Below are 72,089 nucleotides of genomic sequence, written 5' to 3' on the forward strand. Positions count from 1 at the left end.
TTCAATACTTTATAAATGTAAATTGCATAACTTTCCTTCCTCTTGCGCTTCTTCTTCTTGTCATTTTTGGTAATATTCTTCTGGGCCTTACCAGCCTTCTTCGCTGCTTTTCCACTAGTTTTAGGAGGCATTTTTTTTTTCACTATTTATTTTCCTTCACTTTGCACACTTCACACTTCACACTTCACTTGATTATAATATAGTGTAAAAGTGACACGCTTAAGTACTATTTTGCTGGCAAAGAGTTCGTTTATTCGGTCAATTAGGCACGAAGCGCCATCGGCCCGAGTGTGCGCAGCTGTCTGTACAACAAAAAAGTATATATACAGCGACTGTGTTAGCATGAATGGCATATAGTGCTAGTGTGCAGTGCAGTTCATAGTGTAATATTCTTTGTGTGAAATAATAATTGTGCTAAATCAAAAATGTCCGGTCGCGGTAAAGGTGGTAAAGTGAAGGGAAAGGCAAAGTCGCGGTCAAACCGTGCTGGTCTTCAATTTCCCGTCGGTCGTATACACCGTTTGTTGCGCAAAGGCAATTATGCCGAACGTGTTGGTGCCGGTGCTCCAGTATATTTAGCTGCTGTTATGGAATATTTGGCAGCTGAAGTTTTGGAATTGGCCGGTAATGCTGCCCGCGATAACAAAAAAACAAGAATTATTCCTCGTCACTTACAATTGGCCATCCGAAATGACGAAGAATTAAATAAATTATTGTCGGGAGTGACCATTGCTCAAGGTGGTGTTTTGCCCAACATTCAAGCTGTACTTTTACCAAAGAAGACGGAGAAGAAAGCATAAATACATATACGTACACAGTATACATCGCTAAAGTAAAAAAGTGTAAATCGACAAAACCGTCCTTTTCAGGACGACAAAATTCCCATACAAAGAGGTTAATAATATTATTTTGTTAAAAATTTACAAAAATAAATATTTATTTGATGCATTATTAATACACAATATATATATGTATATATGTATATGTATGTGGGTTCCATACGTTTATATGTATGCAGATATGTATATATGTATAGAGGATACATATGAATGTACATGTATACTAGAAACAGTCGTCTACGTACAGTACAGTTTGTAGACGCTAAGTGTGTAGGGTAGATATGTACATATGTATATGTTGTGTGCATCTACATATGTACATTAAACACATATTAAAAATTATTTGATGTGAATTTTTGATCATATTGTTTTAGAAATTGTGGTCCTGAAAAGGACCGTTTTGGGTATTTATTTGATTTAATACAATTAAGCACGTTCTCCACGAATACGTCTGGCCAATTGGATATCTTTTGGCATAATTGTTACACGTTTTGCATGAATGGCACACAAATTGGTATCCTCAAACAGTCCAACCAAATATGCTTCACTAGCTTCTTGTAGAGCCATAACAGCTGAACTTTGGAAACGTAAATCAGTTTTGAAATCTTGAGCAATTTCTCGAACTAATCGTTGGAATGGCAATTTGCGGATTAATAATTCGGTACTTTTTTGATAACGACGAATTTCACGCAATGCCACTGTACCAGGACGATAACGATGAGGCTTCTTAACACCACCAGTTGCCGGAGCACTCTTACGTGCTGCTTTTGTTGCCAATTGTTTACGAGGTGCTTTACCACCGGTCGACTTACGGGCTGTTTGCTTTGTACGAGCCATTTTTCTCACTGCACTATATTTTACTATTTAACACTCACTGTACTACACTATTCACTGCACTTATATTTCCATGCAAAATAAACGCTTAAGTAAGAAAATGCCTAAAATTGTTCCATAAGTTCATAAAATCGGGGTGTGTGTTAGAAAGAGATAAAAATCATTGATTGCTGTAGATTTTTTGTATAAATACACGTGCGTTCGCTAGAGCACAACACAGTGAATAGTGAACAGTGAGTGAACATACTTGGTGCAAACAAAAAAATAAGTGAATAAAAATGACTGGTCGCGGCAAAGGTGGAAAAGGCTTGGGTAAAGGTGGTGCTAAGCGTCATCGTAAGGTTTTACGTGATAACATCCAGGGTATCACTAAACCAGCTATTCGGCGTTTGGCACGTCGTGGAGGTGTAAAACGTATATCTGGCTTGATATATGAAGAAACTCGTGGTGTTTTAAAAGTATTTTTGGAGAATGTTATTCGTGATGCAGTTACTTATACTGAACACGCCAAAAGGAAAACAGTTACAGCAATGGATGTTGTATATGCTTTGAAGAGACAGGGACGTACCTTGTATGGATTCGGCGGTTAAACAATTTTTACTAACATATGTATGTACGTGTACAGCATAAACAAAACGGTCCTTTTCAGGACCACGATATACATTCAACGAAGATTCAAAATAATTTTGATTTAACATATATGTATTATATATATATATATATAATTTAAAAATTTTTGCGTATACTTATGTAATATTATATCTTTAAAATTCTTAATTTGACAGTAATTGACATTCAATCAAATGATAAATATTAATTTTTAACGATATTCTATTTTAATATATATTTCTATTTTATTATACTTTAATAATTTAAAATAATGAATGACGGAAAAAAACCAAAACCACTATATTAAGTACGTATATGCACATATAAGATGGGGTTAAATTTTTTCATGCGCCAGTAATTAGCATTATATCCAATTGAATATTAGTTATTAAATATGTAAATACTCGAATACGTTAATCATTTTCATAATTTTTCGTCGTTTATACCTAACCTAACCCTGATTATACGAAATTAGGTTTCAAATTAATGAAATATTAGTTGATATACAAATTTCATCATATATACACACATGCATATGTATGTATGTATGTATATATGTATTTAATAATTTACTATAAATATATTATTTTGGTATACATTTATGCAATAATATATATATAAATTGTATATTTAACTAGTAATCATTATAGTCTTATTATTATTTTCATTTTGTGTTGAAAATTTGAGTCTATCGCCTGTATACACTTCATAGTTAATGAATAACAGCAAAATGGCCCCAGTGATAACCACTAGAAATTTATTAAATTTTATTTTTATTTATTTCTTAAAAAAATCTTGTTGTAACTTGTTTAGATCATTAATTATATGAATTATTTATAATTTGTAAAATAATATTAGGAATTAATTTGAAAATTCTTGAGAAAATCGAAATTTAAGAGGAAATTTTTGACTTTTAGAGCACAAAGTTTGGACAAAATCTCATTTTACATGAAAAATATATATTGCAAAGAAAAATGTGTAATAGATTATCAAAGCAACACATTTAGGCTATAGAATTACATTTAAAACATTTTGATAAATTCAATATTCGATTTTTAGTCAATTAAATAAACTTCAAAGTTTGTCATATTGAGATGTTAATTTGCACTGGATCAGAAATTTTTGTCACACATCTTTTCTACTGGCGTCTCAAATTTTAAAGGGATAACAATTTTAAGATGTACATGGAAATTTTAGTGCTTAAAGTGTGTATATTATTATAACATCAATATCAATAAAGTGAAAATGTCTGATACAATTGCTGTTGCGAGTGTTGGTTCTCCGGTAGCGGGCTCCTCTGCTATTTCTGAGAAAAAAGTTCCTGCCAAAAAGGTAGTTAAGCCAAAAAAGCCTTCCGTTGCTCCTACTCATCCGCCGACACAACAAATGGTCGATGCATCAATTAAGAACTTAAAGGAACGTGGTGGCTCATCACTTTTGGCAATTAAGAAATACATCAGTGCTACATACAAATGCGATGCCCAAAAATTAGCACCATTCATCAAGCGGTATTTGAAGTCGGATGTTACTAGTGGTAAATTGATTCAAACTAAAGGAAAGGGCGCATCCGGTTCTTTCAAACTATCAGTGGCGGCTAGTAAATCCAGTAAATCTGGAGAAGGTAAATCAAAGGCACAACAGAAAGCAGTGAAATCCACCGAGAAGAAGCCCAAAAAGAAATTGGCGAAATCGGCAGATGGTGTGGTGTCAAAGAAGAAGGCAGCGGTTGGTGGTAAGAAAGTTAGTGGCGAGAAAAAAGTGAAGAAAGCTGTTGCCAGTAAGAAAACAGCGGAGAAGAAGAAAAGTGAAAAGGTTAAAGCGAAAGATGCGAAAAAGACTGGATCAGTTAAAGCCAAACCAGCTAAAGCTAAATCGACTCCAAGCAAATCAAAGGCATTAAAAGCGAAAACGCCTAGTGTGAAAACCAAGAAAGCCGCGGCCAATAAAAAACCAGTCGCCAAGAAAGCGCCAGCTAAAAAGTAAACTATACAAAACAAAACTAAAGTGGCGTATAAGAAGTAAATAAGCCCTTTTCAGGGCTACAAAAAACCTTAACATATCGATCAAAAAATTATATTTAACAAAATCATTCGAAAAATTATATATATTTTAGAAATCCAATTAATTCATAATGTTCAAATTGTATTTTGCGCTCTCCACATATCACATCACCTATATATATGTATATTATATGTTATTAAATTATATCGCTATACGTAACAGTCATTCCATTCATTCATAATATGTACATATATAGGTATTGTATAATAAATTAGCTATATCTCTTTGTTGATTTATATATTGTGGCCCTGAAAAGGGCCTTTTTGCCATTCGTTACAAAATCTTTTGGATAAATTATTTGGAACTTGTGTATTTAGTGACAGCTTTGGTGCCTTCGCTCACAGCATGCTTGGCCAATTCACCGGGCAAAAGTAGACGTACAGCTGTTTGGATTTCCCGACTAGTGATAGTTGAACGTTTGTTGTAGTGAGCTAAACGCGATGCTTCGGCAGCAATACGTTCAAAAATATCATTTACGAAACTGTTCATGATACTCATGGCTTTTGATGAAATACCAGTATCGGGATGTACTTGCTTCAATACTTTATAAATGTAAATTGCATAACTTTCCTTCCTCTTGCGCTTCTTCTTCTTGTCATTTTTGGTAATATTCTTCTGGGCCTTACCAGCCTTCTTCGCTGCTTTTCCACTAGTTTTAGGAGGCATTTTTTTTTTCACTATTTATTTTCCTTCACTTTGCACACTTCACACTTCACACTTCACTTGATTATAATATAGTGTAAAAGTGACACGCTTAAGTACTATTTTGCTGGCAAAGAGTTCGTTTATTCGGTCAATTAGGCACGAAGCGCCATCGGCCCGAGTGTGCGCAGCTGTCTGTACAACAAAAAAGTATATATACAGCGACTGTGTTAGCATGAATGGCATATAGTGCTAGTGTGCAGTGCAGTTCATAGTGTAATATTCTTTGTGTGAAATAATAATTGTGCTAAATCAAAAATGTCCGGTCGCGGTAAAGGTGGTAAAGTGAAGGGAAAGGCAAAGTCGCGGTCAAACCGTGCTGGTCTTCAATTTCCCGTCGGTCGTATACACCGTTTGTTGCGCAAAGGCAATTATGCCGAACGTGTTGGTGCCGGTGCTCCAGTATATTTAGCTGCTGTTATGGAATATTTGGCAGCTGAAGTTTTGGAATTGGCCGGTAATGCTGCCCGCGATAACAAAAAAACAAGAATTATTCCTCGTCACTTACAATTGGCCATCCGAAATGACGAAGAATTAAATAAATTATTGTCGGGAGTGACCATTGCTCAAGGTGGTGTTTTGCCCAACATTCAAGCTGTACTTTTACCAAAGAAGACGGAGAAGAAAGCATAAATACATATACGTACACAGTATACATCGCTAAAGTAAAAAAGTGTAAATCGACAAAACCGTCCTTTTCAGGACGACAAAATTCCCATACAAAGAGGTTAATAATATTATTTTGTTAAAAATTTACAAAAATAAATATTTATTTGATGCATTATTAATACACAATATATATATGTATATATGTATATGTATGTGGGTTCCATACGTTTATATGTATGCAGATATGTATATATGTATAGAGGATACATATGAATGTACATGTATACTAGAAACAGTCGTCTACGTACAGTACAGTTTGTAGACGCTAAGTGTGTAGGGTAGATATGTACATATGTATATGTTGTGTGCATCTACATATGTACATTAAACACATATTAAAAATTATTTGATGTGAATTTTTGATCATATTGTTTTAGAAATTGTGGTCCTGAAAAGGACCGTTTTGGGTATTTATTTGATTTAATACAATTAAGCACGTTCTCCACGAATACGTCTGGCCAATTGGATATCTTTTGGCATAATTGTTACACGTTTTGCATGAATGGCACACAAATTGGTATCCTCAAACAGTCCAACCAAATATGCTTCACTAGCTTCTTGTAGAGCCATAACAGCTGAACTTTGGAAACGTAAATCAGTTTTGAAATCTTGAGCAATTTCTCGAACTAATCGTTGGAATGGCAATTTGCGGATTAATAATTCGGTACTTTTTTGATAACGACGAATTTCACGCAATGCCACTGTACCAGGACGATAACGATGAGGCTTCTTAACACCACCAGTTGCCGGAGCACTCTTACGTGCTGCTTTTGTTGCCAATTGTTTACGAGGTGCTTTACCACCGGTCGACTTACGGGCTGTTTGCTTTGTACGAGCCATTTTTCTCACTGCACTATATTTTACTATTTAACACTCACTGTACTACACTATTCACTGCACTTATATTTCCATGCAAAATAAACGCTTAAGTAAGAAAATGCCTAAAATTGTTCCATAAGTTCATAAAATCGGGGTGTGTGTTAGAAAGAGATAAAAATCATTGATTGCTGTAGATTTTTTGTATAAATACACGTGCGTTCGCTAGAGCACAACACAGTGAATAGTGAACAGTGAGTGAACATACTTGGTGCAAACAAAAAAATAAGTGAATAAAAATGACTGGTCGCGGCAAAGGTGGAAAAGGCTTGGGTAAAGGTGGTGCTAAGCGTCATCGTAAGGTTTTACGTGATAACATCCAGGGTATCACTAAACCAGCTATTCGGCGTTTGGCACGTCGTGGAGGTGTAAAACGTATATCTGGCTTGATATATGAAGAAACTCGTGGTGTTTTAAAAGTATTTTTGGAGAATGTTATTCGTGATGCAGTTACTTATACTGAACACGCCAAAAGGAAAACAGTTACAGCAATGGATGTTGTATATGCTTTGAAGAGACAGGGACGTACCTTGTATGGATTCGGCGGTTAAACAATTTTTACTAACATATGTATGTACGTGTACAGCATAAACAAAACGGTCCTTTTCAGGACCACGATATACATTCAACGAAGATTCAAAATAATTTTGATTTAACATATATGTATTATATATATATATATATAATTTAAAAATTTTTGCGTATACTTATGTAATATTATATCTTTAAAATTCTTAATTTGACAGTAATTGACATTCAATCAAATGATAAATATTAATTTTTAACGATATTCTATTTTAATATATATTTCTATTTTATTATACTTTAATAATTTAAAATAATGAATGACGGAAAAAAACCAAAACCACTATATTAAGTACGTATATGCACATATAAGATGGGGTTAAATTTTTTCATGCGCCAGTAATTAGCATTATATCCAATTGAATATTAGTTATTAAATATGTAAATACTCGAATACGTTAATCATTTTCATAATTTTTCGTCGTTTATACCTAACCTAACCCTGATTATACGAAATTAGGTTTCAAATTAATGAAATATTAGTTGATATACAAATTTCATCATATATACACACATGCATATGTATGTATGTATGTATATATGTATTTAATAATTTACTATAAATATATTATTTTGGTATACATTTATGCAATAATATATATATAAATTGTATATTTAACTAGTAATCATTATAGTCTTATTATTATTTTCATTTTGTGTTGAAAATTTGAGTCTATCGCCTGTATACACTTCATAGTTAATGAATAACAGCAAAATGGCCCCAGTGATAACCACTAGAAATTTATTAAATTTTATTTTTATTTATTTCTTAAAAAAATCTTGTTGTAACTTGTTTAGATCATTAATTATATGAATTATTTATAATTTGTAAAATAATATTAGGAATTAATTTGAAAATTCTTGAGAAAATCGAAATTTAAGAGGAAATTTTTGACTTTTAGAGCACAAAGTTTGGACAAAATCTCATTTTACATGAAAAATATATATTGCAAAGAAAAATGTGTAATAGATTATCAAAGCAACACATTTAGGCTATATAATTACATTTAAAACATTTTGATAAATTCAATATTCGATTTTTAGTCAATTAAATAAACTTCAAAGTTTGTCATATTGAGATGTTAATTTGCACTGGATCAGAAATTTTTGTCACACATCTTTTCTACTGGCGTCTCAAATTTTAAAGGGATAACAATTTTAAGATGTACATGGAAATTTTAGTGCTTAAAGTGTGTATATTATTATAACATCAATATCAATAAAGTGAAAATGTCTGATACAATTGCTGTTGCGAGTGTTGGTTCTCCGGTAGCGGGCTCCTCTGCTATTTCTGAGAAAAAAGTTCCTGCCAAAAAGGTAGTTAAGCCAAAAAAGCCTTCCGTTGCTCCTACTCATCCGCCAACACAACAAATGGTCGATGCATCAATTAAGAACTTAAAGGAACGTGGTGGCTCATCACTTTTGGCAATTAAGAAATACATCAGTGCTACATACAAATGCGATGCCCAAAAATTAGCACCATTCATCAAGCGGTATTTGAAGTCGGCTGTTACTAGTGGTAAATTGATTCAAACTAAAGGAAAGGGCGCATCCGGTTCTTTCAAACTATCAGTGGCGGCTAGTAAATCCAGTAAATCTGGAGAAGGTAAATCAAAGGCACAACAGAAAGCAGTGAAATCCACCGAGAAGAAGCCCAAAAAGAAATTGGCGAAATCGGCAGATGGTGTGGTGTCAAAGAAGAAGGCAGCGGTTGGTGGTAAGAAAGTTAGTGGCGAGAAAAAAGTGAAGAAAGCTGTTGCCAGTAAGAAAACAGCGGAGAAGAAGAAAAGTGAAAAGGTTAAAGCGAAAGATGCGAAAAAGACTGGATCAGTTAAAGCCAAACCAGCTAAAGCTAAATCGACTCCAAGCAAATCAAAGGCATTAAAAGCGAAAACGCCTAGTGTGAAAACCAAGAAAGCCGCGGCCAATAAAAAACCAGTCGCCAAGAAAGCGCCAGCTAAAAAGTAAACTATACAAAACAAAACTAAAGTGGCGTATAAGAAGTAAATAAGCCCTTTTCAGGGCTACAAAAAACCTTAACATATCGATCAAAAAATTATATTTAACAAAATCATTCGAAAAATTATATATATTTTAGAAATCCAATTAATTCATAATGTTCAAATTGTATTTTGCGCTCTCCACATATCACATCACCTATATATATGTATATTATATGTTATTAAATTATATCGCTATACGTAACAGTCATTCCATTCATTCATAATATGTACATATATAGGTATTGTATAATAAATTAGCTATATCTCTTTGTTGATTTATATATTGTGGCCCTGAAAAGGGCCTTTTTGCCATTCGTTACAAAATCTTTTGGATAAATTACTTGGAACTTGTGTATTTAGTGACAGCTTTGGTGCCTTCGCTCACAGCATGCTTGGCCAATTCACCGGGCAAAAGTAGACGTACAGCTGTTTGGATTTCCCGACTAGTGATAGTTGAACGTTTGTTGTAGTGAGCTAAACGCGATGCTTCGGCAGCAATACGTTCAAAAATATCATTTACGAAACTGTTCATGATACTCATGGCTTTTGATGAAATACCAGTATCGGGATGTACTTGCTTCAATACTTTATAAATGTAAATTGCATAACTTTCCTTCCTCTTGCGCTTCTTCTTCTTGTCATTTTTGGTAATATTCTTCTGGGCCTTACCAGCCTTCTTCGCTGCTTTTCCACTAGTTTTAGGAGGCATTTTTTTTTTCACTATTTATTTTCCTTCACTTTGCACACTTCACACTTCACACTTCACTTGATTATAATATAGTGTAAAAGTGACACGCTTAAGTACTATTTTGCTGGCAAAGAGTTCGTTTATTCGGTCAATTAGGCACGAAGCGCCATCGGCCCGAGTGTGCGCAGCTGTCTGTACAACAAAAAAGTATATATACAGCGACTGTGTTAGCATGAATGGCATATAGTGCTAGTGTGCAGTGCAGTTCATAGTGTAATATTCTTTGTGTGAAATAATAATTGTGCTAAATCAAAAATGTCCGGTCGCGGTAAAGGTGGTAAAGTGAAGGGAAAGGCAAAGTCGCGGTCAAACCGTGCTGGTCTTCAATTTCCCGTCGGTCGTATACACCGTTTGTTGCGCAAAGGCAATTATGCCGAACGTGTTGGTGCCGGTGCTCCAGTATATTTAGCTGCTGTTATGGAATATTTGGCAGCTGAAGTTTTGGAATTGGCCGGTAATGCTGCCCGCGATAACAAAAAAACAAGAATTATTCCTCGTCACTTACAATTGGCCATCCGAAATGACGAAGAATTAAATAAATTATTGTCGGGAGTGACCATTGCTCAAGGTGGTGTTTTGCCCAACATTCAAGCTGTACTTTTACCAAAGAAGACGGAGAAGAAAGCATAAATACATATACGTACACAGTATACATCGCTAAAGTAAAAAAGTGTAAATCGACAAAACCGTCCTTTTCAGGACGACAAAATTCCCATACAAAGAGGTTAATAATATTATTTTGTTAAAAATTTACAAAAATAAATATTTATTTGATGCATTATTAATACACAATATATATATGTATATATGTATATGTATGTGGGTTCCATACGTTTATATGTATGCAGATATGTATATATGTATAGAGGATACATATGAATGTACATGTATACTAGAAACAGTCGTCTACGTACAGTACAGTTTGTAGACGCTAAGTGTGTAGGGTAGATATGTACATATGTATATGTTGTGTGCATCTACATATGTACATTAAACACATATTAAAAATTATTTGATGTGAATTTTTGATCATATTGTTTTAGAAATTGTGGTCCTGAAAAGGACCGTTTTGGGTATTTATTTGATTTAATACAATTAAGCACGTTCTCCACGAATACGTCTGGCCAATTGGATATCTTTTGGCATAATTGTTACACGTTTTGCATGAATGGCACACAAATTGGTATCCTCAAACAGTCCAACCAAATATGCTTCACTAGCTTCTTGTAGAGCCATAACAGCTGAACTTTGGAAACGTAAATCAGTTTTGAAATCTTGAGCAATTTCTCGAACTAATCGTTGGAATGGCAATTTGCGGATTAATAATTCGGTACTTTTTTGATAACGACGAATTTCACGCAATGCCACTGTACCAGGACGATAACGATGAGGCTTCTTAACACCACCAGTTGCCGGAGCACTCTTACGTGCTGCTTTTGTTGCCAATTGTTTACGAGGTGCTTTACCACCGGTCGACTTACGGGCTGTTTGCTTTGTACGAGCCATTTTTCTCACTGCACTATATTTTACTATTTAACACTCACTGTACTACACTATTCACTGCACTAATATTTCCATGCAAAATAAACGCTTAAGTAAGAAAATGCCTAAAATTGTTCCATAAGTTCATAAAATCGGGGTGTGTGTTAGAAAGAGATAAAAATCATTGATTGCTGTAGATTTTTTGTATAAATACACGTGCGTTCGCTAGAGCACAACACAGTGAATAGTGAACAGTGAGTGAGTGAACATACTTGGTGCAAACAAAAAAATAAGTGAATAAAAATGACTGGTCGCGGCAAAGGTGGAAAAGGCTTGGGTAAAGGTGGTGCTAAGCGTCATCGTAAGGTTTTACGTGATAACATCCAGGGTATCACTAAACCAGCTATTCGGCGTTTGGCACGTCGTGGAGGTGTAAAACGTATATCTGGCTTGATATATGAAGAAACTCGTGGTGTTTTAAAAGTATTTTTGGAGAATGTTATTCGTGATGCAGTTACTTATACTGAACACGCCAAAAGGAAAACAGTTACAGCAATGGATGTTGTATATGCTTTGAAGAGACAGGGACGTACCTTGTATGGATTCGGCGGTTAAACAATTTTTACTAACATATGTATGTACGTGTACAGCATAAACAAAACGGTCCTTTTCAGGACCACGATATACATTCAACGAAGATTCAAAATAATTTTGATTTAACATATATGTATTATATATATATATATATAATTTAAAAATTTTTGCGTATACTTATGTAATATTATATCTTTAAAATTCTTAATTTGACAGTAATTGACATTCAATCAAATGATAAATATTAATTTTTAACGATATTCTATTTTAATATATATTTCTATTTTATTATACTTTAATAATTTAAAATAATGAATGACGGAAAAAAACCAAAACCACTATATTAAGTACGTATATGCACATATAAGATGGGGTTAAATTTTTTCATGCGCCAGTAATTAGCATTATATCCAATTGAATATTAGTTATTAAATATGTAAATACTCGAATACGTTAATCATTTTCATAATTTTTCGTCGTTTATACCTAACCTAACCCTGATTATACGAAATTAGGTTTCAAATTAATGAAATATTAGTTGATATACAAATTTCATCATATATACACACATGCATATGTATGTATGTATGTATATATGTATTTAATAATTTACTATAAATATATTATTTTGGTATACATTTATGCAATAATATATATATAAATTGTATATTTAACTAGTAATCATTATAGTCTTATTATTATTTTCATTTTGTGTTGAAAATTTGAGTCTATCGCCTGTATACACTTCATAGTTAATGAATAACAGCAAAATGGCCCCAGTGATAACCACTAGAAATTTATTAAATTTTATTTTTATTTATTTCTTAAAAAAATCTTGTTGTAACTTGTTTAGATCATTAATTATATGAATTATTTATAATTTGTAAAATAATATTAGGAATTAATTTGAAAATTCTTGAGAAAATCGAAATTTAAGAGGAAATTTTTGACTTTTAGAGCACAAAGTTTGGACAAAATCTCATTTTACATGAAAAATATATATTGCAAAGAAAAATGTGTAATAGATTATCAAAGCAACACATTTAGGCTATATAATTACATTTAAAACATTTTGATAAATTCAATATTCGATTTTTAGTCAATTAAATAAACTTCAAAGTTTGTCATATTGAGATGTTAATTTGCACTGGATCAGAAATTTTTGTCACACATCTTTTCTACTGGCGTCTCAAATTTTAAAGGGATAACAATTTTAAGATGTACATGGAAATTTTAGTGCTTAAAGTGTGTATATTATTATAACATCAATATCAATAAAGTGAAAATGTCTGATACAATTGCTGTTGCGAGTGTTGGTTCTCCGGTAGCGGGCTCCTCTGCTATTTCTGAGAAAAAAGTTCCTGCCAAAAAGGTAGTTAAGCCAAAAAAGCCTTCCGTTGCTCCTACTCATCCGCCGACACAACAAATGGTCGATGCATCAATTAAGAACTTAAAGGAACGTGGTGGCTCATCACTTTTGGCAATTAAGAAATACATCAGTGCTACATACAAATGCGATGCCCAAAAATTAGCACCATTCATCAAGCGGTATTTGAAGTCGGCTGTTACTAGTGGTAAATTGATTCAAACTAAAGGAAAGGGCGCATCCGGTTCTTTCAAACTATCAGTGGCGGCTAGTAAATCCAGTAAATCTGGAGAAGGTAAATCAAAGGCACAACAGAAAGCAGTGAAATCCACCGAGAAGAAGCCCAAAAAGAAATTGGCGAAATCGGCAGATGGTGTGGTGTCAAAGAAGAAGGCAGCGGTTGGTGGTAAGAAAGTTAGTGGCGAGAAAAAAGTGAAGAAAGCTGTTGCCAGTAAGAAAACAGCGGAGAAGAAGAAAAGTGAAAAGGTTAAAGCGAAAGATGCGAAAAAGACTGGATCAGTTAAAGCCAAACCAGCTAAAGCTAAATCGACTCCAAGCAAATCAAAGGCATTAAAAGCGAAAACGCCTAGTGTGAAAACCAAGAAAGCCGCGGCCAATAAAAAACCAGTCGCCAAGAAAGCGCCAGCTAAAAAGTAAACTATACAAAACAAAACTAAAGTGGCGTATAAGAAGTAAATAAGCCCTTTTCAGGGCTACAAAAAACCTTAACATATCGATCAAAAAATTATATTTAACAAAATCATTCGAAAAATTATATATATTTTAGAAATCCAATTAATTCATAATGTTCAAATTGTATTTTGCGCTCTCCACATATCACATCACCTATATATATGTATATTATATGTTATTAAATTATATCGCTATACGTAACAGTCATTCCATTCATTCATAATATGTACATATATAGGTATTGTATAATAAATTAGCTATATCTCTTTGTTGATTTATATATTGTGGCCCTGAAAAGGGCCTTTTTGCCATTCGTTACAAAATCTTTTGGATAAATTATTTGGAACTTGTGTATTTAGTGACAGCTTTGGTGCCTTCGCTCACAGCATGCTTGGCCAATTCACCGGGCAAAAGTAGACGTACAGCTGTTTGGATTTCCCGACTAGTGATAGTTGAACGTTTGTTGTAGTGAGCTAAACGCGATGCTTCGGCAGCAATACGTTCAAAAATATCATTTACGAAACTGTTCATGATACTCATGGCTTTTGATGAAATACCAGTATCGGGATGTACTTGCTTCAATACTTTATAAATGTAAATTGCATAACTTTCCTTCCTCTTGCGCTTCTTCTTCTTGTCATTTTTGGTAATATTCTTCTGGGCCTTACCAGCCTTCTTCGCTGCTTTTCCACTAGTTTTAGGAGGCATTTTTTTTTCACTATTTATTTTCCTTCACTTTGCACACTTCACACTTCACTTGATTATAATATAGTGTAAAAGTGACACGCTTAAGTACTATTTTGCTGGCAAAGAGTTCGTTTATTCGGTCAATTAGGCACGAAGCGCCATCGGCCCGAGTGTGCGCAGCTGTCTGTACAACAAAAAAGTATATGTACAGCGACTGTGTTAGCATGAATGGCATATAGTGCTAGTGTGCAGTGCAGTTCATAGTGTAATATTCTTTGTGTGAAATAATAATTGTGCTAAATCAAAAATGTCCGGTCGCGGTAAAGGTGGTAAAGTGAAGGGAAAGGCAAAGTCGCGGTCAAACCGTGCTGGTCTTCAATTTCCCGTCGGTCGTATACACCGTTTGTTGCGCAAAGGCAATTATGCCGAACGTGTTGGTGCCGGTGCTCCAGTATATTTAGCTGCTGTTATGGAATATTTGGCAGCTGAAGTTTTGGAATTGGCCGGTAATGCTGCCCGCGATAACAAAAAAACAAGAATTATTCCTCGTCACTTACAATTGGCCATCCGAAATGACGAAGAATTAAATAAATTATTGTCGGGAGTGACCATTGCTCAAGGTGGTGTTTTGCCCAACATTCAAGCTGTACTTTTACCAAAGAAGACGGAGAAGAAAGCATAAATACATATACATACACAGTATACATCGCTAAAGTAAAAAAGTGTAAATCGACAAAACCGTCCTTTTCAGGACGACAAAATTCCCATACAAAGAGGTTAATAATATTATTTTGTTAAAAATTTACAAAAATAAATATTTATTTGATGCATTATTAATACACAATATATATATGTATATATGTATATGTATGTGGGTTCCATACGTTTATATGTATGCAGATATGTATATATGTATAGAGGATACATATGAATGTACATGTATACTAGAAACAGTCGTCTACGTACAGTACAGTTTGTAGACGCTAAGTGTGTAGGGTAGATATGTACATATGTATATGTTGTGTGCATCTACATATGTACATTAAACACATATTAAAAATTATTTGATGTGAATTTTTGATCATATTGTTTTAGAAATTGTGGTCCTGAAAAGGACCGTTTTGGGTATTTATTTGATTTAATACAATTAAGCACGTTCTCCACGAATACGTCTGGCCAATTGGATATCTTTTGGCATAATTGTTACACGTTTTGCATGAATGGCACACAAATTGGTATCCTCAAACAGTCCAACCAAATATGCTTCACTAGCTTCTTGTAGAGCCATAACAGCTGAACTTTGGAAACGTAAATCAGTTTTGAAATCTTGAGCAATTTCTCGAACTAATCGTTGGAATGGCAATTTGCGGATTAATAATTCGGTACTTTTTTGATAACGACGAATTTCACGCAATGCCACTGTACCAGGACGATAACGATGAGGCTTCTTAACACCACCAGTTGCCGGAGCACTCTTACGTGCTGCTTTTGTTGCCAATTGTTTACGAGGTGCTTTACCACCGGTCGACTTACGGGCTGTTTGCTTTGTACGAGCCATTTTTCTCACTGCACTATATTTTACTATTTAACACTCACTGTACTACACTATTCACTGCACTTATATTTCCATGCAAAATAAACGCTTAAGTAAGAAAATGCCTAAAATTGTTCCATAAGTTCATAAAATCGGGGTGTGTGTTAGAAAGAGATAAAAATCATTGATTGCTGTAGATTTTTTGTATAAATACACGTGCGTTCGCTAGAGCACAACACAGTGAATAGTGAACAGTGAGTGAACATACTTGGTGCAAACAAAAAAATAAGTGAATAAAAATGACTGGTCGCGGCAAAGGTGGAAAAGGCTTGGGTAAAGGTGGTGCTAAGCGTCATCGTAAGGTTTTACGTGATAACATCCAGGGTATCACTAAACCAGCTATTCGGCGTTTGGCACGTCGTGGAGGTGTAAAACGTATATCTGGCTTGATATATGAAGAAACTCGTGGTGTTTTAAAAGTATTTTTGGAGAATGTTATTCGTGATGCAGTTACTTATACTGAACACGCCAAAAGGAAAACAGTTACAGCAATGGATGTTGTATATGCTTTGAAGAGACAGGGACGTACCTTGTATGGATTCGGCGGTTAAACAATTTTTACTAACATATGTATGTACGTGTACAGCATAAACAAAACGGTCCTTTTCAGGACCACGATATACATTCAACGAAGATTCAAAATAATTTTGATTTAACATATATGTATTATATATATATATATATAATTTAAAAATTTTTGCGTATACTTATGTAATATTATATCTTTAAAATTCTTAATTTGACAGTAATTGACATTCAATCAAATGATAAATATTAATTTTTAACGATATTCTATTTTAATATATATTTCTATTTTATTATACTTTAATAATTTAAAATAATGAATGACGGAAAAAAACCAAAACCACTATATTAAGTACGTATATGCACATATAAGATGGGGTTAAATTTTTTCATGCGCCAGTAATTAGCATTATATCCAATTGAATATTAGTTATTAAATATGTAAATACTCGAATACGTTAATCATTTTCATAATTTTTCGTCGTTTATACCTAACCTAACCCTGATTATACGAAATTAGGTTTCAAATTAATGAAATATTAGTTGATATACAAATTTCATCATATATACACACATGCATATGTATGTATGTATGTATATATGTATTTAATAATTTACTATAAATATATTATTTTGGTATACATTTATGCAATAATATATATATAAATTGTATATTTAACTAGTAATCATTATAGTCTTATTATTATTTTCATTTTGTGTTGAAAATTTGAGTCTATCGCCTGTATACACTTCATAGTTAATGAATAACAGCAAAATGGCCCCAGTGATAACCACTAGAAATTTATTAAATTTTATTTTTATTTATTTCTTAAAAAAATCTTGTTGTAACTTGTTTAGATCATTAATTATATGAATTATTTATAATTTGTAAAATAATATTAGGAATTAATTTGAAAATTCTTGAGAAAATCGAAATTTAAGAGGAAATTTTTGACTTTTAGAGCACAAAGTTTGGACAAAATCTCATTTTACATGAAAAATATATATTGCAAAGAAAAATGTGTAATAGATTATCAAAGCAACACATTTAGGCTATATAATTACATTTAAAACATTTTGATAAATTCAATATTCGATTTTTAGTCAATTAAATAAACTTCAAAGTTTGTCATATTGAGATGTTAATTTGCACTGGATCAGAAATTTTTGTCACACATCTTTTCTACTGGCGTCTCAAATTTTAAAGGGATAACAATTTTAAGATGTACATGGAAATTTTAGTGCTTAAAGTGTGTATATTATTATAACATCAATATCAATAAAGTGAAAATGTCTGATACAATTGCTGTTGCGAGTGTTGGTTCTCCGGTAGCGGGCTCCTCTGCTATTTCTGAGAAAAAAGTTCCTGCCAAAAAGGTAGTTAAGCCAAAAAAGCCTTCCGTTGCTCCTACTCATCCGCCAACACAACAAATGGTCGATGCATCAATTAAGAACTTAAAGGAACGTGGTGGCTCATCACTTTTGGCAATTAAGAAATACATCAGTGCTACATACAAATGCGATGCCCAAAAATTAGCACCATTCATCAAGCGGTATTTGAAGTCGGCTGTTACTAGTGGTAAATTGATTCAAACTAAAGGAAAGGGCGCATCCGGTTCTTTCAAACTATCAGTGGCGGCTAGTAAATCCAGTAAATCTGGAGAAGGTAAATCAAAGGCACAACAGAAAGCAGTGAAATCCACCGAGAAGAAGCCCAAAAAGAAATTGGCGAAATCGGCAGATGGTGTGGTGTCAAAGAAGAAGGCAGCGGTTGGTGGTAAGAAAGTTAGTGGCGAGAAAAAAGTGAAGAAAGCTGTTGCCAGTAAGAAAACAGCGGAGAAGAAGAAAAGTGAAAAGGTTAAAGCGAAAGATGCGAAAAAGACTGGATCAGTTAAAGCCAAACCAGCTAAAGCTAAATCGACTCCAAGCAAATCAAAGGCATTAAAAGCGAAAACGCCTAGTGTGAAAACCAAGAAAGCCGCGGCCAATAAAAAACCAGTCGCCAAGAAAGCGCCAGCTAAAAAGTAAACTATACAAAACAAAACTAAAGTGGCGTATAAGAAGTAAATAAGCCCTTTTCAGGGCTACAAAAAACCTTAACATATCGATCAAAAAATTATATTTAACAAAATCATTCGAAAAATTATATATATTTTAGAAATCCAATTAATTCATAATGTTCAAATTGTATTTTGCGCTCTCCACATATCACATCACCTATATATATGTATATTATATGTTATTAAATTATATCGCTATACGTAACAGTCATTCCATTCATTCATAATATGTACATATATAGGTATTGTATAATAAATTAGCTATATCTCTTTGTTGATTTATATATTGTGGCCCTGAAAAGGGCCTTTTTGCCATTCGTTACAAAATCTTTTGGATAAATTACTTGGAACTTGTGTATTTAGTGACAGCTTTGGTGCCTTCGCTCACAGCATGCTTGGCCAATTCACCGGGCAAAAGTAGACGTACAGCTGTTTGGATTTCCCGACTAGTGATAGTTGAACGTTTGTTGTAGTGAGCTAAACGCGATGCTTCGGCAGCAATACGTTCAAAAATATCATTTACGAAACTGTTCATGATACTCATGGCTTTTGATGAAATACCAGTATCGGGATGTACTTGCTTCAATACTTTATAAATGTAAATTGCATAACTTTCCTTCCTCTTGCGCTTCTTCTTCTTGTCATTTTTGGTAATATTCTTCTGGGCCTTACCAGCCTTCTTCGCTGCTTTTCCACTAGTTTTAGGAGGCATTTTTTTTTCACTATTTATTTTCCTTCACTTTGCACACTTCACACTTCACACTTCACTTGATTATAATATAGTGTAAAAGTGACACGCTTAAGTACTATTTTGCTGGCAAAGAGTTCGTTTATTCGGTCAATTAGGCACGAAGCGCCATCGGCCCGAGTGTGCGCAGCTGTCTGTACAACAAAAAAGTATATATACAGCGACTGTGTTAGCATGAATGGCATATAGTGCTAGTGTGCAGTGCAGTTCATAGTGTAATATTCTTTGTGTGAAATAATAATTGTGCTAAATCAAAAATGTCCGGTCGCGGTAAAGGTGGTAAAGTGAAGGGAAAGGCAAAGTCGCGGTCAAACCGTGCTGGTCTTCAATTTCCCGTCGGTCGTATACACCGTTTGTTGCGCAAAGGCAATTATGCCGAACGTGTTGGTGCCGGTGCTCCAGTATATTTAGCTGCTGTTATGGAATATTTGGCAGCTGAAGTTTTGGAATTGGCCGGTAATGCTGCCCGCGATAACAAAAAAACAAGAATTATTCCTCGTCACTTACAATTGGCCATCCGAAATGACGAAGAATTAAATAAATTATTGTCGGGAGTGACCATTGCTCAAGGTGGTGTTTTGCCCAACATTCAAGCTGTACTTTTACCAAAGAAGACGGAGAAGAAAGCATAAATACATATACGTACACAGTATACATCGCTAAAGTAAAAAAGTGTAAATCGACAAAACCGTCCTTTTCAGGACGACAAAATTCCCATACAAAGAGGTTAATAATATTATTTTGTTAAAAATTTACAAAAATAAATATTTATTTGATGCATTATTAATACACAATATATATATGTATATATGTATATGTATGTGGGTTCCATACGTTTATATGTATGCAGATATGTATATATGTATAGAGGATACATATGAATGTACATGTATACTAGAAACAGTCGTCTACGTACAGTACAGTTTGTAGACGCTAAGTGTGTAGGGTAGATATGTACATATGTATATGTTGTGTGCATCTACATATGTACATTAAACACATATTAAAAATTATTTGATGTGAATTTTTGATCATATTGTTTTAGAAATTGTGGTCCTGAAAAGGACCGTTTTGGGTATTTATTTGATTTAATACAATTAAGCACGTTCTCCACGAATACGTCTGGCCAATTGGATATCTTTTGGCATAATTGTTACACGTTTTGCATGAATGGCACACAAATTGGTATCCTCAAACAGTCCAACCAAATATGCTTCACTAGCTTCTTGTAGAGCCATAACAGCTGAACTTTGGAAACGTAAATCAGTTTTGAAATCTTGAGCAATTTCTCGAACTAATCGTTGGAATGGCAATTTGCGGATTAATAATTCGGTACTTTTTTGATAACGACGAATTTCACGCAATGCCACTGTACCAGGACGATAACGATGAGGCTTCTTAACACCACCAGTTGCCGGAGCACTCTTACGTGCTGCTTTTGTTGCCAATTGTTTACGAGGTGCTTTACCACCGGTCGACTTACGGGCTGTTTGCTTTGTACGAGCCATTTTTCTCACTGCACTATATTTTACTATTTAACACTCACTGTACTACACTATTCACTGCACTTATATTTCCATGCAAAATAAACGCTTAAGTAAGAAAATGCCTAAAATTGTTCCATAAGTTCATAAAATCGGGGTGTGTGTTAGAAAGAGATAAAAATCATTGATTGCTGTAGATTTTTTGTATAAATACACGTGCGTTCGCTAGAGCACAACACAGTGAATAGTGAACAGTGAGTGAACATACTTGGTGCAAACAAAAAAATAAGTGAATAAAAATGACTGGTCGCGGCAAAGGTGGAAAAGGCTTGGGTAAAGGTGGTGCTAAGCGTCATCGTAAGGTTTTACGTGATAACATCCAGGGTATCACTAAACCAGCTATTCGGCGTTTGGCACGTCGTGGAGGTGTAAAACGTATATCTGGCTTGATATATGAAGAAACTCGTGGTGTTTTAAAAGTATTTTTGGAGAATGTTATTCGTGATGCAGTTACTTATACTGAACACGCCAAAAGGAAAACAGTTACAGCAATGGATGTTGTATATGCTTTGAAGAGACAGGGACGTACCTTGTATGGATTCGGCGGTTAAACAATTTTTACTAACATATGTATGTACGTGTACAGCATAAACAAAACGGTCCTTTTCAGGACCACGATATACATTCAACGAAGATTCAAAATAATTTTGATTTAACATATATGTATTATATATATATATATATAATTTAAAAATTTTTGCGTATACTTATGTAATATTATATCTTTAAAATTCTTAATTTGACAGTAATTGACATTCAATCAAATGATAAATATTAATTTTTAACGATATTCTATTTTAATATATATTTCTATTTTATTATACTTTAATAATTTAAAATAATGAATGACGGAAAAAAACCAAAACCACTATATTAAGTACGTATATGCACATATAAGATGGGGTTAAATTTTTTCATGCGCCAGTAATTAGCATTATATCCAATTGAATATTAGTTATTAAATATGTAAATACTCGAATACGTTAATCATTTTCATAATTTTTCGTCGTTTATACCTAACCTAACCCTGATTATACGAAATTAGGTTTCAAATTAATGAAATATTAGTTGATATACAAATTTCATCATATATACACACATGCATATGTATGTATGTATGTATATATGTATTTAATAATTTACTATAAATATATTATTTTGGTATACATTTATGCAATAATATATATATAAATTGTATATTTAACTAGTAATCATTATAGTCTTATTATTATTTTCATTTTGTGTTGAAAATTTGAGTCTATCGCCTGTATACACTTCATAGTTAATGAATAACAGCAAAATGGCCCCAGTGATAACCACTAGAAATTTATTAAATTTTATTTTTATTTATTTCTTAAAAAAATCTTGTTGTAACTTGTTTAGATCATTAATTATATGAATTATTTATAATTTGTAAAATAATATTAGGAATTAATTTGAAAATTCTTGAGAAAATCGAAATTTAAGAGGAAATTTTTGACTTTTAGAGCACAAAGTTTGGACAAAATCTCATTTTACATGAAAAATATATATTGCAAAGAAAAATGTGTAATAGATTATCAAAGCAACACATTTAGGCTATATAATTACATTTAAAACATTTTGATAAATTCAATATTCGATTTTTAGTCAATTAAATAAACTTCAAAATTTGTCATATTGAGATGTTAATTTGCACTGGATCAGAAATTTTTGTCACACATCTTTTCTACTGGCGTCTCAAATTTTAAAGGGATAACAATTTTAAGATGTACATGGAAATTTTAGTGCTTAAAGTGTGTATATTATTATAACATCAATATCAATAAAGTGAAAATGTCTGATACAATTGCTGTTGCGAGTGTTGGTTCTCCGGTAGCGGGCTCCTCTGCTATTTCTGAGAAAAAAGTTCCTGCCAAAAAGGTAGTTAAGCCAAAAAAGCCTTCCGTTGCTCCTACTCATCCGCCAACACAACAAATGGTCGATGCATCAATTAAGAACTTAAAGGAACGTGGTGGCTCATCACTTTTGGCAATTAAGAAATACATCAGTGCTACATACAAATGCGATGCCCAAAAATTAGCACCATTCATCAAGCGGTATTTGAAGTCGGATGTTACTAGTGGTAAATTGATTCAAACTAAAGGAAAGGGCGCATCCGGTTCTTTCAAACTATCAGTGGCGGCTAGTAAATCCAGTAAATCTGGAGAAGGTAAATCAAAGGCACAACAGAAAGCAGTGAAATCCACCGAGAAGAAGCCCAAAAAGAAATTGGCGAAATCGGCAGATGGTGTGGTGTCAAAGAAGAAGGCAGCGGTTGGTGGTAAGAAAGTTAGTGGCGAGAAAAAAGTGAAGAAAGCTGTTGCCAGTAAGAAAACAGCGGAGAAGAAGAAAAGTGAAAAGGTTAAAGCGAAAGATGCGAAAAAGACTGGATCAGTTAAAGCCAAACCAGCTAAAGCTAAATCGACTCCAAGCAAATCAAAGGCATTAAAAGCGAAAACGCCTAGTGTGAAAACCAAGAAAGCCGCGGCCAATAAAAAACCAGTCGCCAAGAAAGCGCCAGCTAAAAAGTAAACTATACAAAACAAAACTAAAGTGGCGTATAAGAAGTAAATAAGCCCTTTTCAGGGCTACAAAAAACCTTAACATATCGATCAAAAAATTATATTTAACAAAATCATTCGAAAAATTATATATATTTTAGAAATCCAATTAATTCATAATGTTCAAATTGTATTTTGCGCTCTCCACATATCACATCACCTATATATATGTACATATATGTATATTATATGTTATTAAATTATATCGCTATACGTAACAGTCATTCCATTCATTCATAATATGTACATATATAGGTATTGTATAATAAATTAGCTATATCTCTTTGTTGATTTATATATTGTGGCCCTGAAAAGGGCCTTTTTGCCATTCGTTACAAAATCTTTTGGATAAATTATTTGGAACTTGTGTATTTAGTGACAGCTTTGGTGCCTTCGCTCACAGCATGCTTGGCCAATTCACCGGGCAAAAGTAGACGTACAGCTGTTTGGATTTCCCGACTAGTGATAGTTGAACGTTTGTTGTAGTGAGCTAAACGCGATGCTTCGGCAGCAATACGTTCAAAAATATCATTTACGAAACTGTTCATGATACTCATGGCTTTTGATGAAATACCAGTATCGGGATGTACTTGCTTCAATACTTTATAAATGTAAATTGCATAACTTTCCTTCCTCTTGCGCTTCTTCTTCTTGTCATTTTTGGTAATATTCTTCTGGGCCTTACCAGCCTTCTTCGCTGCTTTTCCACTAGTTTTAGGAGGCATTTTTTTTTTCACTATTTATTTTCCTTCACTTTGCACACTTCACACTTCACACTTCACTTGATTATAATATAGTGTAAAAGTGACACGCTTAAGTACTATTTTGCTGGCAAAGAGTTCGTTTATTCGGTCAATTAGGCACGAAGCGCCATCGGCCCGAGTGTGCGCAGCTGTCTGTACAACAAAAAAGTATATATACAGCGACTGTGTTAGCATGAATGGCATATAGTGCTAGTGTGCAGTGCAGTTCATAGTGTAATATTCTTTGTGTGAAATAATAATTGTGCTAAATCAAAAATGTCCGGTCGCGGTAAAGGTGGTAAAGTGAAGGGAAAGGCAAAGTCGCGGTCAAACCGTGCTGGTCTTCAATTTCCCGTCGGTCGTATACACCGTTTGTTGCGCAAAGGCAATTATGCCGAACGTGTTGGTGCCGGTGCTCCAGTATATTTAGCTGCTGTTATGGAATATTTGGCAGCTGAAGTTTTGGAATTGGCCGGTAATGCTGCCCGCGATAACAAAAAAACAAGAATTATTCCTCGTCACTTACAATTGGCCATCCGAAATGACGAAGAATTAAATAAATTATTGTCGGGAGTGACCATTGCTCAAGGTGGTGTTTTGCCCAACATTCAAGCTGTACTTTTACCAAAGAAGACGGAGAAGAAAGCATAAATACATATACGTACACAGTATACATCGCTAAAGTAAAAAAGTGTAAATCGACAAAACCGTCCTTTTCAGGACGACAAAATTCCCATACAAAGAGGTTAATAATATTATTTTGTTAAAAATTTACAAAAATAAATATTTATTTGATGCATTATTAATACACAATATATATATGTATATATGTATATGTATGTGGGTTCCATACGTTTATATGTATGCAGATATGTATATATGTATAGAGGATACATATGAATGTACATGTATACTAGAAACAGTCGTCTACGTACAGTACAGTTTGTAGACGCTAAGTGTGTAGGGTAGATATGTACATATGTATATGTTGTGTGCATCTACATATGTACATTAAACACATATTAAAAATTATTTGATGTGAATTTTTGATCATATTGTTTTAGAAATTGTGGTCCTGAAAAGGACCGTTTTGGGTATTTATTTGATTTAATACAATTAAGCACGTTCTCCACGAATACGTCTGGCCAATTGGATATCTTTTGGCATAATTGTTACACGTTTTGCATGAATGGCACACAAATTGGTATCCTCAAACAGTCCAACCAAATATGCTTCACTAGCTTCTTGTAGAGCCATAACAGCTGAACTTTGGAAACGTAAATCAGTTTTGAAATCTTGAGCAATTTCTCGAACTAATCGTTGGAATGGCAATTTGCGGATTAATAATTCGGTACTTTTTTGATAACGACGAATTTCACGCAATGCCACTGTACCAGGACGATAACGATGAGGCTTCTTAACACCACCAGTTGCCGGAGCACTCTTACGTGCTGCTTTTGTTGCCAATTGTTTACGAGGTGCTTTACCACCGGTCGACTTACGGGCTGTTTGCTTTGTACGAGCCATTTTTCTCACTGCACTATATTTTACTATTTAACACTCACTGTACTACACTATTCACTGCACTTATATTTCCATGCAAAATAAACGCTTAAGTAAGAAAATGCCTAAAATTGTTCCATAAGTTCATAAAATCGGGGTGTGTGTTAGAAAGAGATAAAAATCATTGATTGCTGTAGATTTTTTGTATAAATACACGTGCGTTCGCTAGAGCACAACACAGTGAATAGTGAACAGTGAGTGAACATACTTGGTGCAAACAAAAAAATAAGTGAATAAAAATGACTGGTCGCGGCAAAGGTGGAAAAGGCTTGGGTAAAGGTGGTGCTAAGCGTCATCGTAAGGTTTTACGTGATAACATCCAGGGTATCACTAAACCAGCTATTCGGCGTTTGGCACGTCGTGGAGGTGTAAAACGTATATCTGGCTTGATATATGAAGAAACTCGTGGTGTTTTAAAAGTATTTTTGGAGAATGTTATTCGTGATGCAGTTACTTATACTGAACACGCCAAAAGGAAAACAGTTACAGCAATGGATGTTGTATATGCTTTGAAGAGACAGGGACGTACCTTGTATGGATTCGGCGGTTAAACAATTTTTACTAACATATGTATGTACGTGTACAGCATAAACAAAACGGTCCTTTTCAGGACCACGATATACATTCAACGAAGATTCAAAATAATTTTGATTTAACATATATGTATTATATATATATATATATAATTTAAAAATTTTTGCGTATACTTATGTAATATTATATCTTTAAAATTCTTAATTTGACAGTAATTGACATTCAATCAAATGATAAATATTAATTTTTAACGATATTCTATTTTAATATATATTTCTATTTTATTATACTTTAATAATTTAAAATAATGAATGACGGAAAAAAACCAAAACCACTATATTAAGTACGTATATGCACATATAAGATGGGGTTAAATTTTTTCATGCGCCAGTAATTAGCATTATATCCAATTGAATATTAGTTATTAAATATGTAAATACTCGAATACGTTAATCATTTTCATAATTTTTCGTCGTTTATACCTAACCTAACCCTGATTATACGAAATTAGGTTTCAAATTAATGAAATATTAGTTGATATACAAATTTCATCATATATACACACATGCATATGTATGTATGTATGTATATATGTATTTAATAATTTACTATAAATATATTATTTTGGTATACATTTATGCAATAATATATATATAAATTGTATATTTAACTAGTAATCATTATAGTCTTATTATTATTTTCATTTTGTGTTGAAAATTTGAGTCTATCGCCTGTATACACTTCATAGTTAATGAATAACAGCAAAATGGCCCCAGTGATAACCACTAGAAATTTATTAAATTTTATTTTTATTTATTTCTTAAAAAAATCTTGTTGTAACTTGTTTAGATCATTAATTATATGAATTATTTATAATTTGTAAAATAATATTAGGAATTAATTTGAAAATTCTTGAGAAAATCGAAATTTAAGAGGAAATTTTTGACTTTTAGAGCACAAAGTTTGGACAAAATCTCATTTTACATGAAAAATATATATTGCAAAGAAAAATGTGTAATAGATTATCAAAGCAACACATTTAGGCTATATAATTACATTTAAAACATTTTGATAAATTCAATATTCGATTTTTAGTCAATTAAATAAACTTCAAAGTTTGTCATATTGAGATGTTAATTTGCACTGGATCAGAAATTTTTGTCACACATCTTTTCTACTGGCGTCTCAAATTTTAAAGGGATAACAATTTTAAGATGTACATGGAAATTTTAGTGCTTAAAGTGTGTATATTATTATAACATCAATATCAATAAAGTGAAAATGTCTGATACAATTGCTGTTGCGAGTGTTGGTTCTCCGGTAGCGGGCTCCTCTGCTATTTCTGAGAAAAAAGTTCCTGCCAAAAAGGTAGTTAAGCCAAAAAAGCCTTCCGTTGCTCCTACTCATCCGCCAACACAACAAATGGTCGATGCATCAATTAAGAACTTAAAGGAACGTGGTGGCTCATCACTTTTGGCAATTAAGAAATACATCAGTGCTACATACAAATGCGATGCCCAAAAATTAGCACCATTCATCAAGCGGTATTTGAAGTCGGCTGTTACTAGTGGTAAATTGATTCAAACTAAAGGAAAGGGCGCATCCGGTTCTTTCAAACTATCAGTGGCGGCTAGTAAATCCAGTAAATCTGGAGAAGGTAAATCAAAGGCACAACAGAAAGCAGTGAAATCCACCGAGAAGAAGCCCAAAAAGAAATTGGCGAAATCGGCAGATGGTGTGGTGTCAAAGAAGAAGGCAGCGGTTGGTGGTAAGAAAGTTAGTGGCGAGAAAAAAGTGAAGAAAGCTGTTGCCAGTAAGAAAACAGCGGAGAAGAAGAAAAGTGAAAAGGTTAAAGCGAAAGATGCGAAAAAGACTGGATCAGTTAAAGCCAAACCAGCTAAAGCTAAATCGACTCCAAGCAAATCAAAGGCATTAAAAGCGAAAACGCCTAGTGTGAAAACCAAGAAAGCCGCGGCCAATAAAAAACCAGTCGCCAAGAAAGCGCCAGCTAAAAAGTAAACTATACAAAACAAAACTAAAGTGGCGTATAAGAAGTAAATAAGCCCTTTTCAGGGCTACAAAAAACCTTAACATATCGATCAAAAAATTATATTTAACAAAATCATTCGAAAAATTATATATATTTTAGAAATCCAATTAATTCATAATGTTCAAATTGTATTTTGCGCTCTCCACATATCACATCACCTATATATATGTATATTATATGTTATTAAATTATATCGCTATACGTAACAGTCATTCCATTCATTCATAATATGTACATATATAGGTATTGTATAATAAATTAGCTATATCTCTTTGTTGATTTATATATTGTGGCCCTGAAAAGGGCCTTTTTGCCATTCGTTACAAAATCTTTTGGATAAATTACTTGGAACTTGTGTATTTAGTGACAGCTTTGGTGCCTTCGCTCACAGCATGCTTGGCCAATTCACCGGGCAAAAGTAGACGTACAGCTGTTTGGATTTCCCGACTAGTGATAGTTGAACGTTTGTTGTAGTGAGCTAAACGCGATGCTTCGGCAGCAATACGTTCAAAAATATCATTTACGAAACTGTTCATGATACTCATGGCTTTTGATGAAATACCAGTATCGGGATGTACTTGCTTCAATACTTTATAAATGTAAATTGCATAACTTTCCTTCCTCTTGCGCTTCTTCTTCTTGTCATTTTTGGTAATATTCTTCTGGGCCTTACCAGCCTTCTTCGCTGCTTTTCCACTAGTTTTAGGAGGCATTTTTTTTTTCACTATTTATTTTCCTTCACTTTGCACACTTCACACTTCACACTTCACTTGATTATAATATAGTGTAAAAGTGACACGCTTAAGTACTATTTTGCTGGCAAAGAGTTCGTTTATTCGGTCAATTAGGCACGAAGCGCCATCGGCCCGAGTGTGCGCAGCTGTCTGTACAACAAAAAAGTATATATACAGCGACTGTGTTAGCATGAATGGCATATAGTGCTAGTGTGCAGTGCAGTTCATAGTGTAATATTCTTTGTGTGAAATAATAATTGTGCTAAATCAAAAATGTCCGGTCGCGGTAAAGGTGGTAAAGTGAAGGGAAAGGCAAAGTCGCGGTCAAACCGTGCTGGTCTTCAATTTCCCGTCGGTCGTATACACCGTTTGTTGCGCAAAGGCAATTATGCCGAACGTGTTGGTGCCGGTGCTCCAGTATATTTAGCTGCTGTTATGGAATATTTGGCAGCTGAAGTTTTGGAATTGGCCGGTAATGCTGCCCGCGATAACAAAAAAACAAGAATTATTCCTCGTCACTTACAATTGGCCATCCGAAATGACGAAGAATTAAATAAATTATTGTCGGGAGTGACCATTGCTCAAGGTGGTGTTTTGCCCAACATTCAAGCTGTACTTTTACCAAAGAAGACGGAGAAGAAAGCATAAATACATATACGTACACAGTATACATCGCTAAAGTAAAAAAGTGTAAATCGACAAAACCGTCCTTTTCAGGACGACAAAATTCCCATACAAAGAGGTTAATAATATTATTTTGTTAAAAATTTACAAAAATAAATATTTATTTGATGCATTATTAATACACAATATATATATGTATATATGTATATGTATGTGGGTTCCATACGTTTATATGTATGCAGATATGTATATATGTATAGAGGATACATATGAATGTACATGTATACTAGAAACAGTCGTCTACGTACAGTACAGTTTGTAGACGCTAAGTGTGTAGGGTAGATATGTACATATGTATATGTTGTGTGCATCTACATATGTACATTAAACACATATTAAAAATTATTTGATGTGAATTTTTGATCATATTGTTTTAGAAATTGTGGTCCTGAAAAGGACCGTTTTGGGTATTTATTTGATTTAATACAATTAAGCACGTTCTCCACGAATACGTCTGGCCAATTGGATATCTTTTGGCATAATTGTTACACGTTTTGCATGAATGGCACACAAATTGGTATCCTCAAACAGTCCAACCAAATATGCTTCACTAGCTTCTTGTAGAGCCATAACAGCTGAACTTTGGAAACGTAAATCAGTTTTGAAATCTTGAGCAATTTCTCGAACTAATCGTTGGAATGGCAATTTGCGGATTAATAATTCGGTACTTTTTTGATAACGACGAATTTCACGCAATGCCACTGTACCAGGACGATAACGATGAGGCTTCTTAACACCACCAGTTGCCGGAGCACTCTTACGTGCTGCTTTTGTTGCCAATTGTTTACGAGGTGCTTTACCACCGGTCGACTTACGGGCTGTTTGCTTTGTACGAGCCATTTTTCTCACTGCACTATATTTTACTATTTAACACTCACTGTACTACACTATTCACTGCACTAATATTTCCATGCAAAATAAACGCTTAAGTAAGAAAATGCCTAAAATTGTTCCATAAGTTCATAAAATCGGGGTGTGTGTTAGAAAGAGATAAAAATCATTGATTGCTGTAGATTTTTTGTATAAATACACGTGCGTTCGCTAGAGCACAACACAGTGAATAGTGAACAGTGAGTGAGTGAACATACTTGGTGCAAACAAAAAAATAAGTGAATAAAAATGACTGGTCGCGGCAAAGGTGGAAAAGGCTTGGGTAAAGGTGGTGCTAAGCGTCATCGTAAGGTTTTACGTGATAACATCCAGGGTATCACTAAACCAGCTATTCGGCGTTTGGCACGTCGTGGAGGTGTAAAACGTATATCTGGCTTGATATATGAAGAAACTCGTGGTGTTTTAAAAGTATTTTTGGAGAATGTTATTCGTGATGCAGTTACTTATACTGAACACGCCAAAAGGAAAACAGTTACAGCAATGGATGTTGTATATGCTTTGAAGAGACAGGGACGTACCTTGTATGGATTCGGCGGTTAAACAATTTTTACTAACATATGTATGTACGTGTACAGCATAAACAAAACGGTCCTTTTCAGGACCACGATATACATTCAACGAAGATTCAAAATAATTTTGATTTAACATATATGTATTATATATATATATATATAATTTAAAAATTTTTGCGTATACTTATGTAATATTATATCTTTAAAATTCTTAATTTGACAGTAATTGACATTCAATCAAATGATAAATATTAATTTTTAACGATATTCTATTTTAATATATATTTCTATTTTATTATACTTTAATAATTTAAAATAATGAATGACGGAAAAAAACCAAAACCACTATATTAAGTACGTATATGCACATATAAGATGGGGTTAAATTTTTTCATGCGCCAGTAATTAGCATTATATCCAATTGAATATTAGTTATTAAATATGTAAATACTCGAATACGTTAATCATTTTCATAATTTTTCGTCGTTTATACCTAACCTAACCCTGATTATACGAAATTAGGTTTCAAATTAATGAAATATTAGTTGATATACAAATTTCATCATATATACACACATGCATATGTATGTATGTATGTATATATGTATTTAATAATTTACTATAAATATATTATTTTGGTATACATTTATGCAATAATATATATATAAATTGTATATTTAACTAGTAATCATTATAGTCTTATTATTATTTTCATTTTGTGTTGAAAATTTGAGTCTATCGCCTGTATACACTTCATAGTTAATGAATAACAGCAAAATGGCCCCAGTGATAACCACTAGAAATTTATTAAATTTTATTTTTATTTATTTCTTAAAAAAATCTTGTTGTAACTTGTTTAGATCATTAATTATATGAATTATTTATAATTTGTAAAATAATATTAGGAATTAATTTGAAAATTCTTGAGAAAATCGAAATTTAAGAGGAAATTTTTGACTTTTAGAGCACAAAGTTTGGACAAAATCTCATTTTACATGAAAAATATATATTGCAAAGAAAAATGTGTAATAGATTATCAAAGCAACACATTTAGGCTATATAATTACATTTAAAACATTTTGATAAATTCAATATTCGATTTTTAGTCAATTAAATAAACTTCAAAGTTTGTCATATTGAGATGTTAATTTGCACTGGATCAGAAATTTTTGTCACACATCTTTTCTACTGGCGTCTCAAATTTTAAAGGGATAACAATTTTAAGATGTACATGGAAATTTTAGTGCTTAAAGTGTGTATATTATTATAACATCAATATCAATAAAGTGAAAATGTCTGATACAATTGCTGTTGCGAGTGTTGGTTCTCCGGTAGCGGGCTCCTCTGCTATTTCTGAGAAAAAAGTTCCTGCCAAAAAGGTAGTTAAGCCAAAAAAGCCTTCCGTTGCTCCTACTCATCCGCCAACACAACAAATGGTCGATGCATCAATTAAGAACTTAAAGGAACGTGGTGGCTCATCACTTTTGGCAATTAAGAAATACATCAGTGCTACATACAAATGCGATGCCCAAAAATTAGCACCATTCATCAAGCGGTATTTGAAGTCGGCTGTTACTAGTGGTAAATTGATTCAAACTAAAGGAAAGGGCGCATCCGGTTCTTTCAAACTATCAGTGGCGGCTAGTAAATCCAGTAAATCTGGAGAAGGTAAATCAAAGGCACAACAGAAAGCAGTGAAATCCACCGAGAAGAAGCCCAAAAAGAAATTGGCGAAATCGGCAGATGGTGTGGTGTCAAAGAAGAAGGCAGCGGTTGGTGGTAAGAAAGTTAGTGGCGAGAAAAAAGTGAAGAAAGCTGTTGCCAGTAAGAAAACAGCGGAGAAGAAGAAAAGTGAAAAGGTTAAAGCGAAAGATGCGAAAAAGACTGGATCAGTTAAAGCCAAACCAGCTAAAGCTAAATCGACTCCAAGCAAATCAAAGGCATTAAAAGCGAAAACGCCTAGTGTGAAAACCAAGAAAGCCGCGGCCAATAAAAAACCAGTCGCCAAGAAAGCGCCAGCTAAAAAGTAAACTATACAAAACAAAACTAAAGTGGCGTATAAGAAGTAAATAAGCCCTTTTCAGGGCTACAAAAAACCTTAACATATCGATCAAAAAATTATATTTAACAAAATCATTCGAAAAATTATATATATTTTAGAAATCCAATTAATTCATAATGTTCAAATTGTATTTTGCGCTCTCCACATATCACATCACCTATATATATGTATATTATATGTTATTAAATTATATCGCTATACGTAACAGTCATTCCATTCATTCATAATATGTACATATATAGGTATTGTATAATAAATTAGCTATATCTCTTTGTTGATTTATATATTGTGGCCCTGAAAAGGGCCTTTTTGCCATTCGTTACAAAATCTTTTGGATAAATTATTTGGAACTTGTGTATTTAGTGACAGCTTTGGTGCCTTCGCTCACAGCATGCTTGGCCAATTCACCGGGCAAAAGTAGACGTACAGCTGTTTGGATTTCCCGACTAGTGATAGTTGAACGTTTGTTGTAGTGAGCTAAACGCGATGCTTCGGCAGCAATACGTTCAAAAATATCATTTACGAAACTGTTCATGATACTCATGGCTTTTGATGAAATACCAGTATCGGGATGTACTTGCTTCAATACTTTATAAATGTAAATTGCATAACTTTCCTTCCTCTTGCGCTTCTTCTTCTTGTCATTTTTGGTAATATTCTTCTGGGCCTTACCAGCCTTCTTCGCTGCTTTTCCACTAGTTTTAGGAGGCATTTTTTTTTTCACTATTTATTTTCCTTCACTTTGCACACTTCACACTTCACACTTCACTTGATTATAATATAGTGTAAAAGTGACACGCTTAAGTACTATTTTGCTGGCAAAGAGTTCGTTTATTCGGTCAATTAGGCACGAAGCGCCATCGGCCCGAGTGTGCGCAGCTGTCTGTACAACAAAAAAGTATATATACAGCGACTGTGTTAGCATGAATGGCATATAGTGCTAGTGTGCAGTGCAGTTCATAGTGTAATATTCTTTGTGTGAAATAATAATTGTGCTAAATCAAAAATGTCCGGTCGCGGTAAAGGTGGTAAAGTGAAGGGAAAGGCAAAGTCGCGGTCAAACCGTGCTGGTCTTCAATTTCCCGTCGGTCGTATACACCGTTTGTTGCGCAAAGGCAATTATGCCGAACGTGTTGGTGCCAGTGCTCCAGTATATTTAGCTGCTGTTATGGAATATTTGGCAGCTGAAGTTTTGGAATTGGCCGGTAATGCTGCCCGCGATAACAAAAAAACAAGAATTATTCCTCGTCACTTACAATTGGCCATCCGAAATGACGAAGAATTAAATAAATTATTGTCGGGAGTGACCATTGCTCAAGGTGGTGTTTTGCCCAACATTCAAGCTGTACTTTTACCAAAGAAGACGGAGAAGAAAGCATAAATACATATACGTACACAGTATACATCGCTAAAGTAAAAAAGTGTAAATCGACAAAACCGTCCTTTTCAGGACGACAAAATTCCCATACAAAGAGGTTAATAATATTATTTTGTTAAAAATTTACAAAAATAAATATTTATTTGATGCATTATTAATACACAATATATATATGTATATATGTATATGTATGTGGGTTCCATACGTTTATATGTATGCAGATATGTATATATGTATAGAGGATACATATGAATGTACATGTATACTAGAAACAGTCGTCTACGTACAGTACAGTTTGTAGACGCTAAGTGTGTAGGGTAGATATGTACATATGTATATGTTGTGTGCATCTACATATGTACATTAAACACATATTAAAAATTATTTGATGTGAATTTTTGATCATATTGTTTTAGAAATTGTGGTCCTGAAAAGGACCGTTTTGGGTATTTATTTGATTTAATACAATTAAGCACGTTCTCCACGAATACGTCTGGCCAATTGGATATCTTTTGGCATAATTGTTACACGTTTTGCATGAATGGCACACAAATTGGTATCCTCAAACAGTCCAACCAAATATGCTTCACTAGCTTCTTGTAGAGCCATAACAGCTGAACTTTGGAAACGTAAATCAGTTTTGAAATCTTGAGCAATTTCTCGAACTAATCGTTGGAATGGCAATTTGCGGATTAATAATTCGGTACTTTTTTGATAACGACGAATTTCACGCAATGCCACTGTACCAGGACGATAACGATGAGGCTTCTTAACACCACCAGTTGCCGGAGCACTCTTACGTGCTGCTTTTGTTGCCAATTGTTTACGAGGTGCTTTACCACCGGTCGACTTACGGGCTGTTTGCTTTGTACGAGCCATTTTTCTCACTGCACTATATTTTACTATTTAACACTCACTGTACTACACTATTCACTGCACTTATATTTCCATGCAAAATAAACGCTTAAGTAAGAAAATGCCTAAAATTGTTCCATAAGTTCATAAAATCGGGGTGTGTGTTAGAAAGAGATAAAAATCATTGATTGCTGTAGATTTTTTGTATAAATACACGTGCGTTCGCTAGAGCACAACACAGTGAATAGTGAACAGTGAGTGAACATACTTGGTGCAAACAAAAAAATAAGTGAATAAAAATGACTGGTCGCGGCAAAGGTGGAAAAGGCTTGGGTAAAGGTGGTGCTAAGCGTCATCGTAAGGTTTTACGTGATAACATCCAGGGTATCACTAAACCAGCTATTCGGCGTTTGGCACGTCGTGGAGGTGTAAAACGTATATCTGGCTTGATATATGAAGAAACTCGTGGTGTTTTAAAAGTATTTTTGGAGAATGTTATTCGTGATGCAGTTACTTATACTGAACACGCCAAAAGGAAAACAGTTACAGCAATGGATGTTGTATATGCTTTGAAGAGACAGGGACGTACCTTGTATGGATTCGGCGGTTAAACAATTTTTACTAACATATGTATGTACGTGTACAGCATAAACAAAACGGTCCTTTTCAGGACCACGATATACATTCAACGAAGATTCAAAATAATTTTGATTTAACATATATGTATTATATATATATATATATAATTTAAAAATTTTTGCGTATACTTATGTAATATTATATCTTTAAAATTCTTAATTTGACAGTAATTGACATTCAATCAAATGATAAATATTAATTTTTAACGATATTCTATTTTAATATATATTTCTATTTTATTATACTTTAATAATTTAAAATAATGAATGACGGAAAAAAACCAAAACCACTATATTAAGTACGTATATGCACATATAAGATGGGGTTAAATTTTTTCATGCGCCAGTAATTAGCATTATATCCAATTGAATATTAGTTATTAAATATGTAAATACTCGAATACGTTAATCATTTTCATAATTTTTCGTCGTTTATACCTAACCTAACCCTGATTATACGAAATTAGGTTTCAAATTAATGAAATATTAGTTGATATACAAATTTCATCATATATACACACATGCATATGTATGTATGTATGTATATATGTATTTAATAATTTACTATAAATATATTATTTTGGTATACATTTATGCAATAATATATATATAAATTGTATATTTAACTAGTAATCATTATAGTCTTATTATTATTTTCATTTTGTGTTGAAAATTTGAGTCTATCGCCTGTATACACTTCATAGTTAATGAATAACAGCAAAATGGCCCCAGTGATAACCACTAGAAATTTATTAAATTTTATTTTTATTTATTTCTTAAAAAAATCTTGTTGTAACTTGTTTAGATCATTAATTATATGAATTATTTATAATTTGTAAAATAATATTAGGAATTAATTTGAAAATTCTTGAGAAAATCGAAATTTAAGAGGAAATTTTTGACTTTTAGAGCACAAAGTTTGGACAAAATCTCATTTTACATGAAAAATATATATTGCAAAGAAAAATGTGTAATAGATTATCAAAGCAACACATTTAGGCTATATAATTACATTTAAAACATTTTGATAAATTCAATATTCGATTTTTAGTCAATTAAATAAACTTCAAAGTTTGTCATATTGAGATGTTAATTTGCACTGGATCAGAAATTTTTGTCACACATCTTTTCTACTGGCGTCTCAAATTTTAAAGGGATAACAATTTTAAGATGTACATGGAAATTTTAGTGCTTAAAGTGTGTATATTATTATAACATCAATATCAATAAAGTGAAAATGTCTGATACAATTGCTGTTGCGAGTGTTGGTTCTCCGGTAGCGGGCTCCTCTGCTATTTCTGAGAAAAAAGTTCCTGCCAAAAAGGTAGTTAAGCCAAAAAAGCCTTCCGTTGCTCCTACTCATCCGCCAACACAACAAATGGTCGATGCATCAATTAAGAACTTAAAGGAACGTGGTGGCTCATCACTTTTGGCAATTAAGAAATACATCAGTGCTACATACAAATGCGATGCCCAAAAATTAGCACCATTCATCAAGCGGTATTTGAAGTCGGCTGTTACTAGTGGTAAATTGATTCAAACTAAAGGAAAGGGCGCATCCGGTTCTTTCAAACTATCAGTGGCGGCTAGTAAATCCAGTAAATCTGGAGAAGGTAAATCAAAGGCACAACAGAAAGCAGTGAAATCCACCGAGAAGAAGCCCAAAAAGAAATTGGCGAAATCGGCAGATGGTGTGGTGTCAAAGAAGAAGGCAGCGGTTGGTGGTAAGAAAGTTAGTGGCGAGAAAAAAGTGAAGAAAGCTGTTGCCAGTAAGAAAACAGCGGAGAAGAAGAAAAGTGAAAAGGTTAAAGCGAAAGATGCGAAAAAGACTGGATCAGTTAAAGCCAAACCAGCTAAAGCTAAATCGACTCCAAGCAAATCAAAGGCATTAAAAGCGAAAACGCCTAGTGTGAAAACCAAGAAAGCCGCGGCCAATAAAAAACCAGTCGCCAAGAAAGCGCCAGCTAAAAAGTAAACTATACAAAACAAAACTAAAGTGGCGTATAAGAAGTAAATAAGCCCTTTTCAGGGCTACAAAAAACCTTAACATATCGATCAAAAAATTATATTTAACAAAATCATTCGAAAAATTATATATATTTTAGAAATCCAATTAATTCATAATGTTCAAATTGTATTTTGCGCTCTCCACATATCACATCACCTATATATATGTACATATATGTATATTATATGTTATTAAATTATATCGCTATACGTAACAGTCATTCCATTCATTCATAATATGTACATATATAGGTATTGTATAATAAATTAGCTATATCTCTTTGTTGATTTATATATTGTGGCCCTGAAAAGGGCCTTTTTGCCATTCGTTACAAAATCTTTTGGATAAATTATTTGGAACTTGTGTATTTAGTGACAGCTTTGGTGCCTTCGCTCACAGCATGCTTGGCCAATTCACCGGGCAAAAGTAGACGTACAGCTGTTTGGATTTCCCGACTAGTGATAGTTGAACGTTTGTTGTAGTGAGCTAAACGCGATGCTTCGGCAGCAATACGTTCAAAAATATCATTTACGAAACTGTTCATGATACTCATGGCTTTTGATGAAATACCAGTATCGGGATGTACTTGCTTCAATACTTTATAAATGTAAATTGCATAACTTTCCTTCCTCTTGCGCTTCTTCTTCTTGTCATTTTTGGTAATATTCTTCTGGGCCTTACCAGCCTTCTTCGCTGCTTTTCCACTAGTTTTAGGAGGCATTTTTTTTTCACTATTTATTTTCCTTCACTTTGCACACTTCACACTTCACACTTCACTTGATTATAATATAGTGTAAAAGTGACACGCTTAAGTACTATTTTGCTGGCAAAGAGTTCGTTTATTCGGTCAATTAGGCACGAAGCGCCATCGGCCCGAGTGTGCGCAGCTGTCTGTACAACAAAAAAGTATATATACAGCGACTGTGTTAGCATGAATGGCATATAGTGCTAGTGTGCAGTGCAGTTCATAGTGTAATATTCTTTGTGTGAAATAATAATTGTGCTAAATCAAAAATGTCCGGTCGCGGTAAAGGTGGTAAAGTGAAGGGAAAGGCAAAGTCGCGGTCAAACCGTGCTGGTCTTCAATTTCCCGTCGGTCGTATACACCGTTTGTTGCGCAAAGGCAATTATGCCGAACGTGTTGGTGCCGGTGCTCCAGTATATTTAGCTGCTGTTATGGAATATTTGGCAGCTGAAGTTTTGGAATTGGCCGGTAATGCTGCCCGCGATAACAAAAAAACAAGAATTATTCCTCGTCACTTACAATTGGCCATCCGAAATGACGAAGAATTAAATAAATTATTGTCGGGAGTGACCATTGCTCAAGGTGGTGTTTTGCCCAACATTCAAGCTGTACTTTTACCAAAGAAGACGGAGAAGAAAGCATAAATACATATACGTACACAGTATACATCGCTAAAGTAAAAAAGTGTAAATCGACAAAACCGTCCTTTTCAGGACGACAAAATTCCCATACAAAGAGGTTAATAATATTATTTTGTTAAAAATTTACAAAAATAAATATTTATTTGATGCATTATTAATACACAATATATATATGTATATATGTATATGTATGTGGGTTCCATACGTTTATATGTATGCAGATATGTATATATGTATAGAGGATACATATGAATGTACATGTATACTAGAAACAGTCGTCTACGTACAGTACAGTTTGTAGACGCTAAGTGTGTAGGGTAGATATGTACATATGTATATGTTGTGTGCATCTACATATGTACATTAAACACATATTAAAAATTATTTGATGTGAATTTTTGATCATATTGTTTTAGAAATTGTGGTCCTGAAAAGGACCGTTTTGGGTATTTATTTGATTTAATACAATTAAGCACGTTCTCCACGAATACGTCTGGCCAATTGGATATCTTTTGGCATAATTGTTACACGTTTTGCATGAATGGCACACAAATTGGTATCCTCAAACAGTCCAACCAAATATGCTTCACTAGCTTCTTGTAGAGCCATAACAGCTGAACTTTGGAAACGTAAATCAGTTTTGAAATCTTGAGCAATTTCTCGAACTAATCGTTGGAATGGCAATTTGCGGATTAATAATTCGGTACTTTTTTGATAACGACGAATTTCACGCAATGCCACTGTACCAGGACGATAACGATGAGGCTTCTTAACACCACCAGTTGCCGGAGCACTCTTACGTGCTGCTTTTGTTGCCAATTGTTTACGAGGTGCTTTACCACCGGTCGACTTACGGGCTGTTTGCTTTGTACGAGCCATTTTTCTCACTGCACTATATTTTACTATTTAACACTCACTGTACTACACTATTCACTGCACTTATATTTCCATGCAAAATAAACGCTTAAGTAAGAAAATGCCTAAAATTGTTCCATAAGTTCATAAAATCGGGGTGTGTGTTAGAAAGAGATAAAAATCATTGATTGCTGTAGATTTTTTGTATAAATACACGTGCGTTCGCTAGAGCACAACACAGTGAATAGTGAACAGTGAGTGAACATACTTGGTGCAAACAAAAAAATAAGTGAATAAAAATGACTGGTCGCGGCAAAGGTGGAAAAGGCTTGGGTAAAGGTGGTGCTAAGCGTCATCGTAAGGTTTTACGTGATAACATCCAGGGTATCACTAAACCAGCTATTCGGCGTTTGGCACGTCGTGGAGGTGTAAAACGTATATCTGGCTTGATATATGAAGAAACTCGTGGTGTTTTAAAAGTATTTTTGGAGAATGTTATTCGTGATGCAGTTACTTATACTGAACACGCCAAAAGGAAAACAGTTACAGCAATGGATGTTGTATATGCTTTGAAGAGACAGGGACGTACCTTGTATGGATTCGGCGGTTAAACAATTTTTACTAACATATGTATGTACGTGTACAGCATAAACAAAACGGTCCTTTTCAGGACCACGATATACATTCAACGAAGATTCAAAATAATTTTGATTTAACATATATGTATTATATATATATATATATAATTTAAAAATTTTTGCGTATACTTATGTAATATTATATCTTTAAAATTCTTAATTTGACAGTAATTGACATTCAATCAAATGATAAATATTAATTTTTAACGATATTCTATTTTAATATATATTTCTATTTTATTATACTTTAATAATTTAAAATAATGAATGACGGAAAAAAACCAAAACCACTATATTAAGTACGTATATGCACATATAAGATGGGGTTAAATTTTTTCATGCGCCAGTAATTAGCATTATATCCAATTGAATATTAGTTATTAAATATGTAAATACTCGAATACGTTAATCATTTTCATAATTTTTCGTCGTTTATACCTAACCTAACCCTGATTATACGAAATTAGGTTTCAAATTAATGAAATATTAGTTGATATACAAATTTCATCATATATACACACATGCATATGTATGTATGTATGTATATATGTATTTAATAATTTACTATAAATATATTATTTTGGTATACATTTATGCAATAATATATATATAAATTGTATATTTAACTAGTAATCATTATAGTCTTATTATTATTTTCATTTTGTGTTGAAAATTTGAGTCTATCGCCTGTATACACTTCATAGTTAATGAATAACAGCAAAATGGCCCCAGTGATAACCACTAGAAATTTATTAAATTTTATTTTTATTTATTTCTTAAAAAAATCTTGTTGTAACTTGTTTAGATCATTAATTATATGAATTATTTATAATTTGTAAAATAATATTAGGAATTAATTTGAAAATTCTTGAGAAAATCGAAATTTAAGAGGAAATTTTTGACTTTTAGAGCACAAAGTTTGGACAAAATCTCATTTTACATGAAAAATATATATTGCAAAGAAAAATGTGTAATAGATTATCAAAGCAACACATTTAGGCTATATAATTACATTTAAAACATTTTGATAAATTCAATATTCGATTTTTAGTCAATTAAATAAACTTCAAAGTTTGTCATATTGAGATGTTAATTTGCACTGGATCAGAAATTTTTGTCACACATCTTTTCTACTGGCGTCTCAAATTTTAAAGGGATAACAATTTTAAGATGTACATGGAAATTTTAGTGCTTAAAGTGTGTATATTATTATAACATCAATATCAATAAAGTGAAAATGTCTGATACAATTGCTGTTGCGAGTGTTGGTTCTCCGGTAGCGGGCTCCTCTGCTATTTCTGAGAAAAAAGTTCCTGCCAAAAAGGTAGTTAAGCCAAAAAAGCCTTCCGTTGCTCCTACTCATCCGCCGACACAACAAATGGTCGATGCATCAATTAAGAACTTAAAGGAACGTGGTGGCTCATCACTTTTGGCAATTAAGAAATACATCAGTGCTACATACAAATGTGATGCCCAAAAATTAGCACCATTCATCAAGCGGTATTTGAAGTCGGCTGTTACTAGTGGTAAATTGATTCGCATCCGGTTCTTTCAAACTATCAGTGGCGGCTAGTAAATCCAGTAAATCTGGAGAAGGTAAATCAAAGACACAACAGAAAGCAGTGAAATCCACCGAGAAGAAGCCCAAAAAGAAATTGGCGAAATCGGCAGATGGTGTGGTGTCAAAGAAGAAGGCAGCGGTTGGTGGTAAGAAAGTTAGTGGCGAGAAAAAAGTGAAGAAAGCTGTTGCCAGTAAGAAAACAGCGGAGAAGAAGAAAAGTGAAAAGGTTAAAGCGAAAGATGCGAAAAAGACTGGATCAGTTAAAGCCAAACCAGCTAAAGCTAAATCGACTCCAAGCAAATCAAAGGCATTAAAAGCGAAAACGCCTAGTGTGAAAACCAAGAAAGCCGCGGCCAATAAAAAACCAGTCGCCAAGAAAGCGCCAGCTAAAAAGTAAACTATACAAAACAAAACTAAAGTGGCGTATAAGAAGTAAATAAGCCCTTTTCAGGGCTACAAAAAACCTTAACATATCGATCAAAAAATTATATTTAACAAAATCATTCGAAAAATTATATATATTTTAGAAATCCAATTAATTCATAATGTTCAAATTGTATTTTGCGCTCTCCACATATCACATCACCTATATATATGTATATTATATGTTATTAAATTATATCGCTATACGTAACAGTCATTCCATTCATTCATAATATGTACATATATAGGTATTGTATAATAAATTAGCTATATCTCTTTGTTGATTTATATATTGTGGCCCTGAAAAGGGCCTTTTTGCCATTCGTTACAAAATCTTTTGGATAAATTATTTGGAACTTGTGTATTTAGTGACAGCTTTGGTGCCTTCGCTCACAGCATGCTTGGCCAATTCACCGGGCAAAAGTAGACGTACAGCTGTTTGGATTTCCCGACTAGTGATAGTTGAACGTTTGTTGTAGTGAGCTAAACGCGATGCTTCGGCAGCAATACGTTCAAAAATATCATTTACGAAACTGTTCATGATACTCATGGCTTTTGATGAAATACCAGTATCGGGATGTACTTGCTTCAATACTTTATAAATGTAAATTGCATAACTTTCCTTCCTCTTGCGCTTCTTCTTCTTGTCATTTTTGGTAATATTCTTCTGGGCCTTACCAGCCTTCTTCGCTGCTTTTCCACTAGTTTTAGGAGGCATTTTTTTTTTCACTATTTATTTTCATTCACTTTGCACACTTCACACTTCACACTTCACTTGATTATAATATAGTGTAAAAGTGACACGCTTAAGTACTATTTTGCTGGCAAAGAGTTCGTTTATTCGGTCAATTAGGCACGAAGCGCCATCGGCCCGAGTGTGCGCAGCTGTCTGTACAACAAAAAAGTATATATACAGCGACTGTGTTAGCATGAATGGCATATAGTGCTAGTGTGCAGTGCAGTTCATAGTGTAATATTCTTTGTGTGAAATAATAATTGTGCTAAATCAAAAATGTCCGGTCGCGGTAAAGGTGGTAAAGTGAAGGGAAAGGCAAAGTCGCGGTCAAACCGTGCTGGTCTTCAATTTCCCGTCGGTCGTATACACCGTTTGTTGCGCAAAGGCAATTATGCCGAACGTGTTGGTGCCGGTGCTCCAGTATATTTAGCTGCTGTTATGGAATATTTGGCAGCTGAAGTTTTGGAATTGGCCGGTAATGCTGCCCGCGATAACAAAAAAACAAGAATTATTCCTCGTCACTTACAATTGGCCATCCGAAATGACGAAGAATTAAATAAATTATTGTCGGGAGTGACCATTGCTCAAGGTGGTGTTTTGCCCAACATTCAAGCTGTACTTTTACCAAAGAAGACGGAGAAGAAAGCATAAATACATATACGTACACAGTATACATCGCTAAAGTAAAAAAGTGTAAATCGACAAAACCGTCCTTTTCAGGACGACAAAATTCCCATACAAAGAGGTTAATAATATTATTTTGTTAAAAATTTACAAAAATAAATATTTATTTGATGCATTATTAATACACAATATATATATGTATATATGTATATGTATGTGGGTTCCATACGTTTATATGTATGCAGATATGTATATATGTATAGAGGATACATATGAATGTACATGTATACTAGAAACAGTCGTCTACGTACAGTACAGTTTGTAGACGCTAAGTGTGTAGGGTAGATATGTACATATGTATATGTTGTGTGCATCTACATATGTACATTAAACACATATTAAAAATTATTTGATGTGAATTTTTGATCATATTGTTTTAGAAATTGTGGTCCTGAAAAGGACCGTTTTGGGTATTTATTTGATTTAATACAATTAAGCACGTTCTCCACGAATACGTCTGGCCAATTGGATATCTTTTGGCATAATTGTTACACGTTTTGCATGAATGGCACACAAATTGGTATCCTCAAACAGTCCAACCAAATATGCTTCACTAGCTTCTTGTAGAGCCATAACAGCTGAACTTTGGAAACGTAAATCAGTTTTGAAATCTTGAGCAATTTCTCGAACTAATCGTTGGAATGGCAATTTGCGGATTAATAATTCGGTACTTTTTTGATAACGACGAATTTCACGCAATGCCACTGTACCAGGACGATAACGATGAGGCTTCTTAACACCACCAGTTGCCGGAGCACTCTTACGTGCTGCTTTTGTTGCCAATTGTTTACGAGGTGCTTTACCACCGGTCGACTTACGGGCTGTTTGCTTTGTACGAGCCATTTTTCTCACTGCACTATATTTTACTATTTAACACTCACTGTACTACACTATTCACTGCACTTATATTTCCATGCAAAATAAACGCTTAAGTAAGAAAATGCCTAAAATTGTTCCATAAGTTCATAAAATCGGGGTGTGTGTTAGAAAGAGATAAAAATCATTGATTGCTGTAGATTTTTTGTATAAATACACGTGCGTTCGCTAGAGCACAACACAGTGAATAGTGAACAGTGAGTGAACATACTTGGTGCAAACAAAAAAATAAGTGAATAAAAATGACTGGTCGCGGCAAAGGTGGAAAAGGCTTGGGTAAAGGTGGTGCTAAGCGTCATCGTAAGGTTTTACGTGATAACATCCAGGGTATCACTAAACCAGCTATTCGGCGTTTGGCACGTCGTGGAGGTGTAAAACGTATATCTGGCTTGATATATGAAGAAACTCGTGGTGTTTTAAAAGTATTTTTGGAGAATGTTATTCGTGATGCAGTTACTTATACTGAACACGCCAAAAGGAAAACAGTTACAGCAATGGATGTTGTATATGCTTTGAAGAGACAGGGACGTACCTTGTATGGATTCGGCGGTTAAACAATTTTTACTAACATATGTATGTACGTGTACAGCATAAACAAAACGGTCCTTTTCAGGACCACGATATACATTCAACGAAGATTCAAAATAATTTTGATTTAACATATATGTATTATATATATATATATATAATTTAAAAATTTTTGCGTATACTTATGTAATATTATATCTTTAAAATTCTTAATTTGACAGTAATTGACATTCAATCAAATGATAAATATTAATTTTTAACGATATTCTATTTTAATATATATTTCTATTTTATTATACTTTAATAATTTAAAATAATGAATGACGGAAAAAAACCAAAACCACTATATTAAGTACGTATATGCACATATAAGATGGGGTTAAATTTTTTCATGCGCCAGTAATTAGCATTATATCCAATTGAATATTAGTTATTAAATATGTAAATACTCGAATACGTTAATCATTTTCATAATTTTTCGTCGTTTATACCTAACCTAACCCTGATTATACGAAATTAGGTTTCAAATTAATGAAATATTAGTTGATATACAAATTTCATCATATATACACACATGCATATGTATGTATGTATGTATATATGTATTTAATAATTTACTATAAATATATTATTTTGGTATACATTTATGCAATAATATATATATAAATTGTATATTTAACTAGTAATCATTATAGTCTTATTATTATTTTCATTTTGTGTTGAAAATTTGAGTCTATCGCCTGTATACACTTCATAGTTAATGAATAACAGCAAAATGGCCCCAGTGATAACCACTAGAAATTTATTAAATTTTATTTTTATTTATTTCTTAAAAAAATCTTGTTGTAACTTGTTTAGATCATTAATTATATGAATTATTTATAATTTGTAAAATAATATTAGGAATTAATTTGAAAATTCTTGAGAAAATCGAAATTTAAGAGGAAATTTTTGACTTTTAGAGCACAAAGTTTGGACAAAATATCATTTTACATGAAAAATATATATTGCAAAGAAAAATGTGTAATAGATTATCAAAGCAACACATTTAGGCTATATAATTACATTTAAAACATTTTGATAAATTCAATATTCGATTTTTAGTCAATTAAATAAACTTCAAAGTTTGTCATATTGAGATGTTAATTTGCACTGGATCAGAAATTTTTGTCACACATCTTTTCTACTGGCGTCTCAAATTTTAAAGGGATAACAATTTTAAGATGTACATGGAAATTTTAGTGCTTAAAGTGTGTATATTATTATAACATCAATATCAATAAAGTGAAAATGTCTGATACAATTGCTGTTGCGAGTGTTGGTTCTCCGGTAGCGGGCTCCTCTGCTATTTCTGAGAAAAAAGTTCCTGCCAAAAAGGTAGTTAAGCCAAAAAAGCCTTCCGTTGCTCCTACTCATCCGCCAACACAACAAATGGTCGATGCATCAATTAAGAACTTAAAGGAACGTGGTGGCTCATCACTTTTGGCAATTAAGAAATACATCAGTGCTACATACAAATGCGATGCCCAAAAATTAGCACCATTCATCAAGCGGTATTTGAAGTCGGCTGTTACTAGTGGTAAATTGATTCAAACTAAAGGAAAGGGCGCATCCGGTTCTTTCAAACTATCAGTGGCGGCTAGTAAATCCAGTAAATCTGGAGAAGGTAAATCAAAGGCACAACAGAAAGCAGTGAAATCCACCGAGAAGAAGCCCAAAAAGAAATTGGCGAAATCGGCAGATGGTGTGGTGTCAAAGAAGAAGGCAGCGGTTGGTGGTAAGAAAGTTAGTGGCGAGAAAAAAGTGAAGAAAGCTGTTGCCAGTAAGAAAACAGCGGAGAAGAAGAAAAGTGAAAAGGTTAAAGCGAAAGATGCGAAAAAGACTGGATCAGTTAAAGCCAAACCAGCTAAAGCTAAATCGACTCCAAGCAAATCAAAGGCATTAAAAGCGAAAACGCCTAGTGTGAAAACCAAGAAAGCCGCGGCCAATAAAAAACCAGTCGCCAAGAAAGCGCCAGCTAAAAAGTAAACTATACAAAACAAAACTAAAGTGGCGTATAAGAAGTAAATAAGCCCTTTTCAGGGCTACAAAAAACCTTAACATATCGATCAAAAAATTATATTTAACAAAATCATTCGAAAAATTATATATATTTTAGAAATCCAATTAATTCATAATGTTCAAATTGTATTTTGCGCTCTCCACATATCACATCACCTATATATATGTACATATATGTATATTATATGTTATTAAATTATATCGCTATACGTAACAGTCATTCCATTCATTCATAATATGTACATATATAGGTATTGTATAATAAATTAGCTATATCTCTTTGTTGATTTATATATTGTGGCCCTGAAAAGGGCCTTTTTGCCATTCGTTACAAAATCTTTTGGATAAATTATTTGGAACTTGTGTATTTAGTGACAGCTTTGGTGCCTTCGCTCACAGCATGCTTGGCCAATTCACCGGGCAAAAGTAGACGTACAGCTGTTTGGATTTCCCGACTAGTGATAGTTGAACGTTTGTTGTAGTGAGCTAAACGCGATGCTTCGGCAGCAATACGTTCAAAAATATCATTTACGAAACTGTTCATGATACTCATGGCTTTTGATGAAATACCAGTATCGGGATGTACTTGCTTCAATACTTTATAAATGTAAATTGCATAACTTTCCTTCCTCTTGCGCTTCTTCTTCTTGTCATTTTTGGTAATATTCTTCTGGGCCTTACCAGCCTTCTTCGCTGCTTTTCCACTAGTTTTAGGAGGCATTTTTTTTTCACTATTTATTTTCCTTCACTTTGCACACTTCACACTTCACACTTCACTTGATTATAATATAGTGTAAAAGTGACACGCTTAAGTACTATTTTGCTGGCAAAGAGTTCGTTTATTCGGTCAATTAGGCACGAAGCGCCATCGGCCCGAGTGTGCGCAGCTGTCTGTACAACAAAAAAGTATATATACAGCGACTGTGTTAGCATGAATGGCATATAGTGCTAGTGTGCAGTGCAGTTCATAGTGTAATATTCTTTGTGTGAAATAATAATTGTGCTAAATCAAAAATGTCCGGTCGCGGTAAAGGTGGTAAAGTGAAGGGAAAGGCAAAGTCGCGGTCAAACCGTGCTGGTCTTCAATTTCCCGTCGGTCGTATACACCGTTTGTTGCGCAAAGGCAATTATGCCGAACGTGTTGGTGCCGGTGCTCCAGTATATTTAGCTGCTGTTATGGAATATTTGGCAGCTGAAGTTTTGGAATTGGCCGGTAATGCTGCCCGCGATAACAAAAAAACAAGAATTATTCCTCGTCACTTACAATTGGCCATCCGAAATGACGAAGAATTAAATAAATTATTGTCGGGAGTGACCATTGCTCAAGGTGGTGTTTTGCCCAACATTCAAGCTGTACTTTTACCAAAGAAGACGGAGAAGAAAGCATAAATACATATACGTACACAGTATACATCGCTAAAGTAAAAAAGTGTAAATCGACAAAACCGTCCTTTTCAGGACGACAAAATTCCCATACAAAGAGGTTAATAATATTATTTTGTTAAAAATTTACAAAAATAAATATTTATTTGATGCATTATTAATACACAATATATATATGTATATATGTATATGTATGTGGGTTCCATACGTTTATATGTATGCAGATATGTATATATGTATAGAGGATACATATGAATGTACATGTATACTAGAAACAGTCGTCTACGTACAGTACAGTTTGTAGACGCTAAGTGTGTAGGGTAGATATGTACATATGTATATGTTGTGTGCATCTACATATGTACATTAAACACATATTAAAAATTATTTGATGTGAATTTTTGATCATATTGTTTTAGAAATTGTGGTCCTGAAAAGGACCGTTTTGGGTATTTATTTGATTTAATACAATTAAGCACGTTCTCCACGAATACGTCTGGCCAATTGGATATCTTTTGGCATAATTGTTACACGTTTTGCATGAATGGCACACAAATTGGTATCCTCAAACAGTCCAACCAAATATGCTTCACTAGCTTCTTGTAGAGCCATAACAGCTGAACTTTGGAAACGTAAATCAGTTTTGAAATCTTGAGCAATTTCTCGAACTAATCGTTGGAATGGCAATTTGCGGATTAATAATTCGGTACTTTTTTGATAACGACGAATTTCACGCAATGCCACTGTACCAGGACGATAACGATGAGGCTTCTTAACACCACCAGTTGCCGGAGCACTCTTACGTGCTGCTTTTGTTGCCAATTGTTTACGAGGTGCTTTACCACCGGTCGACTTACGGGCTGTTTGCTTTGTACGAGCCATTTTTCTCACTGCACTATATTTTACTATTTAACACTCACTGTACTACACTATTCACTGCACTTATATTTCCATGCAAAATAAACGCTTAAGTAAGAAAATGCCTAAAATTGTTCCATAAGTTCATAAAATCGGGGTGTGTGTTAGAAAGAGATAAAAATCATTGATTGCTGTAGATTTTTTGTATAAATACACGTGCGTTCGCTAGAGCACAACACAGTGAATAGTGAACAGTGAGTGAACATACTTGGTGCAAACAAAAAAATAAGTGAATAAAAATGACTGGTCGCGGCAAAGGTGGAAAAGGCTTGGGTAAAGGTGGTGCTAAGCGTCATCGTAAGGTTTTACGTGATAACATCCAGGGTATCACTAAACCAGCTATTCGGCGTTTGGCACGTCGTGGAGGTGTAAAACGTATATCTGGCTTGATATATGAAGAAACTCGTGGTGTTTTAAAAGTATTTTTGGAGAATGTTATTCGTGATGCAGTTACTTATACTGAACACGCCAAAAGGAAAACAGTTACAGCAATGGATGTTGTATATGCTTTGAAGAGACAGGGACGTACCTTGTATGGATTCGGCGGTTAAACAATTTTTACTAACATATGTATGTACGTGTACAGCATAAACAAAACGGTCCTTTTCAGGACCACGATATACATTCAACGAAGATTCAAAATAATTTTGATTTAACATATATGTATTATATATATATATATATAATTTAAAAATTTTTGCGTATACTTATGTAATATTATATCTTTAAAATTCTTAATTTGACAGTAATTGACATTCAATCAAATGATAAATATTAATTTTTAACGATATTCTATTTTAATATATATTTCTATTTTATTATACTTTAATAATTTAAAATAATGAATGACGGAAAAAAACCAAAACCACTATATTAAGTACGTATATGCACATATAAGATGGGGTTAAATTTTTTCATGCGCCAGTAATTAGCATTATATCCAATTGAATATTAGTTATTAAATATGTAAATACTCGAATACGTTAATCATTTTCATAATTTTTCGTCGTTTATACCTAACCTAACCCTGATTATACGAAATTAGGTTTCAAATTAATGAAATATTAGTTGATATACAAATTTCATCATATATACACACATGCATATGTATGTATGTATGTATATATGTATTTAATAATTTACTATAAATATATTATTTTGGTATACATTTATGCAATAATATATATATAAATTGTATATTTAACTAGTAATCATTATAGTCTTATTATTATTTTCATTTTGTGTTGAAAATTTGAGTCTATCGCCTGTATACACTTCATAGTTAATGAATAACAGCAAAATGGCCCCAGTGATAACCACTAGAAATTTATTAAATTTTATTTTTATTTATTTCTTAAAAAAATCTTGTTGTAACTTGTTTAGATCATTAATTATATGAATTATTTATAATTTGTAAAATAATATTAGGAATTAATTTGAAAATTCTTGAGAAAATCGAAATTTAAGAGGAAATTTTTGACTTTTAGAGCACAAAGTTTGGACAAAATCTCATTTTACATGAAAAATATATATTGCAAAGAAAAATGTGTAATAGATTATCAAAGCAACACATTTAGGCTATATAATTACATTTAAAACATTTTGATAAATTCAATATTCGATTTTTAGTCAATTAAATAAACTTCAAAGTTTGTCATATTGAGATGTTAATTTGCACTGGATCAGAAATTTTTGTCACACATCTTTTCTACTGGCGTCTCAAATTTTAAAGGGATAACAATTTTAAGATGTACATGGAAATTTTAGTGCTTAAAGTGTGTATATTATTATAACATCAATATCAATAAAGTGAAAATGTCTGATACAATTGCTGTTGCGAGTGTTGGTTCTCCGGTAGCGGGCTCCTCTGCTATTTCTGAGAAAAAAGTTCCTGCCAAAAAGGTAGTTAAGCCAAAAAAGCCTTCCGTTGCTCCTACTCATCCGCCAACACAACAAATGGTCGATGCATCAATTAAGAACTTAAAGGAACGTGGTGGCTCATCACTTTTGGCAATTAAGAAATACATCAGTGCTACATACAAATGCGATGCCCAAAAATTAGCACCATTCATCAAGCGGTATTTGAAGTCGGCTGTTACTAGTGGTAAATTGATTCAAACTAAAGGAAAGGGCGCATCCGGTTCTTTCAAACTATCAGTGGCGGCTAGTAAATCCAGTAAATCTGGAGAAGGTAAATCAAAGGCACAACAGAAAGCAGTGAAATCCACCGAGAAGAAGCCCAAAAAGAAATTGGCGAAATCGGCAGATGGTGTGGTGTCAAAGAAGAAGGCAGCGGTTGGTGGTAAGAAAGTTAGTGGCGAGAAAAAAGTGAAGAAAGCTGTTGCCAGTAAGAAAACAGCGGAGAAGAAGAAAAGTGAAAAGGTTAAAGCGAAAGATGCGAAAAAGACTGGATCAGTTAAAGCCAAACCAGCTAAAGCTAAATCGACTCCAAGCAAATCAAAGGCATTAAAAGCGAAAACGCCTAGTGTGAAAACCAAGAAAGCCGCGGCCAATAAAAAACCAGTCGCCAAGAAAGCGCCAGCTAAAAAGTAAACTATACAAAACAAAACTAAAGTGGCGTATAAGAAGTAAATAAGCCCTTTTCAGGGCTACAAAAAACCTTAACATATCGATCAAAAAATTATATTTAACAAAATCATTCGAAAAATTATATATATTTTAGAAATCCAATTAATTCATAATGTTCAAATTGTATTTTGCGCTCTCCACATATCACATCACCTATATATATGTACATATATGTATATTATATGTTATTAAATTATATCGCTATACGTAACAGTCATTCCATTCATTCATAATATGTACATATATAGGTATTGTATAATAAATTAGCTATATCTCTTTGTTGATTTATATATTGTGGCCCTGAAAAGGGCCTTTTTGCCATTCGTTACAAAATCTTTTGGATAAATTATTTGGAACTTGTGTATTTAGTGACAGCTTTGGTGCCTTCGCTCACAGCATGCTTGGCCAATTCACCGGGCAAAAGTAGACGTACAGCTGTTTGGATTTCCCGACTAGTGATAGTTGAACGTTTGTTGTAGTGAGCTAAACGCGATGCTTCGGCAGCAATACGTTCAAAAATATCATTTACGAAACTGTTCATGATACTCATGGCTTTTGATGAAATACCAGTATCGGGATGTACTTGCTTCAATACTTTATAAATGTAAATTGCATAACTTTCCTTCCTCTTGCGCTTCTTCTTCTTGTCATTTTTGGTAATATTCTTCTGGGCCTTACCAGCCTTCTTCGCTGCTTTTCCACTAGTTTTAGGAGGCATTTTTTTTTTCACTATTTATTTTCCTTCACTTTGCACACTTCACACTTCACACTTCACTTGATTATAATATAGTGTAAAAGTGACACGCTTAAGTACTATTTTGCTGGCAAAGAGTTCGTTTATTCGGTCAATTAGGCACGAAGCGCCATCGGCCCGAGTGTGCGCAGCTGTCTGTACAACAAAAAAGTATATATACAGCGACTGTGTTAGCATGAATGGCATATAGTGCTAGTGTGCAGTGCAGTTCATAGTGTAATATTCTTTGTGTGAAATAATAATTGTGCTAAATCAAAAATGTCCGGTCGCGGTAAAGGTGGTAAAGTGAAGGGAAAGGCAAAGTCGCGGTCAAACCGTGCTGGTCTTCAATTTCCCGTCGGTCGTATACACCGTTTGTTGCGCAAAGGCAATTATGCCGAACGTGTTGGTGCCGGTGCTCCAGTATATTTAGCTGCTGTTATGGAATATTTGGCAGCTGAAGTTTTGGAATTGGCCGGTAATGCTGCCCGCGATAACAAAAAAACAAGAATTATTCCTCGTCACTTACAATTGGCCATCCGAAATGACGAAGAATTAAATAAATTATTGTCGGGAGTGACCATTGCTCAAGGTGGTGTTTTGCCCAACATTCAAGCTGTACTTTTACCAAAGAAGACGGAGAAGAAAGCATAAATACATATACATACACAGTATACATCGCTAAAGTAAAAAAGTGTAAATCGACAAAACCGTCCTTTTCAGGACGACAAAATTCCCATACAAAGAGGTTAATAATATTATTTTGTTAAAAATTTACAAAAATAAATATTTATTTGATGCATTATTAATACACAATATATATATGTATATATGTATATGTATGTGGGTTCCATACGTTTATATGTATGCAGATATGTATATATGTATAGAGGATACATATGAATGTACATGTATACTAGAAACAGTCATCTACGTACAGTACAGTTTGTAGACGCTAAGTGTGTAGGGTAGATATGTACATATGTATATGTTGTGTGCATCTACATATGTACATTAAATACATATTAAAAATTATTTGATGTGAATTTTTGATCATATTGTTTTAGAAATTGTGGTCCTGAAAAGGACCGTTTTGGGTATTTATTTGATTTAATACAATTAAGCACGTTCTCCACGAATACGTCTGGCCAATTGGATATCTTTTGGCATAATTGTTACACGTTTTGCATGAATGGCACACAAATTGGTATCCTCAAACAGTCCAACCAAATATGCTTCACTAGCTTCTTGTAGAGCCATAACAGCTGAACTTTGGAAACGTAAATCAGTTTTGAAATCTTGAGCAATTTCTCGAACTAATCGTTGGAATGGCAATTTGCGGATTAATAATTCGGTACTTTTTTGATAACGACGAATTTCACGCAATGCCACTGTACCAGGACGATAACGATGAGGCTTCTTAACACCACCAGTTGCCGGAGCACTCTTACGTGCTGCTTTTGTTGCCAATTGTTTACGAGGTGCTTTACCACCGGTCGACTTACGGGCTGTTTGCTTTGTACGAGCCATTTTTCTCACTGCACTATATTTTACTATTTAACACTCACTGTACTACACTATTCACTGCACTTATATTTCCATGCAAAATAAACGCTTAAGTAAGAAAATGCCTAAAATTGTTCCATAAGTTCATAAAATCGGGGTGTGTGTTAGAAAGAGATAAAAATCATTGATTGCTGTAGATTTTTTGTATAAATACACGTGCGTTCGCTAGAGCACAACACAGTGAATAGTGAACAGTGAGTGAGTGAACATACTTGGTGCAAACAAAAAAATAAGTGAATAAAAATGACTGGTCGCGGCAAAGGCGGAAAAGGCTTGGGTAAAGGTGGTGCTAAGCGTCATCGTAAGGTTTTACGTGATAACATCCAGGGTATCACTAAACCAGCTATTCGGCGTTTGGCACGTCGTGGAGGTGTAAAACGTATATCTGGCTTGATATATGAAGAAACTCGTGGTGTTTTAAAAGTATTTTTGGAGAATGTTATTCGTGATGCAGTTACTTATACTGAACACGCCAAAAGGAAAACAGTTACAGCAATGGATGTTGTATATGCTTTGAAGAGACAGGGACGTACCTTGTATGGATTCGGCGGTTAAACAATTTTTACTAACATATGTATGTACGTGTACAGCATAAACAAAACGGTCCTTTTCAGGACCACGATATACATTCAACGAAGATTCAAAATAATTTTGATTTAACATATATGTATTATATATATATATATATAATTTAAAAATTTTTGCGTATACTTATGTAATATTATATCTTTAAAATTCTTAATTTGACAGTACTTGACATTCAATCAAATGATAAATATTAATTTTTAACGATATTCTATTTTAATATATATTTCTATTTTATTATACTTTAATAATTTAAAATAATGAATGACGGAAAAAAACCAAAACCACTATATTAAGTACGTATATGCACATATAAGATGGGGTTAAATTTTTTCATGCGCCAGTAATTAGCATTATATCCAATTGAATATTAGTTATTAAATATGTAAATACTCGAATACGTTAATCATTTTCATAATTTTTCGTCGTTTATACCTAACCTAACCCTGATTATACGAAATTAGGTTTCAAATTAATGAAATATTAGTTGATATACAAATTTCATCATATATACACACATGCATATGTATGTATGTATGTATATATGTATTTAATAATTTACTATAAATATATTATTTTGGTATACATTTATGCAATAATATATATATAAATTGTATATTTAACTAGTAATCATTATAGTCTTATTATTATTTTCATTTTGTGTTGAAAATTTGAGTCTATCGCCTGTATACACTTCATAGTTAATGAATAACAGCAAAATGGCCCCAGTGATAACCACTAGAAATTTATTAAATTTTATTTTTATTTATTTCTTAAAAAAATCTTGTTGTAACTTGTTTAGATCATTAATTATATGAATTATTTATAATTTGTAAAATAATATTAGGAATTAATTTGAAAATTCTTGAGAAAATCGAAATTTAAGAGGAAATTTTTGACTTTTAGAGCACAAAGTTTGGACAAAATCTCATTTTACATGAAAAATATATATTGCAAAGAAAAATGTGTAATAGATTATCAAAGCAACACATTTAGGCTATATAATTACATTTAAAACATTTTGATAAATTCAATATTCGATTTTTAGTCAATTAAATAAACTTCAAAGTTTGTCATATTGAGATGTTAATTTGCACTGGATCAGAAATTTTTGTCACACATCTTTTCTACTGGCGTCTCAAATTTTAAAGGGATAACAATTTTAAGATGTACATGGAAATTTTAGTGCTTAAAGTGTGTATATTATTATAACATCAATATCAATAAAGTGAAAATGTCTGATACAATTGCTGTTGCGAGTGTTGGTTCTCCGGTAGCGGGCTCCTCTGCTATTTCTGAGAAAAAAGTTCCTGCCAAAAAGGTAGTTAAGCCAAAAAAGCCTTCCGTTGCTCCTACTCATCCGCCAACACAACAAATGGTCGATGCATCAATTAAGAACTTAAAGGAACGTGGTGGCTCATCACTTTTGGCAATTAAGAAATACATCAGTGCTACATACAAATGCGATGCCCAAAAATTAGCACCATTCATCAAGCGGTATTTGAAGTCGGCTGTTACTAGTGGTAAATTGATTCAAACTAAAGGAAAGGGCGCATCCGGTTCTTTCAAACTATCAGTGGCGGCTAGTAAATCCAGTAAATCTGGAGAAGGTAAATCAAAGGCACAACAGAAAGCAGTGAAATCCACCGAGAAGAAGCCCAAAAAGAAATTGGCGAAATCGGCAGATGGTGTGGTGTCAAAGAAGAAGGCAGCGGTTGGTGGTAAGAAAGTTAGTGGCGAGAAAAAAGTGAAGAAAGCTGTTGCCAGTAAGAAAACAGCGGAGAAGAAGAAAAGTGAAAAGGTTAAAGCGAAAGATGCGAAAAAGACTGGATCAGTTAAAGCCAAACCAGCTAAAGCTAAATCGACTCCAAGCAAATCAAAGGCATTAAAAGCGAAAACGCCTAGTGTGAAAACCAAGAAAGCCGCGGCCAATAAAAAACCAGTCGCCAAGAAAGCGCCAGCTAAAAAGTAAACTATACAAAACAAAACTAAAGTGGCGTATAAGAAGTAAATAAGCCCTTTTCAGGGCTACAAAAAACCTTAACATATCGATCAAAAAATTATATTTAACAAAATCATTCGAAAAATTATATATATTTTAGAAATCCAATTAATTCATAATGTTCAAATTGTATTTTGCGCTCTCCACATATCACATCACCTATATATATGTATATTATATGTTATTAAATTATATCGCTATACGTAACAGTCATTCCATTCATTCATAATATGTACATATATAGGTATTGTATAATAAATTAGCTATATCTCTTTGTTGATTTATATATTGTGGCCCTGAAAAGGGCCTTTTTGCCATTCGTTACAAAATCTTTTGGATAAATTACTTGGAACTTGTGTATTTAGTGACAGCTTTGGTGCCTTCGCTCACAGCATGCTTGGCCAATTCACCGGGCAAAAGTAGACGTACAGCTGTTTGGATTTCCCGACTAGTGATAGTTGAACGTTTGTTGTAGTGAGCTAAACGCGATGCTTCGGCAGCAATACGTTCAAAAATATCATTTACGAAACTGTTCATGATACTCATGGCTTTTGATGAAATACCAGTATCGGGATGTACTTGCTTCAATACTTTATAAATGTAAATTGCATAACTTTCCTTCCTCTTGCGCTTCTTCTTCTTGTCATTTTTGGTAATATTCTTCTGGGCCTTACCAGCCTTCTTCGCTGCTTTTCCACTAGTTTTAGGAGGCATTTTTTTTTCACTATTTATTTTCCTTCACTTTGCACACTTCACACTTCACACTTCACTTGATTATAATATAGTGTAAAAGTGACACGCTTAAGTACTATTTTGCTGGCAAAGAGTTCGTTTATTCGGTCAATTAGGCACGAAGCGCCATCGGCCCGAGTGTGCGCAGCTGTCTGTACAACAAAAAAGTATATATACAGCGACTGTGTTAGCATGAATGGCATATAGTGCTAGTGTGCAGTGCAGTTCATAGTGTAATATTCTTTGTGTGAAATAATAATTGTGCTAAATCAAAAATGTCCGGTCGCGGTAAAGGTGGTAAAGTGAAGGGAAAGGCAAAGTCGCGGTCAAACCGTGCTGGTCTTCAATTTCCCGTCGGTCGTATACACCGTTTGTTGCGCAAAGGCAATTATGCCGAACGTGTTGGTGCCGGTGCTCCAGTATATTTAGCTGCTGTTATGGAATATTTGGCAGCTGAAGTTTTGGAATTGGCCGGTAATGCTGCCCGCGATAACAAAAAAACAAGAATTATTCCTCGTCACTTACAATTGGCCATCCGAAATGACGAAGAATTAAATAAATTATTGTCGGGAGTGACCATTGCTCAAGGTGGTGTTTTGCCCAACATTCAAGCTGTACTTTTACCAAAGAAGACGGAGAAGAAAGCATAAATACATATACATACACAGTATACATCGCTAAAGTAAAAAAGTGTAAATCGACAAAACCGTCCTTTTCAGGACGACAAAATTCCCATACAAAGAGGTTAATAATATTATTTTGTTAAAAATTTACAAAAATAAATATTTATTTGATGCATTATTAATACACAATATATATATGTATATATGTATATGTATGTGGGTTCCATACGTTTATATGTATGCAGATATGTATATATGTATAGAGGATACATATGAATGTACATGTATACTAGAAACAGTCATCTACGTACAGTACAGTTTGTAGACGCTAAGTGTGTAGGGTAGATATGTACATATGTATATGTTGTGTGCATCTACATATGTACATTAAATACATATTAAAAATTATTTGATGTGAATTTTTGATCATATTGTTTTAGAAATTGTGGTCCTGAAAAGGACCGTTTTGGGTATTTATTTGATTTAATACAATTAAGCACGTTCTCCACGAATACGTCTGGCCAATTGGATATCTTTTGGCATAATTGTTACACGTTTTGCATGAATGGCACACAAATTGGTATCCTCAAACAGTCCAACCAAATATGCTTCACTAGCTTCTTGTAGAGCCATAACAGCTGAACTTTGGAAACGTAAATCAGTTTTGAAATCTTGAGCAATTTCTCGAACTAATCGTTGGAATGGCAATTTGCGGATTAATAATTCGGTACTTTTTTGATAACGACGAATTTCACGCAATGCCACTGTACCAGGACGATAACGATGAGGCTTCTTAACACCACCAGTTGCCGGAGCACTCTTACGTGCTGCTTTTGTTGCCAATTGTTTACGAGGTGCTTTACCACCGGTCGACTTACGGGCTGTTTGCTTTGTACGAGCCATTTTTCTCACTGCACTATATTTTACTATTTAACACTCACTGTACTACACTATTCACTGCACTTATATTTCCATGCAAAATAAACGCTTAAGTAAGAAAATGCCTAAAATTGTTCCATAAGTTCATAAAATCGGGGTGTGTGTTAGAAAGAGATAAAAATCATTGATTGCTGTAGATTTTTTGTATAAATACACGTGCGTTCGCTAGAGCACAACACAGTGAATAGTGAACAGTGAGTGAGTGAACATACTTGGTGCAAACAAAAAAATAAGTGAATAAAAATGACTGGTCGCGGCAAAGGCGGAAAAGGCTTGGGTAAAGGTGGTGCTAAGCGTCATCGTAAGGTTTTACGTGATAACATCCAGGGTATCACTAAACCAGCTATTCGGCGTTTGGCACGTCGTGGAGGTGTAAAACGTATATCTGGCTTGATATATGAAGAAACTCGTGGTGTTTTAAAAGTATTTTTGGAGAATGTTATTCGTGATGCAGTTACTTATACTGAACACGCCAAAAGGAAAACAGTTACAGCAATGGATGTTGTATATGCTTTGAAGAGACAGGGACGTACCTTGTATGGATTCGGCGGTTAAACAATTTTTACTAACATATGTATGTACGTGTACAGCATAAACAAAACGGTCCTTTTCAGGACCACGATATACATTCAACGAAGATTCAAAATAATTTTGATTTAACATATATGTATTATATATATATATATATAATTTAAAAATTTTTGCGTATACTTATGTAATATTATATCTTTAAAATTCTTAATTTGACAGTACTTGACATTCAATCAAATGATAAATATTAATTTTTAACGATATTCTATTTTAATATATATTTCTATTTTATTATACTTTAATAATTTAAAATAATGAATGACGGAAAAAAACCAAAACCACTATATTAAGTACGTATATGCACATATAAGATGGGGTTAAATTTTTTCATGCGCCAGTAATTAGCATTATATCCAATTGAATATTAGTTATTAAATATGTAAATACTCGAATACGTTAATCATTTTCATAATTTTTCGTCGTTTATACCTAACCTAACCCTGATTATACGAAATTAGGTTTCAAATTAATGAAATATTAGTTGATATACAAATTTCATCATATATACACACATGCATATGTATGTATGTATGTATATATGTATTTAATAATTTACTATAAATATATTATTTTGGTATACATTTATGCAATAATATATATATAAATTGTATATTTAACTAGTAATCATTATAGTCTTATTATTATTTTCATTTTGTGTTGAAAATTTGAGTCTATCGCCTGTATACACTTCATAGTTAATGAATAACAGCAAAATGGCCCCAGTGATAACCACTAGAAATTTATTAAATTTTATTTTTATTTATTTCTTAAAAAAATCTTGTTGTAACTTGTTTAGATCATTAATTATATGAATTATTTATAATTTGTAAAATAATATTAGGAATTAATTTGAAAATTCTTGAGAAAATCGAAATTTAAGAGGAAATTTTTGACTTTTAGAGCACAAAGTTTGGACAAAATCTCATTTTACATGAAAAATATATATTGCAAAGAAAAATGTGTAATAGATTATCAAAGCAACACATTTAGGCTATATAATTACATTTAAAACATTTTGATAAATTCAATATTCGATTTTTAGTCAATTAAATAAACTTCAAAGTTTGTCATATTGAGATGTTAATTTGCACTGGATCAGAAATTTTTGTCACACATCTTTTCTACTGGCGTCTCAAATTTTAAAGGGATAACAATTTTAAGATGTACATGGAAATTTTAGTGCTTAAAGTGTGTATATTATTATAACATCAATATCAATAAAGTGAAAATGTCTGATACAATTGCTGTTGCGAGTGTTGGTTCTCCGGTAGCGGGCTCCTCTGCTATTTCTGAGAAAAAAGTTCCTGCCAAAAAGGTAGTTAAGCCAAAAAAGCCTTCCGTTGCTCCTACTCATCCGCCAACACAACAAATGGTCGATGCATCAATTAAGAACTTAAAGGAACGTGGTGGCTCATCACTTTTGGCAATTAAGAAATACATCAGTGCTACATACAAATGCGATGCCCAAAAATTAGCACCATTCATCAAGCGGTATTTGAAGTCGGCTGTTACTAGTGGTAAATTGATTCAAACTAAAGGAAAGGGCGCATCCGGTTCTTTCAAACTATCAGTGGCGGCTAGTAAATCCAGTAAATCTGGAGAAGGTAAATCAAAGGCACAACAGAAAGCAGTGAAATCCACCGAGAAGAAGCCCAAAAAGAAATTGGCGAAATCGGCAGATGGTGTGGTGTCAAAGAAGAAGGCAGCGGTTGGTGGTAAGAAAGTTAGTGGCGAGAAAAAAGTGAAGAAAGCTGTTGCCAGTAAGAAAACAGCGGAGAAGAAGAAAAGTGAAAAGGTTAAAGCGAAAGATGCGAAAAAGACTGGATCAGTTAAAGCCAAACCAGCTAAAGCTAAATCGACTCCAAGCAAATCAAAGGCATTAAAAGCGAAAACGCCTAGTGTGAAAACCAAGAAAGCCGCGGCCAATAAAAAACCAGTCACCAAGAAAGCGCCAGCTAAAAAGTAAACTATACAAAACAAAACTAAAGTGGCGTATAAGAAGTAAATAAGCCCTTTTCAGGGCTACAAAAAACCTTAACATATCGATCAAAAAATTATATTTAACAAAATCATTCGAAAAATTATATATATTTTAGAAATCCAATTAATTCATAATGTTCAAATTGTATTTTGCGCTCTCCACATATCACATCACCTATATATATGTATATTATATGTTATTAAATTATATCGCTATACGTAACAGTCATTCCATTCATTCATAATATGTACATATATAGGTATTGTATAATAAATTAGCTATATCTCTTTGTTGATTTATATATTGTGGCCCTGAAAAGGGCCTTTTTGCCATTCGTTACAAAATCTTTTGGATAAATTACTTGGAACTTGTGTATTTAGTGACAGCTTTGGTGCCTTCGCTCACAGCATGCTTGGCCAATTCACCGGGCAAAAGTAGACGTACAGCTGTTTGGATTTCCCGACTAGTGATAGTTGAACGTTTGTTGTAGTGAGCTAAACGCGATGCTTCGGCAGCAATACGTTCAAAAATATCATTTACGAAACTGTTCATGATACTCATGGCTTTTGATGAAATACCAGTATCGGGATGTACTTGCTTCAATACTTTATAAATGTAAATTGCATAACTTTCCTTCCTCTTGCGCTTCTTCTTCTTGTCATTTTTGGTAATATTCTTCTGGGCCTTACCAGCCTTCTTCGCTGCTTTTCCACTAGTTTTAGGAGGCATTTTTTTTTCACTATTTATTTTCCTTCACTTTGCACACTTCACACTTCACACTTCACTTGATTATAATATAGTGTAAAAGTGACACGCTTAAGTACTATTTTGCTGGCAAAGAGTTCGTTTATTCGGTCAATTAGGCACGAAGCGCCATCGGCCCGAGTGTGCGCAGCTGTCTGTACAACAAAAAAGTATATATACAGCGACTGTGTTAGCATGAATGGCATATAGTGCTAGTGTGCAGTGCAGTTCATAGTGTAATATTCTTTGTGTGAAATAATAATTGTGCTAAATCAAAAATGTCCGGTCGCGGTAAAGGTGGTAAAGTGAAGGGAAAGGCAAAGTCGCGGTCAAACCGTGCTGGTCTTCAATTTCCCGTCGGTCGTATACACCGTTTGTTGCGCAAAGGCAATTATGCCGAACGTGTTGGTGCCGGTGCTCCAGTATATTTAGCTGCTGTTATGGAATATTTGGCAGCTGAAGTTTTGGAATTGGCCGGTAATGCTGCCCGCGATAACAAAAAAACAAGAATTATTCCTCGTCACTTACAATTGGCCATCCGAAATGACGAAGAATTAAATAAATTATTGTCGGGAGTGACCATTGCTCAAGGTGGTGTTTTGCCCAACATTCAAGCTGTACTTTTACCAAAGAAGACGGAGAAGAAAGCATAAATACATATACATACACAGTATACATCGCTAAAGTAAAAAAGTGTAAATCGACAAAACCGTCCTTTTCAGGACGACAAAATTCCCATACAAAGAGGTTAATAATATTATTTTGTTAAAAATTTACAAAAATAAATATTTATTTGATGCATTATTAATACACAATATATATATGTATATATGTATATGTATGTGGGTTCCATACGTTTATATGTATGCAGATATGTATATATGTATAGAGGATACATATGAATGTACATGTATACTAGAAACAGTCATCTACGTACAGTACAGTTTGTAGACGCTAAGTGTGTAGGGTAGATATGTACATATGTATATGTTGTGTGCATCTACATATGTACATTAAATACATATTAAAAATTATTTGATGTGAATTTTTGATCATATTGTTTTAGAAATTGTGGTCCTGAAAAGGACCGTTTTGGGTATTTATTTGATTTAATACAATTAAGCACGTTCTCCACGAATACGTCTGGCCAATTGGATATCTTTTGGCATAATTGTTACACGTTTTGCATGAATGGCACACAAATTGGTATCCTCAAACAGTCCAACCAAATATGCTTCACTAGCTTCTTGTAGAGCCATAACAGCTGAACTTTGGAAACGTAAATCAGTTTTGAAATCTTGAGCAATTTCTCGAACTAATCGTTGGAATGGCAATTTGCGGATTAATAATTCGGTACTTTTTTGATAACGACGAATTTCACGCAATGCCACTGTACCAGGACGATAACGATGAGGCTTCTTAACACCACCAGTTGCCGGAGCACTCTTACGTGCTGCTTTTGTTGCCAATTGTTTACGAGGTGCTTTACCACCGGTCGACTTACGGGCTGTTTGCTTTGTACGAGCCATTTTTCTCACTGCACTATATTTTACTATTTAACACTCACTGTACTACACTATTCACTGCACTTATATTTCCATGCAAAATAAACGCTTAAGTAAGAAAATGCCTAAAATTGTTCCATAAGTTCATAAAATCGGGGTGTGTGTTAGAAAGAGATAAAAATCATTGATTGCTGTAGATTTTTTGTATAAATACACGTGCGTTCGCTAGAGCACAACACAGTGAATAGTGAACAGTGAGTGAGTGAACATACTTGGTGCAAACAAAAAAATAAGTGAATAAAAATGACTGGTCGCGGCAAAGGCGGAAAAGGCTTGGGTAAAGGTGGTGCTAAGCGTCATCGTAAGGTTTTACGTGATAACATCCAGGGTATCACTAAACCAGCTATTCGGCGTTTGGCACGTCGTGGAGGTGTAAAACGTATATCTGGCTTGATATATGAAGAAACTCGTGGTGTTTTAAAAGTATTTTTGGAGAATGTTATTCGTGATGCAGTTACTTATACTGAACACGCCAAAAGGAAAACAGTTACAGCAATGGATGTTGTATATGCTTTGAAGAGACAGGGACGTACCTTGTATGGATTCGGCGGTTAAACAATTTTTACTAACATATGTATGTACGTGTACAGCATAAACAAAACGGTCCTTTTCAGGACCACGATATACATTCAACGAAGATTCAAAATAATTTTGATTTAACATATATGTATTATATATATATATATATAATTTAAAAATTTTTGCGTATACTTATGTAATATTATATCTTTAAAATTCTTAATTTGACAGTACTTGACATTCAATCAAATGATAAATATTAATTTTTAACGATATTCTATTTTAATATATATTTCTATTTTATTATACTTTAATAATTTAAAATAATGAATGACGGAAAAAAACCAAAACCACTATATTAAGTACGTATATGCACATATAAGATGGGGTTAAATTTTTTCATGCGCCAGTAATTAGCATTATATCCAATTGAATATTAGTTATTAAATATGTAAATACTCGAATACGTTAATCATTTTCATAATTTTTCGTCGTTTATACCTAACCTAACCCTGATTATACGAAATTAGGTTTCAAATTAATGAAATATTAGTTGATATACAAATTTCATCATATATACACACATGCATATGTATGTATGTATGTATATATGTATTTAATAATTTACTATAAATATATTATTTTGGTATACATTTATGCAATAATATATATATAAATTGTATATTTAACTAGTAATCATTATAGTCTTATTATTATTTTCATTTTGTGTTGAAAATTTGAGTCTATCGCCTGTATACACTTCATAGTTAATGAATAACAGCAAAATGGCCCCAGTGATAACCACTAGAAATTTATTAAATTTTATTTTTATTTATTTCTTAAAAAAATCTTGTTGTAACTTGTTTAGATCATTAATTATATGAATTATTTATAATTTGTAAAATAATATTAGGAATTAATTTGAAAATTCTTGAGAAAATCGAAATTTAAGAGGAAATTTTTGACTTTTAGAGCACAAAGTTTGGACAAAATCTCATTTTACATGAAAAATATATATTGCAAAGAAAAATGTGTAATAGATTATCAAAGCAACACATTTAGGCTATATAATTACATTTAAAACATTTTGATAAATTCAATATTCGATTTTTAGTCAATTAAATAAACTTCAAAGTTTGTCATATTGAGATGTTAATTTGCACTGGATCAGAAATTTTTGTCACACATCTTTTCTACTGGCGTCTCAAATTTTAAAGGGATAACAATTTTAAGATGTACATGGAAATTTTAGTGCTTAAAGTGTGTATATTATTATAACATCAATATCAATAAAGTGAAAATGTCTGATACAATTGCTGTTGCGAGTGTTGGTTCTCCGGTAGCGGGCTCCTCTGCTATTTCTGAGAAAAAAGTTCCTGCCAAAAAGGTAGTTAAGCCAAAAAAGCCTTCCGTTGCTCCTACTCATCCGCCAACACAACAAATGGTCGATGCATCAATTAAGAACTTAAAGGAACGTGGTGGCTCATCACTTTTGGCAATTAAGAAATACATCAGTGCTACATACAAATGCGATGCCCAAAAATTAGCACCATTCATCAAGCGGTATTTGAAGTCGGCTGTTACTAGTGGTAAATTGATTCAAACTAAAGGAAAGGGCGCATCCGGTTCTTTCAAACTATCAGTGGCGGCTAGTAAATCCAGTAAATCTGGAGAAGGTAAATCAAAGGCACAACAGAAAGCAGTGAAATCCACCGAGAAGAAGCCCAAAAAGAAATTGGCGAAATCGGCAGATGGTGTGGTGTCAAAGAAGAAGGCAGCGGTTGGTGGTAAGAAAGTTAGTGGCGAGAAAAAAGTGAAGAAAGCTGTTGCCAGTAAGAAAACAGCGGAGAAGAAGAAAAGTGAAAAGGTTAAAGCGAAAGATGCGAAAAAGACTGGATCAGTTAAAGCCAAACCAGCTAAAGCTAAATCGACTCCAAGCAAATCAAAGGCATTAAAAGCGAAAACGCCTAGTGTGAAAACCAAGAAAGCCGCGGCCAATAAAAAACCAGTCGCCAAGAAAGCGCCAGCTAAAAAGTAAACTATACAAAACAAAACTAAAGTGGCGTATAAGAAGTAAATAAGCCCTTTTCAGGGCTACAAAAAACCTTAACATATCGATCAAAAAATTATATTTAACAAAATCATTCGAAAAATTATATATATTTTAGAAATCCAATTAATTCATAATGTTCAAATTGTATTTTGCGCTCTCCACATATCACATCACCTATATATATGTATATTATATGTTATTAAATTATATCGCTATACGTAACAGTCATTCCATTCATTCATAATATGTACATATATAGGTATTGTATAATAAATTAGCTATATCTCTTTGTTGATTTATATATTGTGGCCCTGAAAAGGGCCTTTTTGCCATTCGTTACAAAATCTTTTGGATAAATTACTTGGAACTTGTGTATTTAGTGACAGCTTTGGTGCCTTCGCTCACAGCATGCTTGGCCAATTCACCGGGCAAAAGTAGACGTACAGCTGTTTGGATTTCCCGACTAGTGATAGTTGAACGTTTGTTGTAGTGAGCTAAACGCGATGCTTCGGCAGCAATACGTTCAAAAATATCATTTACGAAACTGTTCATGATACTCATGGCTTTTGATGAAATACCAGTATCGGGATGTACTTGCTTCAATACTTTATAAATGTAAATTGCATAACTTTCCTTCCTCTTGCGCTTCTTCTTCTTGTCATTTTTGGTAATATTCTTCTGGGCCTTACCAGCCTTCTTCGCTGCTTTTCCACTAGTTTTAGGAGGCATTTTTTTTTCACTATTTATTTTCCTTCACTTTGCACACTTCACACTTCACACTTCACTTGATTATAATATAGTGTAAAAGTGACACGCTTAAGTACTATTTTGCTGGCAAAGAGTTCGTTTATTCGGTCAATTAGGCACGAAGCGCCATCGGCCCGAGTGTGCGCAGCTGTCTGTACAACAAAAAAGTATATATACAGCGACTGTGTTAGCATGAATGGCATATAGTGCTAGTGTGCAGTGCAGTTCATAGTGTAATATTCTTTGTGTGAAATAATAATTGTGCTAAATCAAAAATGTCCGGTCGCGGTAAAGGTGGTAAAGTGAAGGGAAAGGCAAAGTCGCGGTCAAACCGTGCTGGTCTTCAATTTCCCGTCGGTCGTATACACCGTTTGTTGCGCAAAGGCAATTATGCCGAACGTGTTGGTGCCGGTGCTCCAGTATATTTAGCTGCTGTTATGGAATATTTGGCAGCTGAAGTTTTGGAATTGGCCGGTAATGCTGCCCGCGATAACAAAAAAACAAGAATTATTCCTCGTCACTTACAATTGGCCATCCGAAATGACGAAGAATTAAATAAATTATTGTCGGGAGTGACCATTGCTCAAGGTGGTGTTTTGCCCAACATTCAAGCTGTACTTTTACCAAAGAAGACGGAGAAGAAAGCATAAATACATATACATACACAGTATACATCGCTAAAGTAAAAAAGTGTAAATCGACAAAACCGTCCTTTTCAGGACGACAAAATTCCCATACAAAGAGGTTAATAATATTATTTTGTTAAAAATTTACAAAAATAAATATTTATTTGATGCATTATTAATACACAATATATATATGTATATATGTATATGTATGTGGGTTCCATACGTTTATATGTATGCAGATATGTATATATGTATAGAGGATACATATGAATGTACATGTATACTAGAAACAGTCATCTACGTACAGTACAGTTTGTAGACGCTAAGTGTGTAGGGTAGATATGTACATATGTATATGTTGTGTGCATCTACATATGTACATTAAATACATATTAAAAATTATTTGATGTGAATTTTTGATCATATTGTTTTAGAAATTGTGGTCCTGAAAAGGACCGTTTTGGGTATTTATTTGATTTAATACAATTAAGCACGTTCTCCACGAATACGTCTGGCCAATTGGATATCTTTTGGCATAATTGTTACACGTTTTGCATGAATGGCACACAAATTGGTATCCTCAAACAGTCCAACCAAATATGCTTCACTAGCTTCTTGTAGAGCCATAACAGCTGAACTTTGGAAACGTAAATCAGTTTTGAAATCTTGAGCAATTTCTCGAACTAATCGTTGGAATGGCAATTTGCGGATTAATAATTCGGTACTTTTTTGATAACGACGAATTTCACGCAATGCCACTGTACCAGGACGATAACGATGAGGCTTCTTAACACCACCAGTTGCCGGAGCACTCTTACGTGCTGCTTTTGTTGCCAATTGTTTACGAGGTGCTTTACCACCGGTCGACTTACGGGCTGTTTGCTTTGTACGAGCCATTTTTCTCACTGCACTATATTTTACTATTTAACACTCACTGTACTACACTATTCACTGCACTTATATTTCCATGCAAAATAAACGCTTAAGTAAGAAAATGCCTAAAATTGTTCCATAAGTTCATAAAATCGGGGTGTGTGTTAGAAAGAGATAAAAATCATTGATTGCTGTAGATTTTTTGTATAAATACACGTGCGTTCGCTAGAGCACAACACAGTGAATAGTGAACAGTGAGTGAGTGAACATACTTGGTGCAAACAAAAAAATAAGTGAATAAAAATGACTGGTCGCGGCAAAGGCGGAAAAGGCTTGGGTAAAGGTGGTGCTAAGCGTCATCGTAAGGTTTTACGTGATAACATCCAGGGTATCACTAAACCAGCTATTCGGCGTTTGGCACGTCGTGGAGGTGTAAAACGTATATCTGGCTTGATATATGAAGAAACTCGTGGTGTTTTAAAAGTATTTTTGGAGAATGTTATTCGTGATGCAGTTACTTATACTGAACACGCCAAAAGGAAAACAGTTACAGCAATGGATGTTGTATATGCTTTGAAGAGACAGGGACGTACCTTGTATGGATTCGGCGGTTAAACAATTTTTACTAACATATGTATGTACGTGTACAGCATAAACAAAACGGTCCTTTTCAGGACCACGATATACATTCAACGAAGATTCAAAATAATTTTGATTTAACATATATGTATTATATATATATATATATAATTTAAAAATTTTTGCGTATACTTATGTAATATTATATCTTTAAAATTCTTAATTTGACAGTACTTGACATTCAATCAAATGATAAATATTAATTTTTAACGATATTCTATTTTAATATATATTTCTATTTTATTATACTTTAATAATTTAAAATAATGAATGACGGAAAAAAACCAAAACCACTATATTAAGTACGTATATGCACATATAAGATGGGGTTAAATTTTTTCATGCGCCAGTAATTAGCATTATATCCAATTGAATATTAGTTATTAAATATGTAAATACTCGAATACGTTAATCATTTTCATAATTTTTCGTCGTTTATACCTAACCTAACCCTGATTATACGAAATTAGGTTTCAAATTAATGAAATATTAGTTGATATACAAATTTCATCATATATACACACATGCATATGTATGTATGTATGTATATATGTATTTAATAATTTACTATAAATATATTATTTTGGTATACATTTATGCAATAATATATATATAAATTGTATATTTAACTAGTAATCATTATAGTCTTATTATTATTTTCATTTTGTGTTGAAAATTTGAGTCTATCGCCTGTATACACTTCATAGTTAATGAATAACAGCAAAATGGCCCCAGTGATAACCACTAGAAATTTATTAAATTTTATTTTTATTTATTTCTTAAAAAAATCTTGTTGTAACTTGTTTAGATCATTAATTATATGAATTATTTATAATTTGTAAAATAATATTAGGAATTAATTTGAAAATTCTTGAGAAAATCGAAATTTAAGAGGAAATTTTTGACTTTTAGAGCACAAAGTTTGGACAAAATCTCATTTTACATGAAAAATATATATTGCAAAGAAAAATGTGTAATAGATTATCAAAGCAACACATTTAGGCTATATAATTACATTTAAAACATTTTGATAAATTCAATATTCGATTTTTAGTCAATTAAATAAACTTCAAAGTTTGTCATATTGAGATGTTAATTTGCACTGGATCAGAAATTTTTGTCACACATCTTTTCTACTGGCGTCTCAAATTTTAAAGGGATAACAATTTTAAGATGTACATGGAAATTTTAGTGCTTAAAGTGTGTATATTATTATAACATCAATATCAATAAAGTGAAAATGTCTGATACAATTGCTGTTGCGAGTGTTGGTTCTCCGGTAGCGGGCTCCTCTGCTATTTCTGAGAAAAAAGTTCCTGCCAAAAAGGTAGTTAAGCCAAAAAAGCCTTCCGTTGCTCCTACTCATCCGCCAACACAACAAATGGTCGATGCATCAATTAAGAACTTAAAGGAACGTGGTGGCTCATCACTTTTGGCAATTAAGAAATACATCAGTGCTACATACAAATGCGATGCC

The sequence above is a fragment of the Zeugodacus cucurbitae genome, chromosome 3 (assembly GCF_028554725.1).
Source record: "Zeugodacus cucurbitae isolate PBARC_wt_2022May chromosome 3, idZeuCucr1.2, whole genome shotgun sequence".
In the NCBI taxonomy this organism is placed as follows: Eukaryota; Metazoa; Arthropoda; class Insecta; order Diptera; family Tephritidae; genus Zeugodacus; species Zeugodacus cucurbitae.